Below are 72,089 nucleotides of genomic sequence, written 5' to 3' on the forward strand. Positions count from 1 at the left end.
AATAAATACTAAACGGTAGCTAGCTAAATAAAGAAGTGTGTCTCAGAAGGTGAGACTAAAATCTTTGCTTTTTACCAAAGGGTGCAGCTGCAAAACAACTAAATAAGTGGTTTTAAGGCAAATAGCAAGATAAATTTACAGCTAAAAGGCCTACCGTCCCCAGAGGATGAGTTCTAATCACTTGGCTTATTCCCTCATTTTTCTAAAGGTATTGCAGGATAAGTTTGAAATTGTCTCTAACATATGTCCTCTATGGAACGATGAGGATGACAATGTTGGTTTTGAATAAGTATTTCTGTTGTACTGAGTGAAATGTGAAATCATCAAAGACACAACATTTTGGGAATGAGGCACATGAAAAAAAAAAGAGAGGCAGAAACATCACTAATCAGTTAAATTAATACATAGAATGAGTAAGAATGCCTTCTCTGAACCTGTGGTCAGGATAGGAATCTGATCATTGATAAATACAAAACAAAGTTAGCCAAATTCTGTGTCAGCCAAATCTGTGTTAAGCCTTGCTGATCAAAGCACATTACAGATTTGATTTGTATGTTACGTGAGTGTCAGCACTACTTTGTGGTCTTACTGCAAAGACATGATCCGCATATGCAATGACACCTATCCCGCTGCGGCGGCTGTTCATGGGACTGATCATCGTCCACTGGTTGCTCTCTGGGTTGTAATATTCAGCTGTCTGCAGACACTCGTTGCCATTGAGTCCACCACAAATGTAAATCTGAAAACAAAAAAGGGACATTAAAAATTTTTACATTTCTTAGATTTCAGTTGGAAACAATGTTACCTGTAAGTGAAATGTTTCCACATCATTTGTGAAGTAAGACCGATACTCAGTACCCAAGTGTCCAACTGAAAAATATGACAATTAACAAATGTGTGTGTTTTACAATTTTTTTAATATCTGTTATATTTTAGTTGACAAGTCAACTCAAATAAAGTACTGTACATAAATGCAAAGATGCACTTGTGATCAGTTAGAAACAAAATAGATATATATTAGTATATTTTTCAACTTTTTAAACTATACTTTTAAATTTGAAAACATGAACATAGAAACCAGTTTGTGACCTATCTTGCACCTCGCTTCACTGTAAAAATGTGTATTCCCTGACTGGTTGGCAAGTGGTTGCTGGAGGTTGATGGCTGTCACTACTGTGAAATTGTAACCAGGAAGGTTTTGCACCACAAGCCTCCTTGTGTTTCCTTTGGTTGTAAGCAGACTGTTGAGGTTTGCATGGAGTACTCTGACTTACTGCAAATACTCAAACTATTTGCTGTAGAAATCTGTAGAGTCTTTCATACAACCACTGCCTAACCAGCTGAGGAGTACACATTTTCCCCTAGCAACTGGTTGTTACCAAAGGTTGCTGACAGGTCTCTAGGCCTGTGTGCCTTAGACCCTACTCTATTTCTCTGCTACTGTTTTACTTCACCCACCCGGTTGTTAAGTGTTGTGCAGCTGGCGTGGCTCCTCTGTTCGTGCATCGGTGCAATAAGACTCCACTGGTTGATTTCAGGTTGATAGCGCTCTGCACTGCTGAGTCGTACATGCCCGTCGTGGCCTCCCAGGGCATAGATGAACCCGTTCAACACAGTCACGCTCACATAGCAGCGGCGGGAGTGCATGGGCGCCACCTCATTCCAGGCGTGAGTGGTCAGGTCAAACCTACGGACGCTGTTGAAATGCTCCACCCCGTCGAAGCCACCAACGGAGTAGACGTACCCGTTGAGGAAGGCGGCTCCATGATAAGCACGAGGACACTCGAGGTTGTTCGTTACGTTGACCCAGCGGTTAGCCCGGCAATCGTAGGCCTCGATGCCGTTAGTTGGCTCACCACCACTCCACCCCCCAATGGCCAGCAGGATGGAATGAGGCAGGCGGGGACGAGCAAGAGGGTGATACAAGGCAGACATGAAGGGTCTGCTTCCTAGATCATGTATGTCTAAGATGGCATTACTTATCATGGACAGGCACTCAGAATTGGCCTCCACCAGCTCACTAGACAGCACATTGTCCTTTAGGTAGTCTGACGTCATCAATCCCAGTCGGACCTATAGAGAGATGACAGAAGAGAATGTGACTATGAATTTCAACTACATCAGTTTTAGTAAACTCAAGCTTCTTTAGGATAATGCTCCTAATGTTGTTTAATTTTCTTATTGCTAGCAAGAGAGCGACCAAAGTCAGACACCATTAGCCTTTTCGTCAACAGGGACAGTTTTTAGTCATAGCCCTAGCAACTATACTTAATAAATATAATTTATTCTATAGTATGTGTGTAGAGATCTGATACGGTTTTAATGCTCTTGAAGAGAATTTCTTAAATGTGGTTTGGCTACACCTGAAAAGAGCAAAATCTCAAGATATTAAAGCATCCTTATACCCAGATGGATCGACTCAATCTATGACTTAAATGCTGAAGATTTAAGTCCAAACTAAATGTAGTAATGAAAGTTTATAGACCTTGGACAACAGAGCGGTGAGGTGTTGTTTCCGTTGTACAGGTACATGGCTAATCCACTTTGTAAGCGCTTCATACAAAGTGGTCTCCCACACATTGAGGTCCTCTCTATCAAGGATGTCAGCAAGTTCCTCCACAGTTAGGTGCAGGAACTCCTCCTCAAGAACAACCTGCTCAAAGTTACTGATGATGTAGTGGTAGGCCTTGGTGCGTAGTTCGGGTGATAAGCATACTTTTGTGAACTGCCAAATGCCAACGCAGTTCTCTGGGCACAGTTGCTCCCCGAGGAAGTCAGAGCAGAGTTTCACAATGTCCATTGCATTGAATTGATCAGCTGCCATGAGAAGTTCCACTACATTTTCCCCCGTTATGGAAACTGAGCCGGTGTATGCAAAGTTAATGATGAGTGCCATCATCTCAGAAGACAAGCCAGGTATGTTGAAGACCTGTTTGTCTGGGTCGCTGCAGTGGGTGAAAAGAGCCCTGAGGGTAGAGATGGAGACAGAGTAGAGAATATTAAAAGGTGTGGAGGCAACAAGATAATAAACTATGTCATGCACAAGTACTCCAAGTAACTCCAAAACAGAGTTTGTACATGTTTAGTGCACTTGATTGTTGGGTTTTCAATGTCTTTATTACATTGGCAGCATGTTTATGAAGCTATTGCCAAACACAATGCAGTCCCACACCATGACAGAGCCTCCACCGTGCTTTAAAGTTAACTCTAAACACTCACTGTTGTACCTCTATGACAAATATTGAAATCAACTCCATAGGGCCAGTTTACCCTGATATTTAGTCTAGTTATTGCGTAATTTGGCATACCTCAGTCTGTTTCCTTTCCTTATGGAAGTTCCAGTGCATGTTGCTTAATTACAGTCTCTGTTTCCCTTCCACAACCATTTCTTTTCTTTTTTTTTCTTAACATTTATTTATTGGTTTTAACAGGTTTTACATGAACCATGAAACCATTTCTGATGAGGATGAGGAAACCATTCCTCTGAAAATGATCGGGTACAAGCACTGGACTAAAAAGGGTGAAAAATGTCCAAACCAAACCTTTATAAGTCTTCAAAAAAACACAGAACTATTGCTCAAGTGGACTTTTAAAAAATCATCTGTTTCAAAGCAAAATATAAAAAAATGAGAGGCAACTCAAAACTTTTGCTCAGCGTATAACTGTATAACACAGTTCAACCTTTTTAGTATCAGGAAGTCTGGTGTGTCTTACTGTCTCAATAACAGTGGGGAAGATATTAATGTAACTTAATAAAACACTTCAATTAGACTTCACACAATCACCAAGTGATTCACAGTGCTTTTTAAATGGCACATTTACTGAAGTGGAATCTGGAGCTCTGTGAAGGTAATGATGAAATCTGCAAATGTTTGCATTATGTTTTGGGTGTATCTGTCAGTTGACCGTGACAAAGTCTTTCTATCAGAAAAGTTTTATGATTCAACCTGTTCCTTTTGGTTGGCACTGTTTCACCAACTAAGACCATGAATTACATTTTTCACAGGTATAAATCAGTCAACTGTCCTTCACATTATCAGGTAAGCAACTCACCTGAAGTACGGCGTACAGTTACATAGGATGATCCTGTGGACCGGAAATTCAACATCCTCCACTTTGATGATTGCATCACAAAATTGTCCCTCCAAACAGAGTTCATTATTTACTGAGCTCGACTTGTATGGCAGCTGGCCTTCTTCACTCATCTTGAGTTTTGTGACTGCTTTTCTTAGTTTTTTTGTCTGCAGTTTGTCTTGAAGTGTTCAAAATCAAACCTAACTGTGGAATTTGGGGAATGGAGCCCATGACATCATCATGACTTGGCAACTGTTGCCATGAATTGTTTTGAAATGTATATTTACATTGCATAAAAAAAAAGCTTTGTTTTGATTTGATTTGGATTTAAGAAATTGCATATGAGCCTCACAGATAGCATACAGCATTTTGTATGTTTGCCTCACAGAGGTCACCTAGTAAAATAAGCACTTCAAAACACTCTTACGAATGGACTACAATATCATATTTAGCTCATATTTAACCTTAATAGGCCATTTTGTTTAATAAAATCACTTTGTAATATCCAAACACAGATATTACAAAGTGTGATTCATGGCTAAGCTGTTTTCTTGGGTTGTATTAGACTTTTATCTAGTTGGAAAAATGGGCTCCTGCACTTTACTGATGTACAATAGTAGTAAGAAAGAAAGAAACAAAACACATATATACACTGTATGTATAGTACAAGACTGTTATAATGACGGTGCTTGACAGTATTACCTCAGACAGGTGCAAGCAGTCACCTGTCTGAGCACAGACTGCAGATCTGTTGTTGAGCAATTTCTTTCCATTCATAGATAAATGCAGCATCCAGCTGCAATGGGTTCTGGTTGCCTCTAATGAACATGCCAGCCCAAAATTACCCAGGCATATTCAGTGGGAGAGACATCAACACTAAATGCTGGCCAAGGAAGTGTCTGGATATGCTAGTGATCTTTGGCAATGTGGAGGCGACACGCAAACTGCCACAGGCCAGGTTGTTGTACAGGTTAGAGAACTTCATCTCGATAGCTCTGTCAAGTCACTTCCACCAAGAACAGTCAGATGGTCATGCAAGGGATCACGCGGGATCATGCGTCATGCATGCTCAGCCTGGCATCAGGATGCTTCAGTCAGTTGCAGCAGGGTGGCAGTGATGACAGTATAAGGCATAGGTGTCAAACTCTGGCCCGCGGGCCAAATTTGGCCCGCAGCCTAATTACATTTGGCCCGCAAAGCCATACCAAATTATTATTAGAGCTGGCCTACTGGTATTATACAACTAATATACATATTGTTTAGTATTAAACTTTGCTTGTTCCATATTCAGTTTTTCAGCAAAACTTGTTTGAGTCCATAAGAAGAGATTCATTCTTAAATCTGGAGGAAGATTTTTTTTTCAATAAATATTAATGTTAGCCCGCGACCTTGTTCCAGTTTTGAATTTTGGCCCACTGTGTATTTGAGTTTGACACCCCTGGTATAAGGCATACACCAGAGAAGTCATTCCTTTGTCACTATCAGTGGCTTCATCCACCTGCAGAGGAAAGCAGCTACCATGCACCTTATCATTAAGCACTCGATAGGCAACTTTACAGGGGTAGAGCACAGACGCAGTTTTAGCAGAGACACTGTTGAGCACGACGGTTTAGAAGTGTGTGTCTGAAAAAGCCCTCTGACTTGTCTTTGTGCTCTGGATGTTTGGCGTCTTAGCTTGTTAAGCTTTAAACTGTCACAAACTTGCACTTTAAGACAGACACGCTGCGGCCTCTCCTCATCACCCACCGCTGCGCAGGTATGCTTCATCTTATCTTCTTTGGTTTGGAAACTGTAAGAAACTCCATTCCGGGTTTCTCTGAGGCGTGGGCTTTCATCATCAGAGTTCATCCTCCTATAACAATTAAAATATTCTCAAGCATGATCAACGGTTAATTACGGCACCGGCCGGAGTACCGGGAGCAGTTTGGAAGAACAAAAAGACGCGGAGACTGTTCTAAATTGTCATCCCAAACTAACTCAAAGTTTATTCTTTGTGCAGCAGTTTTTATAGGCAGAAGGGTTTGTGTGTCAACAAGTTTCAAGTTACAACCATATAAGGAAGTTCCCCCTAGCTCTGAAAGGGGCCTTCTATAATCTCAACATACCTTTGAAAGGTCCGTTAAACACTAGACAGTTAGAATCCTTTAGTGATATAAGTTTGCACATGGTAGAATACTGCATGTAGTTATTTGCATTAGGAAATGTTTAACCATGTATACCCAGAGGCACATAATCAATTGTGTGTGATCCTTAGCAGGCTGCAAGCCTGGTGTGCACTCCAGGAATGCACCCCCACGTCCTGGGAGCATGAGAGCTTGCACCCCGTCCTATTGTTCCACGGCAGGATCAAGCAGCTATGCCTGTTCCAGTTTAAGTGCCTTCTTTACATATAGATGAACTGTTGGATTTTCCAGACCAGCAGGCCAAGGGAAGTCGCCCATGGGGTCACAGCAAGAGGAGATGAGGTTCAAACAAAGGGCATTGCAGAAACAGGGTCCTTTGTATAACATCATCAAAAACAATATCCTGTAAATGCTACCATGTAGAGCTGGGCGATATGAGATTTTTTCATATCACGATATGTTTTTTTCATTTCAGGCGATAACGATATCTATCACGATATAAGCCAAATAACTATATTTGTAAGATTTAAATGTGCCGTTGCTCACAAGTAAAATGTGAAATAATCAGCAGCTTGTTTTTATTTAAATATTTATTTCCCATAATAAGTTCAACAGGGTAGATGTACTTAAGGAACATGAGACTTTTTCAGATAAATAAAGGCAAATATTGCAAACTACACAAAAGGCAGCCGCTGAAGCGTTTAAGTTTCAAAATAGAACAAACGAAACAGACTAAATTGTCAATTCCACTTAGAAACAAAATATTAATTCTAAAAATAAATCTTAGTTTGTTTTACAGAAGAACAGACAAAACTGACAAACTTTTGTCAATATCAAATAAACTGAGAACTAAAAGGAAATTCTCAATCTCTCCTTGTTGTATAGCTGAGCTTTTCAAACAGTTTTGTGCGGTCAGCTGAGCGCACCATCCGCTCCGAGCTCCCTGACCTGCACTCAATCTACAGCAGGCGGTGCTGGACCAAGGCCAGGAAGATCGTGAAGGACCTCAGCCATCCCAACAACGGACTGTTCTCTCTGTTGAGGTCAGGAAAGCGATTCCGCTCCCTGAAGACCAACACAGAGAGACTGAGGAGGAGCTTCTTCCCGCAGGCGATACGGTCTCTCAATCACACCACCACACAGTCCTGACCCACACATACAGTTCTTACACACACACTGGACTTTCTGGACTTTGGTTTTGCACAACACTGGTCACTATATTCTTCATTTCCGGTTAATACTTGTACAGCTGCTGTTAGTGTGTATATATTTATTTATATTTAGATTTCTTCATACATTCTTATATAGTTCTATATTGTGTATTTTGTTGTACAGTTATTTTATTTTCAACTTTAATTTATATATTTATCTTTATCTTATTCTTCCCAGTTAAATTTACCCTTCATTCTAATTTGTGTTGTACAGTTATTTCATTTTTAACCTTAATTTATATTTTATTCCTTCCTAGTTAAATTTACCCTTTTTAATTTTTCATATTTATTTCCTATCTTATTCATAGCCTTTTCCTTTTTTGTTCTCTTTAGGTCACGAGCAGTTGTCCAAGCATTTCACTACATATCGTACTGTGTATGACTGTGTACGTGACAAATAAAATTTGAATTTGAAATTTGAATTTGAGTTTTAACAGTTACTTTAGTCTGACAAAAGCCGAATGACGAATTAGCGCTTCCAGTCAGAGACTGAGGCTACGTCCACACGTACACGGGTATTTTTGAAAACGGAGATTTTCCGTTTTCGTTTTAAAAAATAATCCCGTCCACACATAAAGGCAGAAATGAAGAAAAACGCTGCTATGAACATGCCAAAGCAGCAGGTGGCGCTAGATTCCTAACTGTGCAGAAATGTTGGCCAATCAGAAGTCTAGAAGCCTCGGTGGGAAAAAGTAAACAAAGCTGCGGCATAGAAGCAGAACCGAGTCGTATGTGTGGAGGGACAGTAACTGTGTGTATATGTAAGCATTTAAACACTGCAGAGAGTAGAATTAACAGTATTGTAGAAATTCATTTCACCGAAACAATAACGTGGTGCACAGTGTGACGCATGCACCAGTTTATTGTATTTCCAGACTTGCTTTCGGCACAATTTACAGTGCACGCTGCTCTGTTTTTTGTCAGACTTGAAATAGCCGAAATACCTTCACACTACGGAACTTCTATGGCTCTTCCGTTCGACAATCTCTCCGGCATTGGAACCATCATCTGTTTTCTCTTCGGTCACGCTCGGTTGATTTTTCTAGTCGGCACACTCATTTCCTCCATTACGCGCTGGCTGCTTCCCAAACAAACACGTGCGGCTTGGCACTTGTGCTGAACAAGTCACGCGACGTGACGCTGCGGCTGTGATTGGTTCGGCTCTGCGCTACTTAGTTTGGATTGGCTGACCTTTTTTAAAAAAAATTTTTTAATTTTTTAATTTTAAGAGGACAAGAGCGGCGAGGTCTATCGCGATAGCTTAATTTCTCTATCGAGTAAAAGTTATATCGCGATACATATCGTTATCGTTCTATCGCCCAGCTCTACTACCATGGTATCAAAATATCACAACAGAAACATATTTGGTGATGCTTCATCATCTGCTTTGTGTTTGTGTGCGAGCCCCGTCAAAAGCCTGTGCATTATGCTGGCAGCGTCCAAGATGCAGCTTCTGGTTTTTTTTCTGCATTAACATCTCGGGTTGCATTTCATTTTCTTAGTACTTATTTTAATATCTTTAGTTTTTTGTATTTTGGTCTTACTGTAATTTACCTGCTGTGGGCTCAGAGTTATTTTCCCTGATTTTATTTCATATAAACGTGTTTTTCAACCAAACGGTGAGGACTTACCTTCTTCCTTCAACTTCAGAATAGTTGCATGAAGTATACAGGGCAGGAGGTGACGGGCCAGGTCTGCAGGTTTCTGCATCGCCATGTAGTGCAGAACCTAAAGACAAACCCCCAAAAAGTTTAGTCTTCCTGGCTTCTGTTTTCTTTTTGCTCTTTCAGATCAACAGAATATTTTTGCACAGCCAACAGGCTGCCTCTGAAGAAGACTCCAGATAAACGGTGACCTTTCTCTATGATGGTTATTCACAGAGGGACCGGTCATACCCAGATCTTTAAATCTGTCATAAGACTATCAGTGAGCATTATTTTTAACTTTCTCTTTTTGGATAAACAATGTCTTTAAAAGACAGGCAACATTTTCAGTGATGGTGCAAACTGGAGCTCCGAGCTCTGCTTTCATATGTGCAGGAAGAACATGCAAACGCTTGGCAGGGACCTGCCCGGGTCCAAATCCAGGACCCTCTTTGGGTGAGGAAACAACTAACCCCAGTTACTGTTTGTCCCTTTCCCATAAAGCCGACCGGATCATTAATAGAAGCTGGTTTAAAGTTGTTCTTCATTTAACACCATCACACCACAGAGAGCTGCTGTGTGTCAGTTAAACATCGTGTGTGACAGCATCAGATCCTTTTTCATCAACATGTGAAAATGCTTCAACATACATGAGCCAAAACGGTCCCATGGCAGAAGCTGATCCTGAAAATCAGCAGAAACATTCATGAAAACACTTTGTGATCCACTTAGTAAACACGTTTGGCTTAAAAACACGCATGCGGCAAAACGAACGACCTGCTTCAGACCTTCTCGGCCTCCTTGGTGTCATCAAAAAGTCTTTTTTTGCGTCGTGCAGGTGTGACCCTGGCAGTCTCCCAAGCCTCCACCCACATGTTGCCTGGGATCTTCATCCTGGGACTGAGTGTCCCCGTCACCATCGTGTTGCCCTTCTCATCGACCACTTCCTCTTCTACGTAATCCCGAGGTGAATACCAGCGCACAAAATCCTCCAGGACACAGCCGGGGTTGACTGCCTGTGGACAGAGACACAAACTCGTACTTTAAATGAAGTAATGTGTAAATATATTCACTGACACCTCATGCTGGCACTGACGACTGTAACAGGGCCCACTCACGACACCACTGCATTCATGGACCCAAGCACACCAGGTTGTCACTGAACATAAAATGTCATTTAGGCATCAAAACGATTTCCTTCTGTTCAGGACTGGAAGTAAATACGTGTGATCTGGCAACAAAAATGTTTTACTTTTTTGTGTAAGAGTAAATCTGAAAATCTATGAATAACAAATCAATTGTATTTTAGTTTTAAAACCAGTTCAGACTGAATAAAGAGCTCGTCCACACTGGATCAGAAACATAGAGACATGGTGGGAATAACCAACACTGTAGATTCAGGGCAGCTGCAGCATGACTTACACTGTGTGCTGGTCATTATCACTGCATTACTGCCTCAGGTCTGCAGGTCTCTGCAAAGACAAGGTTCAAATAACCTCTGAAGATGATTTATAAAACTGCAATGAGCTGTTTGAAAACTGATGACCACGTGATCGTCTGGTGATCAGAGGTTTCTGCACTCACGTAGCTTCTCCCAGCATGACTGCATCCATCATGCCACACGTGTCAGTGACAGAGTCACAGCTTTCCACAGCGTAGGCTGATCAACAGTCCTCTTATTTCACACTAGTTTACTTGTAATAGCCTACATGACATTTTTTATTAAACATTTATTTATTGACTGTCTGTCCATGGTGTTACTGTGTCTGCTTGTGAGTCTGTCTGTTGAGTTCAGTGTCTTGTCTGGTTCTTTGTGTCTGTAAGTTTCCTGTTATATTCTGAAGGTCTTTGTCTCATGTGAGTGTGGTCAGTTTACGTTTCCCCTGTCTCGTCAGCTCTGATTTGTCCCAGGTGTGTTCCCCTCCTGTCTCCCATCCCTTGGTTACTGCTGTGTGTATTTAAGCCCTGTGTGTTCTCTTGCCTGTTGCTAGTTCGTCTGCGTTAATTCCCTGTGTCAACCTGTGTTCCTCCCTGCATATTTCTATGTTCCCGGGTCTCCAGTTAGCGCTTCAGGTTCGTTTTGTTAGTTTTCTACAGTTTAGGTTATGCTTAGTTTCCTACACACCTCCGCCGTTTCTGTTTGTATCTCCATCTTCTCAATAAAACTCTCCTGCATCTCAGCTGCCAGCATCTTGGGTCCTAGTTAAATTCCACACAGCTCACCCCACGAGCCATGATACCTCCTAAGGAATTGTTGACTGCATTAATTAAGTCCACTTTGATGTTTAATTGGCTAACTTAATCTGAAAATACCATCGCAGATTTGTTTGATGTTGAATTCTCCCAATTCTTTGAATCTTTGGGCTGAAGGAGGGACAATACTCGGTGTATCAATGCTCAATCAACAATCATTTATTTCCATATAATTCAACAGTCAGAGCATTACAACGTCCGGACGGGAGAGATGCTACCAGAGGGTCAGGCACATGTCTCAAAATGGTGACGGGTTGCTCAGCTTTTTATAGTCTCTAGTGGCCCCCAGCTAGTCGTAAAAGCCAAAACATCACATTTTTTCTCTGTTACAGCGCCTAAGTTATGACCTCGGCAGTTGTTTCTCTGCTTTCTGTAAGGTGGGGGTGTGGAATGTGGTCTATCTATCTCCCCTGTCTTTAGACACAGAGTCTCCTGCTTACAACCTTCTCTTTATGATTCAACAATTAAGCATGTCAAGAAAACAGTGTAACACATTCCCAGCAGATCAAGGATACAGAGTGATGCACATTTATCTAATGAACTAATATGTGAATATGTTCTGTTAACTCAAAAGTATAATGAGAACTAAACTACATACAGCTCACACACTCTATATTAAAGGGTATAATATGATCTACAGCAGTATTCTAATTCAACTACTTTGATTACATATATAAGGTAACATATAATAACAGAATAATCTAATAATTCCCCCTTTTGATCTCTGAAAGAGATCACTTACAACATGCACTCCAGGGTCGCAAGGTCCAAGTTTTCTTGATCCTGAGGCCCTCTGTCCCCCTTTAACGGGTGGACCATATGTGGGATGACCTCTGTGTTCACGCAGTTCAGATGCAAGCAAAGTTAGATTTACAACCATAACAGCAGTTACAGATGACTCTCCCATCACTCCCCAATTCTCCCACAGCTTTATTTTGGTGCTCCAGTTTTCCACTCCCATTTTAATGCCCCCTTATACCTTTCAAATGTACTTAGACTAGAACCTCTGTCTAAGGAGCTTTTAACCTTTATTTTTATTGCTGCAGCTACCAGTGTCTTCCAGTTGGGTGATTCTCAGCTTCTTTCTTCGACCTCCGGGGTTAGACCACCCTTTAGTCATTGCACAGTTCTGGGGATTATTCTGCCCCGATTTCAAACAAAGATCTGTGTATTTTGGGGTCACCGGCGTGTCCCCCTTTTTGCCAAGAGCCTCTTGAACCTCGTTGGTCTGGTGTTCCTGGTTTTCGCCAACCCCTTCATGGTTATTGCTGTGTTTGTGGGATCCATCTTCTCCAGGAGCCCAAACGTCATGACACTTGACCCCAGTTGCTGTCTCGGCAGTCCCTACATCTGTCCCTGCTGTGAAGGGTCCTCACATCTCCGGGTCCCCGTCTGGTGTCTGTTCCTTTCTCTGCAAGAGACAGAAAACCAAAACACCTCTCTCCCTAGCCTTGATAATCTAATATTGTTATCCATTGTTCTTCTAATGATTCAAATTTGGTTCAAAATATTATGTTCAGGACTTATTCTAATCATAATCTATGTGTGTGTAAAAGAAATCAAAAATTAATGAGTCATCTCTAAGTCTAACCCATTATATGCTTAAGTTTTACCATATTATGTTCAAACTCAACTCCCCCGTTTTGACACACTCCCATGTGTCAATTCATTGGAGCTAGACACTTAAAAGAGAAGGTTGGTGACATCATATCTCAGAAAGTATCAGAAATTCTTCTCTCGAGTACCGTTGCTCCAGCCTTGTCATCCCTGAGGATCTTCGATCCCGAAAATGTCCCTTCTCCTCATGTAATAAAGTCTGTCATCCTTCCATGCCCTGGTAACTGGTCCATCCAGAGCCATATGATCTCAAATATACATACAACAAGCCAAACCACACCCTGGTCACACCAACCCTTTTCTGCCCTGAAGATGTCCAACACCATCTTAGTCTGGACCAGGGTTGTAATAGTTTTGCAATTTTCATCAGTTTTAATCAGTTTTTACCAATTGTTTGCTAGTTTAGTTTAGTTTTTATTTTCTGAAAATCCTTAGTTTCAATTTAGTTTTATTTGTGTTTTGCAAAAAATTAAGTGTAACAAAATCCCAGTTCCATCATATCAGTCAAGCTCTTCTGGTTATCCTTGGGTGTTGAGACTAATAACTATTAACTCTTGCCGCACCGAGTGGTCCTAATTTTCGTTGAAGTGAATTGATAACCTTTTGAAGGCGATTGTTTCACACCTTTATTTAGATGTCCCAGTCCTGTTGTCTCGGGATACATCACGCTGCCTTATCTGGGGTTAGCTGTTTTCTGGGGATGCGGGTTGAGTGGGTGAGCTCTTCAAGGAGGGGGAGTGTGCTCCCCCTGATGAGGTCTTCTAGGTAAGCTAGGTTAACCTTCTTGTGTGGGCTTTTCAAGTGCACTTTAAGGTTAGTGGGACTTTTAGTTTTATAAATGTCCCTCATGACCCCCCTGATGACCCAGTATTTCATTTTTTGCACACTGTAGTACACATTTTAGTTTTTGCTTGTAGCTCGCATACTCTACTTGCCACTCCTCTAATTCCTGATGTTTCTTAGAGAGGGCAACAGTACCTTTAAAATTATATCACATGTGTGGGGGTGTGGCCTTGCCAATTGTTTTGCCCACCTTTTCAAAATGGCTGGCGTGCCCACAAGCACATTTCATGGAAAAAGAAAGGTAAGCTTGATATTTACATTTAAAATGTTTTGTTAAACTCAGATTTTTATTTTATTCTTTTTGCAAGTCCCCCTCCTCGGTGGCGAGAAACTGTTGGTGTGGTCAAGTGGGTGCTCTAGAAACAAACGCTCAGGACAGAACAGTTATCAGTCATGTACTTCCTACAAATTTTGCATATGTTTTATTTCATATTGATCCTCTGAGTGTAATGGTACATTTTAATTTGAATTTATCCAAACTAAACACAATATTTTCTTTATTTACTTTGCTCTTGTTCTTTTTCAGTACCACATCCTATCAAATGTCCCTGTCAATTATATTCTACATCTAATAACTTACTATTTCAAGTGAGAACCTAAATCACGTGGACCAATGTTTATTATTGCATATCTCTATTCTGAATGTGGCCAGTCATTCATAGGTATTGTTCAATTTTGGCGATTTTCCTCTATAAAATTTAATTGACTTTTTACAGTGGCCTGCTATGGTTAATAATAACATATTCCAGTCATGAGTGGTATCAAAAGTCTTCTCCACTGTAGCATTTGGCATTCCCAATAATATAACATGATACCTTACTCAAAACACAGCTAATATAGCACAGTTTTCTTAATGCAAACATCGGTAACTCAAAATCAGCAACCACAGTGTTAAGTCTGCAGTTCATACTTATGTGAAGCTAGAGTCTCCTCCTCCAGTCTCTCTTATCCTCCTGCTCCTGAAAAAACAAAACAAAACAAAGCGAAGCATCCACCCTTCTCTTGTCGGCTGGGTGAATTGTTTATTGGCATTTACGAATCCTAAAGTTGGTGCAGTCATTGTCTCAGTATCAAGTCAGTCAAAACTTTTAGTCGTCAGTCCATCACAGTCCATTCACATGCATACCTCCATACACATTCATACCAGATGTTGCTGATAATGGAGTCTCCCGCGCAACCTATTCGAGCCTTCATCACCAGCAAGATGACGTCATCATTTTAAAGGAAAACAATTCCTGCTCCACATCGAAAGGAGCCAGCTGAGGTGGTTCGGGCATCTGGCAAGGATGCCCCCTGGGCGCCTCCTGGGCGAGGTGTTCCAGGCATGTCCCACCGGGAGGAGGCCCCGGGGCAGACCCAGGACACGCTGGAGAGATTATATCTCTCGGCTGGCCTGGGAACGCCTTGGTATTCCCCCGGACAAGCTGGAGGAGGTGGCTGGGGAGAGGGAGGTCTGGACCTCTTTGCTTAGGCTGCTACCCCCGCGACCCGACCTCGGATAAGCGGATGAAGATGGATGGATGGATGGACAATTCCTTGTTGTTTTTTGGGCCGGATTGACTCGGTGCAATCCTTTTAGACTCAGAACTTCTCAGTGTTCCCTATAAGTGAATTTCTCCCAAGCCAATTACAATCATGGAGAAGCACACTTTGCAACTGTTTTTGTAAGAATATTTTATAGCGCTTTAAATTTCAATCTTTCAGGCCTTGTTTAAAGAGCTGATTGTTAAATCATGAACTCACAAAATATCAACATATCACCATATCACCATATCACCACCGGTGGATCACACCTCTCAGATTTTCTTATCTCAGTGCACTGTAACAAAAACGAAAACAGACATAACCAACAAAATACTACTAAAATAACACAAACTAGGGCCCGTTGCAGACATGTCCAAGCATAAAACTATCCCTCTCTCGCTTACGAGAAAGAACACAAGCCAAAGCTCACTGATAAAATCAAGCTAGCGCTAAACAAAACCAAACAATCAACCAGAAATTCACAGGAACATTTTGCTTCCTGCCGGGACAATATTGTGTGGGAATGAGAACCTCAGGTGCCGTAACACCTTTTGTTCCTCCTTGAATTAAAACTCAATCACAGAAAATGCCGTACTCCGACCTAAACTTACACTATTAATTCATCATTTTCACTCTGTGCCACTGTTCCTCATCAGGGCTGTGTGAAGCACAGCAAAGAATTCAGTCAAGGCCTTGAGCCATAAACAGACATCACGCACAGACATTGTTTTCATAACCAAACTTTTTTAGACCTTATTCCTAAAATCTACATAAATGCCCTCTGGGTGACATATAACACATTCTAAGTATTTAATGGTAATCAATGGCTCCTCATAAAAATTATGCATTGGGATGTTTGTGTGCAGCATTTTGCATATCAGCATAAGCAAAGCATTCTTCATTGCATCAGCGTGTATGTGTGTGTGCGTGTGGATCACTCTTCATTGCACAAGCGTGTGCATGTGTATGTGTGTGCATCACTTCTCAGTGAATCAGCATTCCCGTGTGTGTGTGTGTGTGTGTGTGTGTGTGTGTGTGTGTGTGTGTGTGTGTGTGTGTATGTATATGTGTGTGTGTGTCATTTCTCACTCACTCAACGAGTGCACGTGTTCATGTGTGTATTTCACTTCATTCTGAATCTGTGTGTTTGGAGACGTGTGTGTGTGTGTGTGTGTGTGTTCATCACTTTCCTGTTCTGGTGTTCTGGGTAAACCACGGCCTGAAGCATGCCCTGGGGTCCTGCCCCCCTCCTTTTCAGTTTGTTTGCGACCATTGCTGCTGCTGCTGCTCAAAATTCAGTCCGTCCTGGTTCTGACCCCAATTGGGGCAGTCCTTTCTCCAGTGTCGATGTTCACCGCAGGTGAAACCTGCATCTTCTCCTGTGTTTTTGTCCATTCTGAGGTGCCTTCTGTCCTCAGTTACTCCTCTTGTCTCGGTCACGCCCTTTTTCGCCACCCGATCATCCGTGTTGGTCCATCACTGTCCTGCACAGTGTGAATGCAAAGTTATCAAGGTCAGCATTCTTTCGCTCGGCCTTACTTTTCATTCGGGCTTGGCGGGCGTCTCGTCACAGCTCTGTCAGCTGACGCAGTCTGGGAATTTTCCCCCGTGTAGTGAAACGGGCCTTAGGTTTAGTGCTCTCCGTCTCGGCTGCATGAGATCACATTCCTGCAGGTCTGTTGACATTCTCAGGTCGTTGTTGTGGGTCCAGCTGTTGCAGCATTTGGTCAGTGTCACGTATGGGGGAGAGCAGGAGTCCAGTCAGCCTCGGCTTTCAGGGCCGGCAAAGCAGCCTGTAATTAAATATATATAGAAAAAACAAAAACAAAACAAAACAAAAACAAACAAAAACAAACGAACAGGAAAATGATGTTGTGTTGGCTGTGTTATTCAGAGGGGAGACAATGGGGCCAGGCCCTGTGTCAGCCTTCTTTCCCCCTTTTTTTTGTTTTTTGTCTCCCGATATAATCAACTCCTAACCCACCAAGTTGACAGGACAACATGCACCTGTTAAAATTCTTAAGATCATGTTTAAAAGCCCAAAAAAGGAACTTTCTTTCATTCAGTAATCACTTTTATTAATCAATCAACAGAAAACATGTCACAATTTGAATCTTTTAACCACTAAATTTGTTGTGTCTTGCCTGGTTGGTTAGACCAGTGTTCCTTTTTTTTTTAGTTAAATTGTTGTCCTGCAACCCAGAGGGTTTCTTTGTCAGTAATGTATAGACTTCATCATTTAAGTATGTTAATTTTTCTTTAACCTTGCTGGAAAATCTTCACGTGTTCATGAGTGTAAGCTGTTTCTTCATTGCGTGTATGTGCATTTGTATAAAAGCAGGTTAATTTTATCTTTTCTCAAACTAGGCGTTACCTTAAAAGGAGCCTTTCTCTCAGATTTCTCTGCTTGTGTGTTTTTGTTTCACCTTTTTGTTGTGATGCTCCGGACGCCTTCCCAACCTCCACAAGTCCGTTGGCCCCAATTTTATGTGTTAAAACTTCTCTTAATTTCTCCTCTAATTCTCTCCTCGCTGCTGTCTGTTTCACAGCTGCTGATTCGTGCTGGGTGTGGTTCCCATTACCTATAATTTTGCTTCGACCGCTGTGCTTGTGGGGGCAGTTGGTCCAGGTCCGCAGCTTCCTGTATTAACACACTAAGAGATTTATTTAATTTCATTTTCATCACATGTTAAACAGATAAGCAGGCAACCCGCCTACCTTGACAGCGTAAACTGTACGTCAGTCTCCCAACACATTCCTCTCTGTACTCCTCCATAATTCTCCACTGCACCTCTTACTATCTCTCCTTTTTATTTTTATTACACCACAGAGTAATACACCCAATTATGCCCGTCTATCTCTATGTGGCTCCAAATTCCCTCTTTATTTTAATTTCACACTCGTCAGGGGACAGGCACACAACAATTTCAACCACTGAAACGAGGAATTCAACCTTTTTATATTTCTTTACTAATCTAGACTCAACCTTTGTTCGCAAAATGTGTCTTGTTCTAGTCCGGAATAAATGTGAACCCGTGATTACACGGCCGTTCCAGTGTTATTTCCGTAGCTATGCGGGGGCCCTCACCTCCCCAAGTCACCACCTCGGCACCCGGACGCCGCCGGTCCTGGCCGCGCGTCCACGAACAGGAGGGTCGCCACTCCTAGGGCAAAATTATTTCCACAGGTACACTAGGCATCAACCTTTGATCCTAAAATGTGTCTTTGCTCTAATGTCCTCCTAATCAAACACATCAACCGTCACTGTCACTGTGTTCACACTTCACACACAGAAACACACTCAGCGCGCGCCTCACACATAGCCAGAGCGCGCCTTACACACACAGCGCGTTACACCATCAGTGAGACACACAGAGCGTTCCTCATCAGTGGAAGATTACACAGAAACTTCTGAGCTCAACTGTTAGATCTTCTTAAAGCACACTGCACCATAGACCAAAATACCCCTTTCTCTGCGCTTATGACCGCCACAACGGGGCAAAGTCGCATCATAAAAGTGATGCTTGCATCCCCGAAGTTATACCTGACATCATAAACCAGGTTTTGCTCTATGTACTTAAAATTTTACTTTGTATTATGACCGCAGCCCTTAAAACTCGACTGACGCCACAAACCACCGTCAAAACCTCTATCCAATGTACTAAAACTAGCACCAACCACTACTGCACTTCACGGCCGCACCACCGGAACACGCCGTATCATAAACCAAACCTACGGACGTGTTTCGCTCTCGCGTTGCCAGCGTTCAACTGCACCGTGAAGCCAGCATCTGCTTTTCCTTAAATCAACTTCTATTTCATTTCTGCACATTTATCTAATGAACTAATATGTGAATATGTTCTGTTAACTCAAAAGTATAATGAGAACTAAACTACATACAGCTCACACACTCTATATTAAAGGGTATAATGTGATCTACAGCAGTATTCTAATTCAACTACTTTGATTACATATATAAGGTAACATATAATAACAGAATAATCTAATATTGAACATGGTGGTATAGAAAAGTCTTAGACATGCTCTTGGCAGACAGGGGAGGTGTGTGTTCAGTGTTTGCTATTATTTGCTCCACTTTTGTTCTGAAACACACAACTTCAGGAGACATTGATGGAGTACCGTTGAGGACCTGGAAAGTGAGGACAAGAATCAAGGAAGTTAGCATGATTATCCACTTGAATGCGTTGAATCTTTCTGACCAGTTGATCACCAAAAGGCAGATCACACGAAGCCCTGTTTAACAGCTCGTTTGGAAGTACTGTTAGTTTTTCAAAGAGCAGCAGGATTGTGGGGTCGCAAATTTTAAAGGCTTTGCAGAATTTCTATAGGCTGGAAAGATGTTGATTCAGGCTTTTGGAACACAATTGAAACCAAAACACAAAATCTACAGGAGATGAGTGAAGTGTGATGCCAACAGTTTTATTGAACATACAAGATTAACAAAGATTTAGAAGAAAGAAAAGCCCACTAGGGTGTTCGCCATAAGTACATGCAGGCCAAACACCAATCAAGATAAATAAAGATGAAGACTCCCGGGACTCTTCTGAGGTCCTTTTACAAAACAACAGCTGGGTATGGTTTCCGAAATGCATTTTCAACTGTACTAAAGTAATACAGAATGTGGCTTCTCACCTGTGTGAATTCGCATGTGCATATTCAAGTGACTCTTCCTAGTAAATCTTTTCCCACAGGTGCTACAGCAATGTGGCTTCTCACCTGTGTGAATTCGCATGTGTATATTCAAGTGACTCTTCCTAGTAAATCTTTTCCCACAGGTGCTACAGCAATGTGGCTTCTCGCCTGTGTGAATTCGCATGTGCATATTCAAATTAGATTTTACATGAAATCTTTTCCCACAACTACTACAGCAATGTGGCTTCTCGCCTGTGTGAATTCGCATGTGCATATTCAAATGACCCTTCACAGTAAATCTTTTCCCACAACTACTACAGCAATGTGGCTTCTCGCCTGTGTGAATTCGCATGTGTGTTTTCAAATTTGATTTTACATGAAATCTTTTCCCACAACTACTACAGCAATGTGGCTTATCACCTGTGTGAATTTGCATGTGTCTCTTCAAGTGACTCTTCCTAGTAAATCTTTTCCCACAGGTGCTACAGCAATGTGGCTTATCACCTGTGTGAATTTGCATGTGCATATTCAAGTGACTCTTCCTAGTAAATCTTTTCCCACAACTACTACAGCAATGTGGCTTCTCGCCTGTGTGAATTCGCATGTGTTTAGTTAAGTCTGACTTCCAAATAAATCTTTTCCCACAGGTTCTACATAACTTAGCTGTCTTGGAATTTTGAACTGACAAGCCTGATACGATTTGCTCCGACTTATTTCTGTGTGAGTTACCATCCTTGCTTTCATCCTCATCTGTGTCAGAAGAGTTGTGAGAAAGGCACTGGTCACAGCATGGTTCTGATTCACTGTGGTCACTTTTTTCACGAGATGGAAAATTTGCAGTCTCCTGCATTAGTACAAGCGGTTTTTCCTCTTCAGTGGTACTGAGTTCCTCCTGTTCCCCTTTAATCTGTGAAGGATCCTCCTGGCCTAAACTGGAGTTCTTCTCCTGGTTACAGACCTGCTGATTTGTGAGCCCCTCCACATCCTTACAGTCATGTTGTGGAAAATCTGAAGGGACAGATCAAAAAGCATACATTTTTTGCCTTAACCATTAGCAAATCTCCACATGGTAAGCATGTTGCTTAGATATACCAATGAAAATCATGTTGTGGGGAGAAACAGTTTTGCTGACTCAGTGAAAACCATTTTGGCTGCTCATTTACAAACTCTACAAATAATATAAACAGACCATCTACGATGAGAAAATAAAGACGATATATAATCAAACAAAACAAAGTCGTATCCCTGAAAATTTTTAATCAAAGTGCACAAAACATTTAAAAGTTTATTTAAAATTAGTTAAAAACTTTACAGGACACTCACTGCAGTATTTTTTTTGTTTATTTTTTAGATTAACCATTCATTACCTGAAAGTTGGGGAGAATGGCAGGTAGAACCTTCACCTTTCAGGTCCCTCTTCTGTGAAAACAGCTGCCAATTTGGATTCGGAAGACAGATACCCTCTCTACTTTTAAGATTAGGCTTAGGTCAGTACTGTTGGGGCAGTTAGCATTCTCTTAAAGTCTCTTTGTATGTTTTCCTGTCTGGTGGCCTCTTGTTGGTTTACATTATGGTTAACACTAGAAATACTGACTTTTTTCTTGGTGCAAGTCCCTACCACTAGATTTACTAACCCCGTGCAAATTTGCGTAAATTCCCTGAACCTAACACCTACTAGCACCCCCAATATATATATATTAGGGGTGCAACGATACACAAAATTCACGGTTCGGTTCGGTTCGATACTTTGGTGTCACGGTTCGATATTTTTTCGATACAAAAAAAATGTTCATGCCTTTTTAATTTGTCATTTATTAAAATTATAAATATATATTTTAACTCAAAAGTACAGTTTTTAAATTTAACCCTAACCCTTGTGCGCGTTTTTTATTTTGACAGCGAATGCGCACCTGTGGACCACTTATGTGCAGCCCTGGTTATATAGCTCGTCATATTGCAGCCACAGAAATTATTTTGTCCATGAAACCATAAAGCTGCACTTTCTTTTTGCCTTATAGTCTGATTTGTCATAACTTCTCCGTTTTGTGGTAAGCTTTTATTTGGCTGTCACTTCTTCACCCTGACCTGTCTTATTTGGCTCAGCAGAACTGAAATGCTTTTACACGCGCACTCACATAAGCTCAGCGATTCTCTGCGCGATCAACCTCTCACATGTTTAAGCTGCGGGAGATTTCACTTGTCATGTTTGCATAGTAAGCTAACGATTAATAAGACGATGTCAGAGGAATTGGTGAGGAATCACTCATCTTTGGAAAAGAGAGTTTATTACAGAGAAATGGCTCTTTCCAAAATAAAAGCTATACTATCCGCTTCTTCTGGGCTATATTCTCAGCAGCATAAGGAGAATCATGTGCTAACAGCTGTCTAAATGACTCGGCTAAAGTTAGTAGCATGCTTGTTGTTTTTGTCTTTGCACTAGGATGATGTCGGTGTAAATGTGCAGTCATATTCGTTGTGTTCCCACTAGTGCTTTCAGGTTAATCTCGTTCAAATGACCTTAACGCCACAACACGGCAAATCTCCGTTAACGAGCTACCGCCGATCGCTCCGTGCATGGGGCTAGACGGCCAACACGTTAACGAGCTAACTGCGCTAACACACTAGTTCACACCCATGTAATTGAGCATTGCGTGGCACATCCAACATACTGTTTTACTTTAGTCCATGACTCGCTTACCTTCAGGGTCATACGTCACATGAAAACCAAAATAATTCCAAACGCCAGATCTGAATGAGGGTCAATTTGCCTGTTGCAAGGAGAGCTTAACTTCTGTCTCGCTAGCTTGCCCTGTGCTCTTCCTTCTGACTATGCTGTCTGTGTGGAGCGCTCAGTGGATCTGCGCTCGACAGTGCAGCCTAGGCGGAGTAGTCGAACGCAGATCCACTGAGCGCTCAACACAGACAGCATAGTCAGAATGAAGAGCGCAGGGCAAGCTAGCAAGACAGAAGTTAAGCTCTCCTTGCAACATGAACCTCCCCCACCCTCATTCAGATCTGGCGTTTGGAATTATTTTGGTTTTCATGTGACGTATGACCCTGAAGGTAAGCAAGGCAAGGCAAGGCAAGGCAAGGCAAATTTATTTGTATAGCACAATTCAACAACAAGGTGATTCAAAGTGCTTTACAGAGACATTAGAAACAAAAACAAATAAAAAGCATGATTTAAAATTGATTAAAACAAGCAAACAAACAAACTAACTAAACACACACATTTCACACCTGTTCGCGCGATCTGAACCCTTATCGTAAGGGGAGCTACCAGTCCTTCTGTGGACGAGCTACTTTCTATTTTAAATTCCCTGAATTTAAAGTACTCTCTAGACCCAGTCTAGACCCAGTTGGGGAGCTACCCAGAGCTCTAATCCCACACCTGTTCGCGCGATCTGAACCCTTATCGTAAGGGGAGCTACCAGTCCTTATGTGGACGAGCTACTTTCTGTTTTAAATTCCCCGAATTTAAAATACTCTCTAGACCCAGTCTAGACCCAGCTGGGGAGCTACCCAGAGCTCTAATCCCACTTAACAAACAAACAAACAAACAAACAAACAAACAAAACAGTATATAAAATCAAAACAGATAAAATCAGAACAGTAGATAAAATCAGTAGTTAATGTAAGTTTTGAAATTTAAGCTTAACTAATTAACAAACAAACAAAACAGTATATAAAATCAAGACAGATAAAATCAGAAATAGATAAGATCAGTAGTTAGTGTAAGTTTTGAAATTTAAGCTTAAAAGTGTGGATTTGGTGCTTTATTCAAATGCAGCTGAGAACAGGTGAGTCTTCAACCTGGATTTAAATAAACTGAGTGTTTCAGCTGATCTGAGGCTTTCTGGGAGTTTGTTCCAGATATAAGGAGCATAAAAGCTGAATGCAGCTTCTCCGTGTCTGGTTCTGACTCTGAGAACTGATAAAAGACCGGATCCAGATGACCTGAGGGATCTGGAAGGTTCATACTGGGTTAGGAGGTCACTGATGTATTTTGGTCCTAAACCATTCAGAGCTTTATAGGCCAGCATCAGAACTTTAAAGTCTATCCTCTGACGGACAGGCAGCCAGTGTAAAGACCTCAGAGCTGGACTGATGTGGTCCACTTTTTTGGTCTTAGTGAGGACTCGAGCAGCAGAGTTCTGAATGAGCTGTAGTTGTCTGACTGATTTTTTAGGTAGACCTGTAAAGATGCTGTTACAGTAATCAAGCCTACTAAAGATGAATGCATGGACTAGTTTTTCCAGGTCCTGTTGAGACATCAGATCTTTTATCCTTGAAATATTCTTGAGGTGATAGTAAGCTGATTTTGTTATTGTCTTAATGTGTTTTTCTAAGTTTAGGTCTGCATCCATCACTACACCCAAATTTCTCGCCTGGTCTGTGGTTTTTAGATGTATAGATTGAAGTTCTCTGGTGACCTGTAAAATTGCAAAGTGAAAGCAAAAAAACAAGCGCAAATTCAAACGGGATTTCAATATGTCACATATTGACAGTGGCTCACCGATGCCAATGACATAATTACCCAGCTACATTTCTGAAAGAATGCAAAAGCATTGACATATATTTTTCCTTCCTACAATAGCCCGACGGGCAGGGCAGAGATAGATTTTGGTAGCCCGACTGAAAAAATTGCTAGCCCCAGGATGTCGGGCTAGCGATTTTGCGAGCCCTGTATCTGATTGAGGAATCACTCATCTTTGGAAAAGAGAGTTTATTACAGAGAAATGTCTCTTTCCAAAATAAAAGCTATACTATCCGCTTCTTCTGGGCTATATTCTCAGCAGCATATTAAACATATCAGGTCCCCATAAGGAGAATCATGTGCTAACAGCTGTCTAAATGACTCGGCTATAGTTAGTAGCATGCTTGTTGTTTTTGTCTTTGCACTAGGATGATGTCGGCGTAAATGTGCAGTCATAGTCGTTGTGTTCCCACTAGTGCTTTCAGGTTAATCTCGTTGAAATGACCTTAACGCCACAACACGGCAAATCTCCGTTAACGAGCTACCACCGATCGCCCCGTGCATGGGGCTAGACGGCCAACACGTTAACGAGCTAACTGCGCTAACACACTAGTTCCCACCCATGTAATTGAGCATTGCATGGCACATCCAACATACTGTTTTACTTTAGTCCATGACTCGCTTAGTGGAGCTGTTCTCATCGAGACGACCCCTCCTAACTACAGTTTTATCAGTGAGGCCAGGGTGAGCAGGAGAGGAGGAGGGGTTGCTGTCTTATTTAATGAATCATTTCAATGTAAGCAGCTATCTCCTGGAAGTTTTCAGTCTTTTGAATATGTGGCTTTACAGCTGAAGGCCCCGTCCAAAGTTGTGTTTCTTAATGTTTACAGGCCTCCCAAATACTGCACAGACTTTTTTAATGACCTCAGTGAACTGCTGTCTGTGATCTGTGTTGATTTCGACTGTGTAATTATTGTTGGGGATTTTAACATCCATGTGGACAACCCTCAGGACAAAGGGACTAAAGACCTGAGTAACACTCTGGGCAACTTTGGGCTGACTCAGCATGTAACAGAGGCCACACATAATAGAGGACACACTCTTGACCTACTGATCTCCAAGAGCCTGAGCATTTCAAACATTACTGTGTCTGATGTGGGCTTATCTGATCATTACTGTGTTTTCTTTGAAAGTAAAATCTCAGCCCACACAAATACAGTGGGGCAAAAAAGTATTTAGTCAGCCACCAATCGTGCAAGTTCCCCCACCTAAAATGATGACAGAGGTCAGTAATTTGCACCAGAGGTACACTTCAACTGTGAGAGACAGAATGTGAAAAAAAAATCCATGAATCCACATGGTAGGATTTGTAAAGAATTTATTGGTAAATCAGGGTGGAAAATAAGTATTTGGTCAATAACAAAAATACAACTCAATACTTTGTAACATAACCTTTGTTGGCATTAACAGAGGTCAAACGTTTACTATAGGTCTCTACCAGGTTTGCACACACAGTAGCTGGTATTTTGGCCCATTCCTCCATGCAGATCTTCTCGAGAGCAGTGATGTTTTGGGGCTGTCGCCGAGCAACACGGACTTTCAACTTCCGCCACAGATTTTCTATGGGGTTGAGGTCTGGAGACTGGCTAGGCCACTCCAGGACTTTCAAATGCTTCTTACGGAGCCACTCCTTTGTTGCCCGGGCGGTGTGTTTTGGATCATTGTCATGTTGGAAGACCCAGCCTCGTTTCATCTTCAAAGTTCTCACTGATGGAAGGAGGTTTTGGCTCAAAATCTCACGATACATGGCCCCATTCATTCTGTCCTTAACACGGATCAGTCGTCCTGTCCCCTTGGCAGAAAAACAGCCCCATAGCATGATGTTTCCACCCCCATGCTTCACAGTAGGTATGGTGTTCTTGGGATGCAACTCAGTATTCTTCTTCCTCCAAACACGACGAGTTGAGTTTATACCAAAAAGTTCTACTTTGGTTTCATCTGACCACATGACATTCTCCCAATCCTCTGCTGTATCATCCATGTGCTCTCTGGCAAACTTCAGACGGGCCTGGACATGCACTGGCTTCAGCAGCGGAACACGTCTGGCACTGCGGGATTTGATTCCCTGCCGTTGTAGTGTGTTACTGATGGTGACCTTTGTTACTTTGGTCCCAGCTCTCTGCAGGTCATTCACCAGGTCCCCCCGTGTGGTTCTGGGATCTTTGCTCACCGTTCTCATGATCATTTTGACCCCACGGGATGAGATCTTGCGTGGAGCCCCAGATCGAGGGAGATTATCAGTGGTCTTGTATGTCTTCCATTTTCTGATGATTGCTCCCACAGTTGATTTTTTCACACCAAGCTGCTTGCCTATTGTAGATTCACTCTTCCCAGTCTGGTGCAAGTCTACAATACTTTTCCTGGTGTCCTTCGAAAGCTCTTTGGTCTTGGCCATGGCGGAGTTTGGAGTCTGACTGTTTGAGGCTGTGGACAGGTGTCTTTTATACAGATGATGAGTTCAAACAGGTGCCATTCATACAGGTAACGAGTGGGGGACGGAAAAGCTTCTTACAGAAGACGTTACAGGTCTGTGAGAGCCAGAGATTTTCCTTGTTTGAGGTGACCAAATACTTATTTTCCACCCTAATTTACGAAGAAATTCTTTACAAATCCTACCATGTGAATTCATGGATTTTTTTTTCACATTCTGTCTCTCACAGTTGAAGTGTACCTCTGGTGCAAATTACTGACCTCTGTCATCATTTTAAGTGGGGGAACTTGCACAGTCGGTGGCTGACTAAATACTTTTTTGCCCCACTGTATATTTCTACTTGGAGAAATTTAAGGGGCTTATCCCTCAAAACTTTAAATACAATAAAGTTGCAAAAAATAGTTTCCCACCACAGGAAATTTATTTTGAGTGTCTTCATAGTTTTATTTTGGAGATACAGCAATTTTTATATACTGCAGGAAAAACAAAAAACAATCCTATGATGCAAATTTGCAAAGAAAACAGCATGTGCATCATTTCACTGTGGGAAGTGTTACGAACAGCTGATAGGAACGGCAAAGCGTGTTTCTGGAATATTATGTTTTTGTTCCTGCAAGCGCTTTTTATGCAATTTTTGCAAAGCTATATGTGGAACGAAACCGTGACCGAGGACAAGCTGATGGCATCAGATGTAAGTACAACTCCTCCGGTTTCATATGCAAAACAAATTATTGCGCTAGCTTACACGGTTCAGGTTCTACAGGGATTTAAAAATAGTTACGCAAAACGGAGCGTGCTGCTCTGACCGGCTTTAAAGGGTTAACAATGACTTTAAAAAAATAATATAAAATAGTGTGCAACACCACTGAAGTTTGTTTTTTTTTAAACTCTCTTTTCAACCAACGGCAGTCACTCTCCAAATAACTTCTGCTTAGCTTTCCGAGCTTCCCTCGGGTCCTCTTAATCAGCGGTCTCCAACCTTTTTTGCGCCACGGACCAGTTTATGCCCGACAATATTTTCACGGACCGGCCTTTAAGGTGTCGCGGATAAATTAGGGAGGGGCTAATAATCGGCTCAGTCATTTTTAATGATCGTTGAAGGCCCAGATCGTAATCGTGATTAAAATTCGATTAATTGAGCAGCCCTACGTACTATGGCAATGACAGACCTTAGCAGACTCTGTGGGTCCAGCACGAGTGAAGCACGAGCGATTTGCTACTGCACTGGGCATTCCAATGTCCTCCTCTACCCACACAGTGCCGTCTTTTGCCGTGTGGCTCAGACTGGGCTTCCCAGTACCACGGTGCCTCTTCCATGGAGGCATGTTGGGTTCTTGTTCCGTCTCCTTTTTAGATTCTTCTGAGGAGGTATCAGTGGCCTGCTGGACAAATGAAACCTCTCCTCCATCAGAGTCTGCTTCATCCATTTCCTGAAGCAAGGAAATGGATGCGCGCCTGTTGCGCGCAGATGTTCTTCCTGTGAGGCAGTGATACAGAGGCCATCCTGATGTGCCTTGTCAGAAATGCGAAGAAGAAATGATTCTCCAGCCTGGGCTGTCTGCTTTTATGCACAGCACTGTGCTGAAGTAATGCAATGCCACTCCCTCACATACACAGTCACAATGGAAGATCTGTGGTGAGAGTCAAGGAACTGCATTGCTGAATGCTGCAAACAGACTATGACACAGACAGACAGACTGTGTGGGAGAGTAACCTAAGACAAAAGGCAGAAAGATGAAGAGATGAACCAACCTGGAACTGAGGGACAGAATTAATTTTTTATGTTTTGCTATTTTTACATGAACAGGCAAAGGAGAGAACATGCAACGCTGGGGAGATCACACATGTCACTCATGTCATTGTATTAGCAACTTTTCATTCTGTTTTCACACAATTTTTTATAAATAAAACAGACTTGTGTTTCCATATATTGTGAATGTGTCTTACACATTTGCAGGTCAGTCAATGTGTGGGATATTTTGTATAGATACGGCAGGCATTTCTGAAGGTTGTAACACAGAGGTTTGGCCTGCCTTGGATCTGAGCTACTCTGAGTAAACGTGCCAGGCCTCAAAGATAATGGGTGGTTTGCACAACAAAAGCAGGAGAATTGAGCTGACGACCTTTGAAAATCTCAGTAGGGGTGAATAACACCTTGGGTTAGTAAATTTAGTGTAAAAAAAAGTAAGAAAAAATAAACAACATCATTTTAAAAAATGTTTGAAACTCAAGAGGTCAGAAATTTCACCAAGCTGTGTTACGGCTATTCTTCCCATCCCATGCAAGGACACCTGGATTGGCTGGAGGACTGTTTACTTAGCCTGATAGGCCGAAGGACACTGTCTCAGCTAAACTATGGACACGCAGACACACACACTTACACTGATAAGCACTCACTCATCCCCTCTCCCTTTCCAACGCCTTCGATGCTTGTGCCCTACCGGGGAAGATAGCAGTCAACTGGACCAGCACAGATGCTGCAGGACCGGATGCGCTGTCTACACCGGCTCTCTCTTACCCTTTACCCGCCCCTGTTGCTTGTCTTGTGTTTCTATGGTGTATTGATAGTCATGTGCTTTTGTGCTGAGGTATTTTTTCTGTTATCAAACTGTTCTCCCACTAGGAGCTCAGTCTGAGTGGAGTTTTTTTTCTCCTCCTCTTACCTCATGTAGTGTATTTTCGTTGTTTTTTCCTATCAGCCTACCTTTCTGACATGTTAGATTAGATTAGATAGAACTTTATTAATCCCTCGGGTGGGTTCCTCTGGGAAATTCGATTTCCAAAAAAGCACAGCACCGACAGAAGTTACAGAGTTACAGAATATTATATATATATATATATATATATATATATATATACACACACACACACACACACACACACATATATATAAATACAGAGACAATATAAATAAAATATACGAAGGGGATAAATAGAATAAATAGGAATAAAAATAAAAATACAAGTGAATTGCACATTTCAAGTATTGAGTCTATTGCACCGTTGACTATTTACAAAAGTATTGCACAAAAGGTATTGCACAGTGAGGTGAAGAGGCACTACAGCTTAGTTGTTCCCCCCTCCTTTGTCCTCCTGTTTCCCCTCCCTCTCCCCTCCAGGGAGGAGTTAAACAGTCTGATGGCGTGTGGGACAAAGGAGTTTTTAAGTCTGTTAGTTCTTGTCTTTGGGAGAAGCAACCTGTCACTGAACAGACTCTTCTGGTTGTTAATGGCCGTGTGCAGAGGATGCCCAGCATTGTCCATAATGTCCATGTCTGCCCAATGTGATGTTTGTGTAAAGTTGGTCAGAAGGTTCCTTTGTAAGTGCGCATGCGCCATTAGCGTGCTGCCTGCTGTAACCCTAATTTCCCTCGGGATGAATAAAGTATTCTGATTCTGATTCTGAAGCTGAGCATTTTTAAAATCAGGGTCACACCTATACTTCTCTATAGCTCGTAAACATGAAGCAAAGACAGCGCTTTGTATGTTGCAGACATTCATCAGCAGCTGCTTAAAACAAATCCTCCGTATCCAGTGGCCAGAGAGGATTACAAACTGTGGACAAGTACAAACCAGAAACCAATAGCAATACAGTTCTGAGAGAAAGTGGTGCTGGATTGGCCACACAATCAGGAAGTCCACCAATAACATCACTACACAGGCCTTGTGCTGGAATCCAAAGGGAAAGAAGAAGAAAGACCCAGAAACACATGGCACAAGGACACACCTATCATAGTGTTGTGTGGTTTGCTAAAAGCTTAGTTTCAAATCGATATATTTTATTTTTAAATTGATCGTTCAGTCCTCATGGGGATTGTTATGTTATCCACAAAAGGTTTAGTGGATGTACTCAGTCATAATGTACAGGGGCGGCTCCAGAATTTTTTCATATGGGTGGCCATATGGGGGCCACTGAAAACATTGAGATGGCACACCAAAAACATAATTTAAAGTTCTTTTTTTTGTTTTATTTTTTTATATGCTGTTGTCAAATATAGGTCACTTGAAAAATGTGGCCAAAAAAAGAAAGAAAAGTACATGCCTAGTTAATTTCCTGTTATTAAATTTGATATTCACTGTAAGTGTGCCTGCAGGTGCAGGGGCGCAGCACAGGCGAAGGAGTGACGACTGCAATTTGGAGGGACAAACAAAGTGACCATATGAATGACAAATATGAATATGGAGGAATAAATAACAAGCTGACGTTTCAACTCATTGTAGGGTGTCTTCCTCTCTCTTGTACTCAATTATTTTCAACATAAGACAGTCCTGACAGGGGCGACACTGGGAGGGCTAGACATTTTGGCTCTTAGAATATTACGTCAGTTTCCTTATTGCAGTCGGTCTTTAAATTCTTCATGTGCCTCTATAACGTATATTGGAGGTCTGATTAGGACCCAACATGAGTTAGATTTCTTAATACAAAACTGAATCTATCTATTAAAGTTTTGCATACCTATTCTGTGCAACTTTACTTCAGGGTTCCACATGATGCCCAGCTCCTGCCCGGTCCAGATGATGATGCCTTTGGTTTCCTGCTTCAGTGCAAGCTGCTCTCCTTCCTGATTGGTGGAGATTTCCTCCTGTTCCTCTTTAGTCTGTGGAGGATCTGTGTTCTGCTGGTCCAGACTGGAGTTCCTTTCCTGGCTACAGACCTGCGGGTCATCCAGATCCTCATTTTCCTTACAATCATGTTGCTGTGGGAGATCTTGATGGACAGAACACACAAGAAAAAAGTCACACTGTGAGCAGGTCTCTCAGATATGTGAGCGATATTTAAATATTCTCTCTCATGCAGCGAACAGAGAAGAATTCTGTTTACATGCAGAAAGTCATCATTTATGAGGCGTACAGCTCACTACTCCAACTTGGTCCTTGTGGCCAATAATCCACAGTTTTCATTGTCTCAACATTTTTCTACATTCTGCGTACAGTTCTGGGCTAACATGACTTAAATCTGAAACAGAAAACATGTCTCCAGTGAGGCAGTATCCCAGGCGGTAATGCACGCCATGTGTCTTTGTGACATTTTGTTATAAGTCATATTCATTTCTATATTATGAAATCTGCTTATTACACTTTTACATACCAAATCTGGTCAGCCGTGATCCAGGTTTCCACAACAAATCCAGCTGTTCTCCGGTCCAGACATTAATCCCTTCATCCTCCTGCTTCAGTGCAAGCTGCTCTCCTTCCTGATTGGTGGAGATTTCCTCCTGTTCCTCTTTAGTCTGTAGAGGCTCTGGGTCCTCCTGGTTGAGACTGGAGCTCCTCTCCTGGTCACAGAACTGCTGATCATCCAGACCTTCGTGTTCAACAAAAGGACACAAGAAAATAGTGACTAATGTGATGATAAGAAAGCTCAAGAAGGATGAAAACGGTCACCTATTGAGAATTTAGCTTGCGTTTTATGTTGCCACAGAAACATTCACTGATAGTCATTTGTTCACTGGATGATGTTGATAACCTTACAGCTGTCTGGGGTCTGATTTTTAGATGTGACTGCCAGTGATCATCACACACTGTGAATAAACAAACAAATGAACAGCAGCATGATCTGAATATGATCATGAAAGCTTAAAGTATTTTACGACGGCAGGTAAGATATGCTGTTAATGCTAATCTTTTAACATTTTACTAATAAATATGATGCAAATCTCATGGTCCACTACATTCCAAAGATGCTCTGTTGGGTTGAGAGCTGGTAACTCTGGAGACCCGAGTACAGAGAACTCAATGTCATTTTAAGGGAACTGCATATTTTCTCTTTTTTGGACTACTCTCTGTAAATCATGCAGATGTTTGTGCTGGAAATTTAAACAGATCAGCAGTTTCTGAAATACTCAGATCAGCCAATGTGGCACCAACACCCACACCATGATCAAAGTGATTTCAATCACCGTCACTGATCGCTATATGCTGAAATGCATGGACTGCTGCCATCTGATTGGCTGATTACATTTTGGATTAAAGAGTAGTTGAACGGGTGTAGTTAACAAAGTGGCCGTAAGTATGTTTACATAGATGCAGTGTTAGGGAGTAACGGCATACATGTACCGGCGTTATGCATTTAAAATACAAAACATGAGTAACTGTATTCCGATATCCATCCATCCATTCGCTTATCCTTTTCAGGGTCGCGGGGGGCGCTGGAGCCTATCCCAGCTGTTATAGGGCGAAAGGTGAGGTACACCCTGGACAGGTCGCCAGTCTGTCGCAGGGCTAACACATAGGGACAGACAACCATTCACACTCACATTCACACCTAGTGGCAATTTGGATTATCCAATTAACCTATCCCCACAAGCTGCATGTCTTTGGACGGTGGGAGGAAGCCGGAGTACCCGGAGAGAACCCACGCAAACACGGTGAGAACATGCAAACTCCACACAGAAAGACCCCGGCCTGATGGTGGAATTGAACTCAGGACTTTCTTGCTGTGAGGCAACAGTGCTAACCACCGTGCCGCCGATAGTTACCGATAATTTGGTAATAATTAGAATACAGTTACTTCTAAATAAATGGATTACACGATGGTCTTTTCCTGTTTCATATGTCAGGCTATACCCTCTCTAATTTTGTTGATTTCACGCATTACCGGAAACCCAAACAAAACACGCAACAAGAAGCTCTAGTGTAAGTCTCTTGGTAATGTTGGTGGCGTCAGTTATACAATGGACCCAGAAACCGAGCTGCTCTCAACTATAAAGACTCCACCCGAAAGAAACATCTGGAAGTACATTCTTTTTTTAAAGACTAACATTAGCTAGGGCTGTGCGACATGACCAAAATCTCATATCCCAATATAAGACGTTTCTCGTCTTATATTGTAGTTTTATTTTATAGTGTTTCTGTGTTCTGCTGGTCCAGACTGGAGTTCCTTTCCTGGCTACAGACCTGCGGGTCATCCAGATCCTCATTTTCCTTACAATCATGTTGCTGTGGGAGGTCTTGATGGACAGAACACACAAGAAAAAAGTCACACTGTGAGCAGGTCTCTCAGATATGTGAGCGATATTTAAATATTCTCTCTCATGCAGCGAACAGAGAAGAATTCTGTTTACATGCAGAAAGTCATCATTTATGAGGCGTACAGCTCACTACTCCAACTTGGTCCTTGTGGCCAATAATCCACAGTTTTCATTGTCTCAACATTTTTCTACATTCTGCGTACAGTTCTGGGCTAACATGACTTAAATCTGAAACAGAAAACATGTCTCCAGTGAGGCAGTATCCCAGGCGGTAATGCACGCCATGTGTCTTTGTGACATTTTGTTATAAGTCATATTCATTTCTATATTATGAAATCTGCTTATTACACTTTTACATACCAAATCTGGTCAGCCGTGATCCAGGTTTCCACAACAAATCCAGCTGTTCTCCGGTCCAGACATTAATCCCTTCATCCTCCTGCTTCAGTGCAAGCTGCTCTCCTCCCTGATTGGTGGAGATTTCCTCCTGTTCCTCTTTAGTCTGTAGAGGCTCTGGGTCCTCCTGGTTGAGACTGGAGCTCCTCTCATGGTCACAGAACTGCTGATCATCCAGACCTTCGTGTTCAACAAAAGGACACAAGAAAATAGTGACTAATGTGATGATAAGAAAGCTCAAGAAGGATGAAAACGGTCACCTATTGAGAATTTAGCTTGCGTTTTATGTTGCCACAGAAACATTCACTGATAGTCATTTGTTCACTGGATGATGTTGATAACCTTACAGCTGTCTGGGGTCTGATTTTTAGATGTGACTGCCAGTGATCATCACACACTGTGAATAAACAAACAAATGAACAGCAGCATGATCTGAATATGATCATGAAAGCTTAAAGTATTTTACGACGGCAGGTAAGATATGCTGTTAATGCTAATCTTTTAACATTTTACTAATAAATATGATGCAAATCTCATGGTCCACTACATTCCAAAGATGCTCTGTTGGGTTGAGAGCTGGTAACTCTGGAGACCCGAGTACAGAGAACTCAATGTCATTTTAAGGGAACTGCATATTTTCTCTTTTTTGGACTACTCTCTGTAAATCATGCAGATGTTTGTGCTGGAAATTTAAACAGATCAGCAGTTTCTGAAATACTCAGATCAGCCAATGTGGCACCAACACCCACACCATGATCAAAGTGATTTCAATCACCGTCACTGATTGCTATATGCTGAAATGCATGGACTGCTGCCATCTGATTGGCTGATTACATTTTGGATTAAAGAGTAGTTGAACGGGTGTAGTTAACAAAGTGGCCGTAAGTATGTTTACATAGATGCAGTGTTAGGGAGTAACGGCATACATGTACCGGCGTTATGCATTTAAAATACAAAACATGAGTAACTGTATTCCGATATCCATCCATCCATTCGCTTATCCTTTTCAGGGTCGCGGGGGGCGCTGGAGCCTATCCCAGCTGTTATAGGGCGAAAGGTGAGGTACACCCTGGACAGGTCGCCAGTCTGTCGCAGGGCTAACACATAGGGACAGACAACCATTCACACTCACATTCACACCTAGTGGCAATTTGGATTATCCAATTAACCTATCCCCACAAGCTGCATGTCTTTGGACGGTGGGAGGAAGCCGGAGTACCCGGAGAGAACCCACGCAAACACGGTGAGAACATGCAAACTCCACACAGAAAGACCCCGGCCTGATGGTGGAATTGAACTCAGGACTTTCTTGCTGTGAGGCAACAGTGCTAACCACCGTGCCGCCGATAGTTACCGATAATTTGGTAATAATTAGAATACAGTTACTTCTAAATAAATGGATTACACGATGGTCTTTTCCTGTTTCATATGTCAGGCTATACCCTCTCTAATTTTGTTGATTTCACGCATTACCGGAAACCCAAACAAAACACGCAACAAGAAGCTCTAGTGTAAGTCTCTTGGTAATGTTGGTGGCGTCAGTTATACAATGGACCCAGAAACCGAGCTGCTCTCAACTATAAAGACTCCACCCGAAAGAAACATCTGGAAGTACATTCTTTTTTTAAAGACTAACATTAGCTAGGGCTGTGCGACATGACCAAAATCTCATATCCCAATATAAGACGTTTCTCGTCTTATATTGTAGTTTTATTTTATAGTGTTTCTGTGTTCTGCTGGTCCAGACTGGAGTTCCTTTCCTGGCTACAGACCTGCGGGTCATCCAGATCCTCATTTTCCTTACAATCATGTTGCTGTGGGAGGTCTTGATGGACAGAACACACAAGAAAAAAGTCACACTGTGAGCAGGTCTCTCAGATATGTGAGCGATATTTAAATATTCTCTCTCATGCAGCGAAAAGAGAAGAATTCTGTTTACATGCAGAAAGTCATCATTTATGAGGCGTACAGCTCACTACTCCAACTTGGTCCTTGTGGCCAATAATCCACAGTTTTCATTGTCTCAACATTTTTCTACATTCTGCGTACAGTTCTGGGCTAACATGACTTAAATCTGAAACAGAAAACATGTCTCCAGTGAGGCAGTATCCCAGGCGGTAATGCACGCCATGTGTCTTTGTGACATTTTGTTATAAGTCATATTCATTTCTATATTATGAAATCTGCTTATTACACTTTTACATACCAAATCTGGTCAGCCGTGATCCAGGTTTCCACAACAAATCCAGCTGTTCTCCGGTCCAGACATTAATCCCTTCATCCTCCTGCTTCAGTGCAAGCTGCTCTCCTCCCTGATTGGTGGAGATTTCCTCCTGTTCCTCTTTAGTCTGTAGAGGCTCTGGGTCCTCCTGGTTGAGACTGGAGCTCCTCTCATGGTCACAGAACTGCTGATCATCCAGACCTTCGTGTTCAACAAAAGGACACAAGAAAATAGTGACTAATGTGATGATAAGAAAGCTCAAGAAGGATGAAAACGGTCACCTATTGAGAATTTAGCTTGCGTTTTATGTTGCCACAGAAACATTCACTGATAGTCATTTGTTCACTGGATGATGTTGATAACCTTACAGCTGTCTGGGGTCTGATTTTTAGATGTGACTGCCAGTGATCATCACACACTGTGAATAAACAAACAAATGAACAGCAGCATGATCTGAATATGATCATGAAAGCTTAAAGTATTTTACGACGGCAGGTAAGATATGCTGTTAATGCTAATCTTTTAACATTTTACTAATAAATATGATGCAAATCTCATGGTCCACTACATTCCAAAGATGCTCTGTTGGGTTGAGAGCTGGTAACTCTGGAGACCCGAGTACAGAGAACTCAATGTCATTTTAAGGGAACTGCATATTTTCTCTTTTTTGGACTACTCTCTGTAAATCATGCAGATGTTTGTGCTGGAAATTTAAACAGATCAGCAGTTTCTGAAATACTCAGATCAGCCAATGTGGCACCAACACCCACACCATGATCAAAGTGATTTCAATCACCGTCACTGATCGCTATATGCTGAAATGCATGGACTGCTGCCATCTGATTGGCTGATTACATTTTGGATTAAAGAGTAGTTGAACGGGTGTAGTTAACAAAGTGGCCGTAAGTATGTTTACATAGATGCAGTGTTAGGGAGTAACGGCATACATGTACCGGCGTTATGCATTTAAAATACAAAACATGAGTAACTGTATTCCGATATCCATCCATCCATTCGCTTATCCTTTTCAGGGTCGCGGGGGGCGCTGGAGCCTATCCCAGCTGTTATAGGGCGAAAGGTGAGGTACACCCTGGACAGGTCGCCAGTCTGTCGCAGGGCTAACACATAGGGACAGACAACCATTCACACTCACATTCACACCTAGTGGCAATTTGGATTATCCAATTAACCTATCCCCACAAGCTGCATGTCTTTGGACGGTGGGAGGAAGCCGGAGTACCCGGAGAGAACCCACGCAAACACGGTGAGAACATGCAAACTCCACACAGAAAGACCCCGGCCTGATGGTGGAATTGAACTCAGGACTTTCTTGCTGTGAGGCAACAGTGCTAACCACCGTGCCGCCGATAGTTACCGATAATTTGGTAATAATTAGAATACAGTTACTTCTAAATAAATGGATTACACGATGGTCTTTTCCTGTTTCATATGTCAGGCTATACCCTCTCTAATTTTGTTGATTTCACGCATTACCGGAAACCCAAACAAAACACGCAACAAGAAGCTCTAGTGTAAGTCTCTTGGTAATGTTGGTGGCGTCAGTTATACAATGGACCCAGAAACCGAGCTGCTCTCAACTATAAAGACTCCACCCGAAAGAAACATCTGGAAGTACATTCTTTTTTTAAAGACTAACATTAGCTAGGGCTGTGCGACATGACCAAAATCTCATATCCCAATATAAGACGTTTCTCGTCTTATATTGTAGTTTTATTTTATAGTGTTTCTGTGTTCTGCTGGTCCAGACTGGAGTTCCTTTCCTGGCTACAGACCTGCGGGTCATCCAGATCCTCATTTTCCTTACAATCATGTTGCTGTGGGAGGTCTTGATGGACAGAACACACAAGAAAAAAGTCACACTGTGAGCAGGTCTCTCAGATATGTGAGCGATATTTAAATATTCTCTCTCATGCAGCGAACAGAGAAGAATTCTGTTTACATGCAGAAAGTCATCATTTATGAGGCGTACAGCTCACTACTCCAACTTGGTCCTTGTGGCCAATAATCCACAGTTTTCATTGTCTCAACATTTTTCTACATTCTGCGTACAGTTCTGGGCTAACATGACTTAAATCTGAAACAGAAAACATGTCTCCAGTGAGGCAGTATCCCAGGCGGTAATGCACGCCATGTGTCTTTGTGACATTTTGTTATAAGTCATATTCATTTCTATATTATGAAATCTGCTTATTACACTTTTACATACCAAATCTGGTCAGCCGTGATCCAGGTTTCCACAACAAATCCAGCTGTTCTCCGGTCCAGACATTAATCCCTTCATCCTCCTGCTTCAGTGCAAGCTGCTCTCCTCCCTGATTGGTGGAGATTTCCTCCTGTTCCTCTTTAGTCTGTAGAGGCTCTGGGTCCTCCTGGTTGAGACTGGAGCTCCTCTCATGGTCACAGAACTGCTGATCATCCAGACCTTCGTGTTCAACAAAAGGACACAAGAAAATAGTGACTAATGTGATGATAAGAAAGCTCAAGAAGGATGAAAACGGTCACCTATTGAGAATTTAGCTTGCGTTTTATGTTGCCACAGAAACATTCACTGATAGTCATTTGTTCACTGGATGATGTTGATAACCTTACAGCTGTCTGGGGTCTGATTTTTAGATGTGACTGCCAGTGATCATCACACACTGTGAATAAACAAACAAATGAACAGCAGCATGATCTGAATATGATCATGAAAGCTTAAAGTATTTTACGACGGCAGGTAAGATATGCTGTTAATGCTAATCTTTTAACATTTTACTAATAAATATGATGCAAATCTCATGGTCCACTACATTCCAAAGATGCTCTGTTGGGTTGAGAGCTGGTAACTCTGGAGACCCGAGTACAGAGAACTCAATGTCATTTTAAGGGAACTGCATATTTTCTCTTTTTTGGACTACTCTCTGTAAATCATGCAGATGTTTGTGCTGGAAATTTAAACAGATCAGCAGTTTCTGAAATACTCAGATCAGCCAATGTGGCACCAACACCCACACCATGATCAAAGTGATTTCAATCACCGTCACTGATCGCTATATGCTGAAATGCATGGACTGCTGCCATCTGATTGGCTGATTACATTTTGGATTAAAGAGTAGTTGAACGGGTGTAGTTAACAAAGTGGCCGTAAGTATGTTTACATAGATGCAGTGTTAGGGAGTAACGGCATACATGTACCGGCGTTATGCATTTAAAATACAAAACATGAGTAACTGTATTCCGATATCCATCCATCCATTCGCTTATCCTTTTCAGGGTCGCGGGGGGCGCTGGAGCCTATCCCAGCTGTTATAGGGCGAAAGGTGAGGTACACCCTGGACAGGTCGCCAGTCTGTCGCAGGGCTAACACATAGGGACAGACAACCATTCACACTCACATTCACACCTAGTGGCAATTTGGATTATCCAATTAACCTATCCCCACAAGCTGCATGTCTTTGGACGGTGGGAGGAAGCCGGAGTACCCGGAGAGAACCCACGCAAACACGGTGAGAACATGCAAACTCCACACAGAAAGACCCCGGCCTGATGGTGGAATTGAACTCAGGACTTTCTTGCTGTGAGGCAACAGTGCTAACCACCGTGCCGCCGATAGTTACCGATAATTTGGTAATAATTAGAATACAGTTACTTCTAAATAAATGGATTACACGATGGTCTTTTCCTGTTTCATATGTCAGGCTATACCCTCTCTAATTTTGTTGATTTCACGCATTACCGGAAACCCAAACAAAACACGCAACAAGAAGCTCTAGTGTAAGTCTCTTGGTAATGTTGGTGGCGTCAGTTATACAATGGACCCAGAAACCGAGCTGCTCTCAACTATAAAGACTCCACCCGAAAGAAACATCTGGAAGTACATTCTTTTTTTAAAGACTAACATTAGCTAGGGCTGTGCGACATGACCAAAATCTCATATCCCAATATAAGACGTTTCTCGTCTTATATTGTAGTTTTATTTTATAGTGTTTCTGTGTTCTGCTGGTCCAGACTGGAGTTCCTTTCCTGGCTACAGACCTGCGGGTCATCCAGATCCTCATTTTCCTTACAATCATGTTGCTGTGGGAGGTCTTGATGGACAGAACACACAAGAAAAAAGTCACACTGTGAGCAGGTCTCTCAGATATGTGAGCGATATTTAAATATTCTCTCTCATGCAGCGAACAGAGAAGAATTCTGTTTACATGCAGAAAGTCATCATTTATGAGGCGTACAGCTCACTACTCCAACTTGGTCCTTGTGGCCAATAATCCACAGTTTTCATTGTCTCAACATTTTTCTACATTCTGCGTACAGTTCTGGGCTAACATGACTTAAATCTGAAACAGAAAACATGTCTCCAGTGAGGCAGTATCCCAGGCGGTAATGCACGCCATGTGTCTTTGTGACATTTTGTTATAAGTCATATTCATTTCTATATTATGAAATCTGCTTATTACACTTTTACATACCAAATCTGGTCAGCCGTGATCCAGGTTTCCACAACAAATCCAGCTGTTCTCCGGTCCAGACATTAATCCCTTCATCCTCCTGCTTCAGTGCAAGCTGCTCTCCTCCCTGATTGGTGGAGATTTCCTCCTGTTCCTCTTTAGTCTGTAGAGGCTCTGGGTCCTCCTGGTTGAGACTGGAGCTCCTCTCATGGTCACAGAACTGCTGATCATCCAGACCTTCGTGTTCAACAAAAGGACACAAGAAAATAGTGACTAATGTGATGATAAGAAAGCTCAAGAAGGATGAAAACGGTCACCTATTGAGAATTTAGCTTGCGTTTTATGTTGCCACAGAAACATTCACTGATAGTCATTTGTTCACTGGATGATGTTGATAACCTTACAGCTGTCTGGGGTCTGATTTTTAGATGTGACTGCCAGTGATCATCACACACTGTGAATAAACAAACAAATGAACAGCAGCATGATCTGAATATGATCATGAAAGCTTAAAGTATTTTACGACGGCAGGTAAGATATGCTGTTAATGCTAATCTTTTAACATTTTACTAATAAATATGATGCAAATCTCATGGTCCACTACATTCCAAAGATGCTCTGTTGGGTTGAGAGCTGGTAACTCTGGAGACCCGAGTACAGAGAACTCAATGTCATTTTAAGGGAACTGCATATTTTCTCTTTTTTGGACTACTCTCTGTAAATCATGCAGATGTTTGTGCTGGAAATTTAAACAGATCAGCAGTTTCTGAAATACTCAGATCAGCCAATGTGGCACCAACACCCACACCATGATCAAAGTGATTTCAATCACCGTCACTGATTGCTATATGCTGAAATGCATGGACTGCTGCCATCTGATTGGCTGATTACATTTTGGATTAAAGAGTAGTTGAACGGGTGTAGTTAACAAAGTGGCCGTAAGTATGTTTACATAGATGCAGTGTTAGGGAGTAACGGCATACATGTACCGGCGTTATGCATTTAAAATACAAAACATGAGTAACTGTATTCCGATATCCATCCATCCATTCGCTTATCCTTTTCAGGGTCGCGGGGGGCGCTGGAGCCTATCCCAGCTGTTATAGGGCGAAAGGTGAGGTACACCCTGGACAGGTCGCCAGTCTGTCGCAGGGCTAACACATAGGGACAGACAACCATTCACACTCACATTCACACCTAGTGGCAATTTGGATTATCCAATTAACCTATCCCCACAAGCTGCATGTCTTTGGACGGTGGGAGGAAGCCGGAGTACCCGGAGAGAACCCACGCAAACACGGTGAGAACATGCAAACTCCACACAGAAAGACCCCGGCCTGATGGTGGAATTGAACTCAGGACTTTCTTGCTGTGAGGCAACAGTGCTAACCACCGTGCCGCCGATAGTTACCGATAATTTGGTAATAATTAGAATACAGTTACTTCTAAATAAATGGATTACACGATGGTCTTTTCCTGTTTCATATGTCAGGCTATACCCTCTCTAATTTTGTTGATTTCACGCATTACCGGAAACCCAAACAAAACACGCAACAAGAAGCTCTAGTGTAAGTCTCTTGGTAATGTTGGTGGCGTCAGTTATACAATGGACCCAGAAACCGAGCTGCTCTCAACTATAAAGACTCCACCCGAAAGAAACATCTGGAAGTACATTCTTTTTTTAAAGACTAACATTAGCTAGGGCTGTGCGACATGACCAAAATCTCATATCCCAATATAAGACGTTTCTCGTCTTATATTGTAGTTTTATTTTATAGTGTTTCTGTGTTCTGCTGGTCCAGACTGGAGTTCCTTTCCTGGCTACAGACCTGCGGGTCATCCAGATCCTCATTTTCCTTACAATCATGTTGCTGTGGGAGGTCTTGATGGACAGAACACACAAGAAAAAAGTCACACTGTGAGCAGGTCTCTCAGATATGTGAGCGATATTTAAATATTCTCTCTCATGCAGCGAAAAGAGAAGAATTCTGTTTACATGCAGAAAGTCATCATTTATGAGGCGTACAGCTCACTACTCCAACTTGGTCCTTGTGGCCAATAATCCACAGTTTTCATTGTCTCAACATTTTTCTACATTCTGCGTACAGTTCTGGGCTAACATGACTTAAATCTGAAACAGAAAACATGTCTCCAGTGAGGCAGTATCCCAGGCGGTAATGCACGCCATGTGTCTTTGTGACATTTTGTTATAAGTCATATTCATTTCTATATTATGAAATCTGCTTATTACACTTTTACATACCAAATCTGGTCAGCCGTGATCCAGGTTTCCACAACAAATCCAGCTGTTCTCCGGTCCAGACATTAATCCCTTCATCCTCCTGCTTCAGTGCAAGCTGCTCTCCTCCCTGATTGGTGGAGATTTCCTCCTGTTCCTCTTTAGTCTGTAGAGGCTCTGGGTCCTCCTGGTTGAGACTGGAGCTCCTCTCATGGTCACAGAACTGCTGATCATCCAGACCTTCGTGTTCAACAAAAGGACACAAGAAAATAGTGACTAATGTGATGATAAGAAAGCTCAAGAAGGATGAAAACGGTCACCTATTGAGAATTTAGCTTGCGTTTTATGTTGCCACAGAAACATTCACTGATAGTCATTTGTTCACTGGATGATGTTGATAACCTTACAGCTGTCTGGGGTCTGATTTTTAGATGTGACTGCCAGTGATCATCACACACTGTGAATAAACAAACAAATGAACAGCAGCATGATCTGAATATGATCATGAAAGCTTAAAGTATTTTACGACGGCAGGTAAGATATGCTGTTAATGCTAATCTTTTAACATTTTACTAATAAATATGATGCAAATCTCATGGTCCACTACATTCCAAAGATGCTCTGTTGGGTTGAGAGCTGGTAACTCTGGAGACCCGAGTACAGAGAACTCAATGTCATTTTAAGGGAACTGCATATTTTCTCTTTTTTGGACTACTCTCTGTAAATCATGCAGATGTTTGTGCTGGAAATTTAAACAGATCAGCAGTTTCTGAAATACTCAGATCAGCCAATGTGGCACCAACACCCACACCATGATCAAAGTGATTTCAATCACCGTCACTGATCGCTATATGCTGAAATGCATGGACTGCTGCCATCTGATTGGCTGATTACATTTTGGATTAAAGAGTAGTTGAACGGGTGTAGTTAACAAAGTGGCCGTAAGTATGTTTACATAGATGCAGTGTTAGGGAGTAACGGCATACATGTACCGGCGTTATGCATTTAAAATACAAAACATGAGTAACTGTATTCCGATATCCATCCATCCATTCGCTTATCCTTTTCAGGGTCGCGGGGGGCGCTGGAGCCTATCCCAGCTGTTATAGGGCGAAAGGTGAGGTACACCCTGGACAGGTCGCCAGTCTGTCGCAGGGCTAACACATAGGGACAGACAACCATTCACACTCACATTCACACCTAGTGGCAATTTGGATTATCCAATTAACCTATCCCCACAAGCTGCATGTCTTTGGACGGTGGGAGGAAGCCGGAGTACCCGGAGAGAACCCACGCAAACACGGTGAGAACATGCAAACTCCACACAGAAAGACCCCGGCCTGATGGTGGAATTGAACTCAGGACTTTCTTGCTGTGAGGCAACAGTGCTAACCACCGTGCCGCCGATAGTTACCGATAATTTGGTAATAATTAGAATACAGTTACTTCTAAATAAATGGATTACACGATGGTCTTTTCCTGTTTCATATGTCAGGCTATACCCTCTCTAATTTTGTTGATTTCACGCATTACCGGAAACCCAAACAAAACACGCAACAAGAAGCTCTAGTGTAAGTCTCTTGGTAATGTTGGTGGCGTCAGTTATACAATGGACCCAGAAACCGAGCTGCTCTCAACTATAAAGACTCCACCCGAAAGAAACATCTGGAAGTACATTCTTTTTTTAAAGACTAACATTAGCTAGGGCTGTGCGACATGACCAAAATCTCATATCCCAATATAAGACGTTTCTCGTCTTATATTGTAGTTTTATTTTATAGTGTTTCTGTGTTCTGCTGGTCCAGACTGGAGTTCCTTTCCTGGCTACAGACCTGCGGGTCATCCAGATCCTCATTTTCCTTACAATCATGTTGCTGTGGGAGGTCTTGATGGACAGAACACACAAGAAAAAAGTCACACTGTGAGCAGGTCTCTCAGATATGTGAGCGATATTTAAATATTCTCTCTCATGCAGCGAACAGAGAAGAATTCTGTTTACATGCAGAAAGTCATCATTTATGAGGCGTACAGCTCACTACTCCAACTTGGTCCTTGTGGCCAATAATCCACAGTTTTCATTGTCTCAACATTTTTCTACATTCTGCGTACAGTTCTGGGCTAACATGACTTAAATCTGAAACAGAAAACATGTCTCCAGTGAGGCAGTATCCCAGGCGGTAATGCACGCCATGTGTCTTTGTGACATTTTGTTATAAGTCATATTCATTTCTATATTATGAAATCTGCTTATTACACTTTTACATACCAAATCTGGTCAGCCGTGATCCAGGTTTCCACAACAAATCCAGCTGTTCTCCGGTCCAGACATTAATCCCTTCATCCTCCTGCTTCAGTGCAAGCTGCTCTCCTCCCTGATTGGTGGAGATTTCCTCCTGTTCCTCTTTAGTCTGTAGAGGCTCTGGGTCCTCCTGGTTGAGACTGGAGCTCCTCTCATGGTCACAGAACTGCTGATCATCCAGACCTTCGTGTTCAACAAAAGGACACAAGAAAATAGTGACTAATGTGATGATAAGAAAGCTCAAGAAGGATGAAAACGGTCACCTATTGAGAATTTAGCTTGCGTTTTATGTTGCCACAGAAACATTCACTGATAGTCATTTGTTCACTGGATGATGTTGATAACCTTACAGCTGTCTGGGGTCTGATTTTTAGATGTGACTGCCAGTGATCATCACACACTGTGAATAAACAAACAAATGAACAGCAGCATGATCTGAATATGATCATGAAAGCTTAAAGTATTTTACGACGGCAGGTAAGATATGCTGTTAATGCTAATCTTTTAACATTTTACTAATAAATATGATGCAAATCTCATGGTCCACTACATTCCAAAGATGCTCTGTTGGGTTGAGAGCTGGTAACTCTGGAGACCCGAGTACAGAGAACTCAATGTCATTTTAAGGGAACTGCATATTTTCTCTTTTTTGGACTACTCTCTGTAAATCATGCAGATGTTTGTGCTGGAAATTTAAACAGATCAGCAGTTTCTGAAATACTCAGATCAGCCAATGTGGCACCAACACCCACACCATGATCAAAGTGATTTCAATCACCGTCACTGATCGCTATATGCTGAAATGCATGGACTGCTGCCATCTGATTGGCTGATTACATTTTGGATTAAAGAGTAGTTGAACGGGTGTAGTTAACAAAGTGGCCGTAAGTATGTTTACATAGATGCAGTGTTAGGGAGTAACGGCATACATGTACCGGCGTTATGCATTTAAAATACAAAACATGAGTAACTGTATTCCGATATCCATCCATCCATTCGCTTATCCTTTTCAGGGTCGCGGGGGGCGCTGGAGCCTATCCCAGCTGTTATAGGGCGAAAGGTGAGGTACACCCTGGACAGGTCGCCAGTCTGTCGCAGGGCTAACACATAGGGACAGACAACCATTCACACTCACATTCACACCTAGTGGCAATTTGGATTATCCAATTAACCTATCCCCACAAGCTGCATGTCTTTGGACGGTGGGAGGAAGCCGGAGTACCCGGAGAGAACCCACGCAAACACGGTGAGAACATGCAAACTCCACACAGAAAGACCCCGGCCTGATGGTGGAATTGAACTCAGGACTTTCTTGCTGTGAGGCAACAGTGCTAACCACCGTGCCGCCGATAGTTACCGATAATTTGGTAATAATTAGAATACAGTTACTTCTAAATAAATGGATTACACGATGGTCTTTTCCTGTTTCATATGTCAGGCTATACCCTCTCTAATTTTGTTGATTTCACGCATTACCGGAAACCCAAACAAAACACGCAACAAGAAGCTCTAGTGTAAGTCTCTTGGTAATGTTGGTGGCGTCAGTTATACAATGGACCCAGAAACCGAGCTGCTCTCAACTATAAAGACTCCACCCGAAAGAAACATCTGGAAGTACATTCTTTTTTTAAAGACTAACATTAGCTAGGGCTGTGTGACATGACCAAAATCTCATATCCCAATATAAGACGTTTCTCGTCCCGATAATGATATATATGACAAAATAGTGCTTTTTCTGTAAATTTTGTGAATATTGGGCAACTTGACTTTCATGAAGTGTTTTCAGCTGGGTGTCGTGTACCTGGAGTCGAGTATTTTGACCAATGCACTATATATTTTTAGATATATGTTGTAACGGCCGCCATTTTCTTTTTGAGTATTTATTACACGTGGGGGAAAAGCCTGTTCTAACGTATGAGTCTAAGGTTTATTTTGAGCACCTGATGGCTCTTTTTTGCTTCTCATCTATAAACTCTCTCCACAAACTTTCACATGATTCATGCGTAGGTGGTCGAAGAGGTTTGTCGTGTTTGAGTCCGTGGTGGGAACCAGTCTGGGCATAATTTCCATAGTACAGTTTTCTGATCCGTGTCAGACTTTTCATAACCAAACCATGTCCATGCAACAGGGGGAGCCCCTCATTTAGGAATAACATCCTCAATTTGTTTTGACTGGTCCTTCTGTTTGGAGCTACCAGGTTCTGCCTCATCTTTATTGATTGTACAGCCCTAACGTAAGCCTACTACAACTACCTTGTATTAGTTTATGTAGCTATCTAGGTTATGTCTCACTTCAGAATCTTCGATGTACTATTGCTGTGTGACTCATTACTATTACTGAAGGCTGCATTACAACCTGCTACTTGCAAATAATTATGTGCAGTTCTGAAAGCAAACAGAAAGAAAACCTATTACTGATACAGAAATTGTGTTCTATACGAGATCGCTGCAAAAACTGCAGCCTTGCCTAATGTCCACCCTACTGTTACTCATTTTACATCACGATTTAAAAATTTACTTGAGATTGCTTTCAGAACTGCACATGATTGTTTGTAGCTAGCAGGATGTTAATGCTATGAATCAAGTCTAACAGTCTTTAGTCTATGAAATAACTTTAGCTAAAGCCAGCTAACAATGTTAGCTCGGTGGCTAGTAGCCTTCAGTTATAGCAATAATTCACACAGCAATAGTACATTCAAGTAGTTGTAACAAGCAAGTAATAAAGTAATCCGGACCAAAGTATTCAGAATACGTTATTCACATTGAGTAACTTAATGGAATAGTTACAAACTCCATTTGGGCCATGTATTCTGTAATCTTTCGTGGAAAACATTTTAAAAGTAACCTTCTCAACACTGCACAGATATAACTTCATACACTTTACTGTGGTGTATTACTAGTTCAATGCATTTAGATCATGCCCACGTGAATCACACGATGATCCCGCAACCCTCACACCTCCACACCTGTATTGTGTGACTTTATCCCGGGTCTGATATCAAGCAGTCTTAGCTGACGGATCTCTTCCTCATACCGGACGATCGTTTTTTCAAACTCTGAGAAGATTTCTTCTGCAGCAGAAGTTAATCTCTCCTTGATAAACTCTCTAAGATTCTGAACTGAAGACATTATTGCAACAACAACCGACACGGCCAAACCAACATCTTCAAACTTAATTCAGGATCGCGATGTGATCTCTCAATGGCGCCATTGCTGCTATTCTTCTTCTACTGAATTTACGGTAGGCTGGAGGTATAAAAGGCGTAATACTGCCCTCGTCAGGTCTCCTGATTTCTCTAGTACAGACTCTGCTTTGTCTTTCTACAAAGAGTTGATGACATTAAATACAGATGTTTTAACAGTGCTTGAATGTTTTATTTTGTTTACTCTAGCCTCCAACTCAAACTTTGGTTGCTCCTATGCCCACGTCACTTCCTCCACCAATCAGAATGAGGGTCCGGGTTCAGGAAGACGTCTTCCTGATCCCAGTTCCACAAAGGTCGGTGAAAACTTTTAAGTTTGAGCAGTATATAAAAATAAATCCCAATCTGATTGGTATAGTGTTTTTTTGTTGTTGTTGTTGTTGTTTTGTTTTTAATTTCTGTTTAATCGCCGGTCATTGCTCTGCATCCCAGTGAGGCCAACTCCTGCTCTGTGTCGTGGCTGTGTGAGCAGGCAGCTCAGCGTTACTACCAGAAATGTGGCCTCCTGCCTCGTCTCTCTCTGCAGAAAGAAGGCGCTCTGCTCTCCCCGCAGGACCAGCTACTGGCCGTCCTGCACACAAATGAAGAGGTGAGGTGACACTGAGGAGAGCCAGAAGTGACCATACTTGGACCACAGACAATTTAAAAGATGCTGAAGACTACCATGATTGGTTGATGAAGTCTGATCACGAGTGTTTAAGACAAATGTTGTCACTGTTGCTATCTTGGATTTTTTTTTAAAAAAACCCACAGTGACAAGAGGATGGCTATGACTGTGAAACAGCTTGCATGTCAGCCAGTGAGCATACTCCTTTTCTTAGGCAAAGTATGGCCCAAATTCATAAAATAGACTTTCTCATAGACACAGAGGTCTTTTTTAAATCACTGATAGAAGGAATGGAGGTTCTAGGTCCTTCCACAATGACTTCATCTTTCATTACCCAGATGAGGCGTGCAGGTTTTAGACTGTATGATTCTGGTAAGAAGGTGAAGGGCTGATTATGTTAAGCTGCCTGAGAAACTACAATCTGAGAAACTGTAAAGATTAGAACCATTTCTATTACCAGACTGGATGCTGACTTGCTTTTGGAGCCAGCTTCCAGAAGACACTGAAGGAATCACAGTTTTTGGGATTGAATCCTTGGCTTCACTTTCCTGCACCAGTGCAGGATAACTGATGGGTTTGTATTGCAGGTTCTGGCTGAAGTTTGCTCGGATCTCCCTCCTCTCCCTGAGCGATACAAGAAGGCCTGTCAAAGTCTGGCAGTGGGTGAGCAACACAGAGGTAATGCATTATAAAACGCACACAAGTGCATTTTTGTATTCTGTTATGAAGTACCATCTCTTTCTACCTGTAGATGAGAACAAGCGTGTCTCCCGGCTATGAGGTTCGGGACCGGGGTTCCTCCGTGTCAGGACTCCAAGTGTCTCGGTTTGGCCGCCTCTTCCCTCGGCCCGCTCCTCCGTGCCCTAAAACTTCAGGCCAGCCTCACGGAGCTGCGAATTTCTGGAAACCGTATGTCTGACGACCTTCTCCCTGAGCTGATTGCCACAACGCTCACATGCCTCGTCTGCAGCTGCTGGACATTTCTGCCAACTGCATTACAGGGGACGGCCTGGAGAAGGCTGTAAATGCTTTAAAGGGACAGAGTGCACCTGCATTCCCGGTAAGGGCCTCAGCTAGCCAATAGTGGCAGCTCCAGGTTTACCATCTAACCTGTATTTAAGTACCTCTGGTCTTAATAACTACCTTAGATCTTAATAACAAGCTAACCTGATTCATATCAATGATATCTGTCAGAGAGAATTGGCTCTCGTGATCATTTGCTTTTTCTGCTCGTTTCCACTCAAAGTGCCTGGAGGAGCTGGACCTCAGTATGAACCCACTGGGGGACGGCGTGTCTGAGTCTCTGTCCTGTCTGCTGTCCTGCTGCCCTGTGCTAGCCAAGCGGTCTCTGCAGGCCTGCGGCCTCACTGCTCGTTTCCTTCAGCAGCATCGACTGCTGCTAGCCAGCGCGCTCACAGGTGACTCTAACAAGCAGCTGACTGAAGCCTTAAGCTTCACTGAACTCCCACCCATAAGCAAAACTGCAACTAACTTTACATCTTCTGAACGTTCAGGCACAGGCCATTTGAAAGCAGTGTGCCTGTCCCTCAATCCCCTAGGCTCCACCGGCTTTGAGCTGGTGTTAAAAAGACTGCCCCTCCACTGCCTCCCACACGTGGACCTGTCAGCTGTCTGCAGAGGGCCTGCTGATTACCCGGCACTGGAACACCTCGCCAAAGTCCTGTCACAGGTGTGCATGCAAAAATCATGCAATGTCATTTATTGTCGAAAGATATAATTGTGCAATCAGGTTAAGACTTTTGTGTTTTTGCAGGACGAGTGCTCTCTGACCCACCTCAGCCTGGCTGCAAATGGGCTGACAGACAGCAGTGTAGCTACCTTGGCGAGGTGTGCGTGTGTGAGAGTCAAGACCTGGACAGTTTGTCAGAGCTGGTCCAGGATATCCGTCTTTGCTCTCAGGCCCTCAACAAGCTGGACCGACAGACCTTGAAGCAGAGCTGGGACAGGACTCAGTCACACGGACACTTTCTCTGCCACCTCTACTTGAGGGTGGCAGGTGTGTTCATAATAAATAATTAATAATGAATTATTAATTTCCTAATAATTCATAATAAAAGTGGTCATTTTTATAAACATTTTGTTTAATGAGGCTACACCAAAAAGAAACAAGATAAAAACAAAATAAAGTGACATGGCGTCCACCGACAGTCTGTGGATAGCTTGTGTTTTATGCATTTTTGTCTGCCTTATTTATACATGTAAAGCTCTGTATCTGTATAAAGAGTTTGTGTTAGTGTGTGAGAGGTTTTGTGTCACAATGGTCCTGTTTTGGAGGATTTGATTAAAAAAAACCAAACATAATTAAAGTAACCAACGATGCTATACGTTGACATCGTTCTTTCACTGTAAGACTCAGCAGGCTATGGTGAATAATCACAGCGATTTTCAGGTCTCTGAAGAAATCTATCTAGGAGCTATGACAGTGTAAAGACACCCTGCAATTTTAAATGTGTGGCGACATTTGAATGAGGCGCATACCAGTAGAGGGAGCCAACGCACCACGAATGGTACACAGCCACAGATGCGCTAGAAAACTGAGAGAGGCCGACAGTGATCGCTTACTTTTTGTAAGGGGCTTGTTGAGATTAAATAGAACAAGTTACAAAGCATTAAAACATGTTAAAAACACAACAGCCTTATTAAACGCAGAGTAGTTTGGGCCCAGAAGTAGGATTGATCACGTCATCACTTAAAGACCGGATAGACACACGGTGAAGTTACTCATGTTTACTGTTGTTGCCACTTTCTAAATGTAGCAGGATGAATATTATATGTACTGGTTGATCCCACTTTTTTGAGGAGAAATAACTTTGCTCGTTATCAAATTATCAGTATCTCTGGAAACATTTAATACATTGTGATGGTTTAAATGCTCAGTCGTTTTCTCTTGTAGAATTCATATTCATAATAATATTTAGACAGCGGCACTATAGGTGTTGGCAGTTTTTGCAGTTTTACAAGCCCTCACGGTAAAAATATGGAATTAAATGTCACTAATGGGCTCTTCTCAAAAAAATCAGCGTCTGTGTCACACTGATTTTGATTAACTGACTTATTTTATTGTAATCAAACCTATTTTGATATTGTTGTCTTGTTTTTCCTTTAGCGAGGTGGTTTCCTTCCAATTGTAGCAGTACCAGTACGTCTGCCAGCTCCAGGTAGAGCTCCAGTGACCAGGAAGACCTCAGCATTCACCAATTCCTGCTGAATTACCGCAAACAGAAAGAACTGACAGAGGGCATTGGAATAGAGGATGATTATAACACTGAAGACCAAGGTAATAGGTCTGTCTAAGGGCCAGTGGAATATAAGCTATATGTTGTAGTGGTGATTATTTTAGATTAGGGCTGCCACGATTAGTCGACTAGTCACGATTACGTCGACTATCAAAATCGTCGACGACTGATTTAATAGTCGACGCCTCGTTTGAAGCATCACAAAAGACGCAGGAATAAGTAGTAGGATTTAAGAGTGTAATAACGGACTGAAATAGAAGATGGCAGCACTGTATGTACAAGGATGCCAGCTGCCGTTAAACCCCAAAGAAGAAGAAGCTGTATCCCAGAATTCATAGCGCAGCGCAGCTCAGTTTACAACAATGGCAGCAGCTAGTTAGTTTTAATATTACTCTTATTATTCTTTCTGGGTCACAAAATAAACGATTAAAATATTTTCAGGCGAGAATGTAGCTGTGTAAACCTCAAATATTTGCTCAGTTTATCAAGACACCACACGTTTTCGGAGACGTCTGTTACCCACTAGTTCGATAGCTAACTGGGGGCAAGGCTCACTAGGGCTGTATCCCAATTCAGGGTCTGCAGCCAAAGTACGCAGCCTCAACGATCCTCAAGGGCCGCGTACTTAAAGACTGCTAAGGCCGGAAGTGCGAGGCTTGTGAAATGGGACGGTCTAGCCCAGGTTTCCTAGCAACCATGATACTAACAGCTGGAAACGTTTCATACAGCTTTGTTTGACAGAAATGAAGGAGAAAATCTTTTGTTCATTTGTTTGTTTGTTTCTACATGAGCTTTGATCATTCTCTGTAAGATTAAGCTCAGCTATTGAACGGCGTATATTTTAAAGTAAAGGCTTTAAAACCAAGTTAGTACAAACGTCACTAATGTCACATAACTTTGCCGACATGTGGCCAACAGTAATGTTTTAATGTTCTTCGTTATTAAACATTTGCACATAAATAAGTGACATAATATTCAGTACTTAAAGTTTACTCTTCGGGCGCCCCTCATCCGCTGTTTTTTTCGGCAAAATTATCCACACCCACCGCCGCGCTATGCATTCTGGGATATGTTGGGCCAACGAAGTCTACACCGCCACGTCCTTAAAATTCAGGGAAATGAAGGACGCATTTGAGGGCCGCATTTCGAGCAGCCTTCGAATTGGGACAGCCTTCGTCGCGTCGCGGTGACGTAATCGGCCTTAAAATGCGGCCTTTAAGGCTGCAGACCCTGAATTGGGATACAGCCTAGTAGTGATGTGCGATACCACTGATTTCCTTTCCGATCCAATACCAAGTAATATTCAGGGTGGTATCGACGATACTGATCCGATACCGATACTTTATACAAAAACGTATTTTATTTATTGTATCTCAAATTATAGCATCATAATGATTACAGGATATCAGATTACTTGTTCTTATCACTTAATAATGCAGAATTATCATGTAGAAATAAAAAAAACTGAAGTTGTGCGCTATTTGAACACCTTGCCTGCCTGCAGCACTAAAGGACTCCATGAGAGAGGTCTGTCTCGCCCTAGCAGCACCTGTCCCCTCCTCCTCTTCAGTTCGTCTCAACATACGCGCCTCATATTCTATGATATGATTTACTCTGAGGTGTTTGACAAGGTTAGTGATGTTGCCACAACCATACATGCCAACCCTCCCGATTTTTCCGGGAGAATCCCGGAGCCACCATTCTCCCAAATTTCCACCTGGACAACAACATTGAAAAACCATATTGCAGCATTCATAGCACGGCCCAGCCAATTCCAGTTTACAACAATGGCGGCAGCAACTTAGTTTTAATATTACTCTTATTTCTCTTTCTGGGTCGCAAAAAACAAAAACAAAACTTTTAACATATTTTCAGGTGAGAATGTAGCTGTGTAAACTTCAAATATCTGAGCCGATCGACACATCGTCTTCAAACCCCCGCGATCTTTCACCACTCGGGTTAAACATGATATATAAGTCACTTTGATAACTTAAAAATGTTATTGTTTGGCTTTTTCAGTGTTTTATTTGTTCGTGAGTAAATCGGTTTGGCTGAGATTAAAGTTATTAGATTAGATCAAATTAAATTTAACTTTATTAATCCCTCGGGAGGGTTCCTCCGGGGTTTTCACACAGCTGAATAAACATCAAACAGAAAACTAATTAAACAAAGTGTGAGACGGTCGAGAGTTTACGCCAGCGCCCGGTTATATTTTAGATAGCAAGGAGCAGACGGCAGTTTCACTCCACCGAGGGAACTCATGACGTACTACCCGGCTTTCTTTAGACCGCGAAGGGCGGGTCCTCAGGTGGAAGCAGCCTCTGAATTTCGACACCCCCGCTGTTTCCGGGCCGGCTAATAATAACGGTGACATTTAACGTATTTTATCCGATAAATAAACCCTGTAAAATGTATTTATCACCCCCCCAACAGCCCTTTTGAATGTCTCCCTAATTCTGAGGTCTCAAGGTTGGGAAAGTATAGCCACCACACCTCACTGTTGGAGCACTTTTTTGCCACATGTATTGCAAACCATGTCTCAGCTGTTTGTGGAGGTAAAATACGTCCGCACAATTACGCTCTGCCATTGTTGTGAGTGCGCGCGCCAAGGGGCTGCGAGACATTTATACAGCCGTATTTCGCACATGACTATGAAAGGCGGAAGAGGAAGTAGTTCCTTTGAATGTAGACAATCCGAATGTTATAGTTTCTTTCCACTGTGTTGCTGTTAATGATAAACTACAAATTTACCCTAAATTACTAAAAAATATCGATATTTTAATGTGAGAATCGATTCTAGAACATAAATGACTGGTATCGGAGGAATCGATATTTCAGGATTGATCCGCACATCACTACAGCCTAGAGCCTGTGAGAACACCGGACTCCTGCAAATCGTTTTCAAACCCTTTCGCTACTCAGGTTAAACATGATATATAAGTCACTTAGATAACTTAAACATGTTATTGTTTGGCTTTTTTGGATAATTTTATTTATTCCTGAGTAAATCGGTTTGGCTGAGATTAAAGTTATAGTTTTTACACAGCTGAATAAACGTCAAGCAGACAACTGATTATCAGAAGTGTGAGATGCTCGAGAATATACTCCAGTGTCCTGTTATATTTTAGATAGCAAGGAGCAGACGGCTGAGTTTATTAAACTTCACCGAAACAATCTGCAAATTTCATTAAAATTTAATAAACTATCATCTTGTCTTTATTTTTAGTTAGCACAGACCTTAAACACTTAAAGCTGTAAGCTAAAGATAGTTATATAAGAGCAGATGCTGCTGGTGGAATAAGCTGTACGTTTTACGTCCAATGGATGCATGATCTGATTAGTCGACTAATCACAAAAATAATCGGTGACTAGTCGACTATCAAAATAATCGTTTGCGGCAGCCCTATTTTAGATTCAGAGTGTAGAGGAGATGGATCATTGTAATTAAGAGTCATAGAAATCTGAACCTCACTGCTAAACTGGCGGTCTAACTGTACATGTGCTCCATTGCAGAGGTCCTTCCCCTTGAGTGTGAGGATGTTGAAGATACTGGTAGTCCTGATGTGAAAGCAGAGCTTCCCTCCCACCTCAGCATCACTAAGGATGTTATGGAGCGCTGCATTCATCTGCTGTCTGATCCCAGCCTCAGGCTCCGACTCAAGGTACTGTATCAGTAGTTTTATGTAGAGTCAACTGTTGGACTAATAACAAAAATAATCATTCTTGTGAAGGTAGGACCGCCAGCGTTGGTACAATTCATCCTGTCAGAACTGTGTGGAGGACTGTTCAGTGGTGTAATGCTCATCAAGGAAAAACATTCAGTCTGGTCCAGGAGTGAAACAGAAATAAGTCTGTGCTGAAGTCGTGCCTGCTCAGGAGTTTGGGCTCTCAATGAAGACCTCAATAATTAGTTTCAGCTCACATATAATCAGGATCAAAACAGAGATAATTGTTAGGTGTGTTGTGTTTCTTTGTCCTTAGGTACTGGACGTGCTGGAGTTGTGCGTTCAGGTGCTGAATGACAGGGAAAATGAACTGCTGCCTGTGGCTCATCACTGCTGGCCAGCACTCCTGCAGAGACTCACAGCTGATGACCCATTAGCAGTCCTCAGAGCCTTCAGGGTAAGTAAAACAAACCTCTCTTTTCATTACGTGAGTCAAAATTATTCAAGTCGTCTTTAGTTTTAAACTCTTAGTAGTAGTGATGGGCAGATGAAGCTTCATGAAGCACTGAAGCTTTTCATCCAATTGGTTCACCCCAGTGCAAAGCTTCTTGAAGCTTCATTTGCTCTAGTAGGACACCTACTGGACGTAAAAATATTAGTTGGCATGAATTTGAAGAGTGTGGCCTTTTGCACACAGCCTGTAAATGTCAACAACTAAAGGAGTGTGTAAAACATGTATATTGTAGTGATGGCAGCATACTGTGTATATTTATACTGGCAGTATGGAAAATGATTATTTGGAAATGCTTAAAATGGAAATGATCATTTACTGTGAGGTGTGGTTGGGGGTGTGGACAGTGGTTGTGCTTTTGTAACGTTGAGGTATGGACAGCTACACACTGAGGCTTTGAGCCTCAGTCCTGCCTGTTCACATTTTATTCTGTAAAAACTAAATTTTCACTGCTTTTATGACCTTTTAGTGGGGAGAACATAGCTAGGATTTAATGATTTCACAAATCTTTTGAATCCTTTGTCCTCCACAATGCTAAATGGCTGGGAGTCCTCAATCACCATGCTAACCAGGTCTTCATCTATTTGAGATTGTTCTCCTGAGGAAAGACAATAAAGACAAAGCACAAATATAAATATCACACACGTAACTTATTACAGTTGTATAATATTGTTATATCATTTAGTAACATTACTGCATGCTATATTATCATGACATTTGATGGCTCACCTGGTCTTGCTCCACAATCGGTGTTCCCCTTATTCTCATGCAAAGCTCTGTAGTGCCTAAGCATGGATGAGGTGTTGTTGTTATAGCCCAGCTCCCTGGCACATAGCAAACACTTCACCTTGTACAAAAGTACAGACAGCTTAACATAAATTGTATTGCACCATCAGTATTATGAAAATACATCTTCTGTGGAAATTTACATACCTTGTTGGGAGATATAAGATCAAAATGTTCCCACACAGGGGAGGACATCCTCCTCTTCTTAGCTGGCTCCATTCTCTCCTGACTTTCTCTCTAAACCTCCAAACTCTCACTAACCGCAACTCTCCATCAAACACCCACATTTTGAATGAAGTCTGAGGGGTTTATATCGCTGTCATAGCTCGCGGCAAAGTTCGAACCACTTCATGAACCAGTCACGTGGTACAGCCGGGCAGCGAGGCTTCGGACGTCATCATTTTCAGCTCTTCCCATAAATGAAGCAAGCCTCGATACGCGCATCGCGGAAACGCCCCCTCCATTACTCGACACAAGCTTCGAAGCCTCGATACAGAACGTCACATCACTACTTAGTAGTCAAAAAATGAAAGATGGTGCCCAACAACAGGCTTATTTCATTCAGAAATAGTTCTGTTATTTTCTTTTTTGGGTTGTAATGTGAAGACTCTTTAAACTAACATTTCTTCTATCAGCACAGAAAGATCACTGTGTGGATGCCTTCTTAGAGGCTGCTTTTCAAACTGTCTCAGAGAATCACAAAGTAGGACTTTGTGATAAATGAAGCTGATAGTTTTTTGTGATCTTTGGTGCAAGTGTCAGCTGATTCAACTTGTCGGTGTAAATTAGGCTACTCGTCAGCTCCTGTCATCAGCTGGAATATTTTTAAATTCGTTATTCATATTTTCATTGATGAACTGACAAATACAGACACGTTAAGTCTGTAAACAGTCATTTATTCACTCAGAGCTGCTGCTGGGAAATTGTTTCATCAGCTTTTGGATATATACGAGTTTTTTAAATACTACAATTCATCCAGGAGTATACAACGGTAAAGTTTTATTGAATTTTGACAGCTTGCTGCTTTTGTACATTACATTTTTGTACATTACATGCCAGGTGCTGTTTGTGCTGGGTGAAAGATGTGGGGACTTTGTGAGGAGAACTGTACCTGGGCTCTGGCAATGATCAAAGCAGCCACAACATGGACAAATCAGAGCAAGACAACTATTCTTAGTATGACGCCTCACTTTATGGAGATTGGTGCAACAAGAAGCCCATTTATGTAAAACCACATTGAAGATAGATTACCTCTTATCTTATCTTATCTTATCTTATCTTATCTTATCTTATCTTATCTTATCTTATCTTATCTTATCAAAGCCTATTTGATTACACGGCTGTAACTTTCTTGTAGGAATAAACTTAATGGTTCTTCTTAAATGAATGAGTTATAGTCAGCTTTCTTCCTGTGATTGAGACAACAGCAATACAAGTTTGTGTCTGTACTTTAGTACAGAGATGAAGACGTCTCTATACTAAGGTTAACAATTAGGTTGTTAGCCTGATTTGACATTAAAGCTGTGTGTGGGGAGATGCGTCGTCAGAAAAAGCCAAAAAAGTCAAAGAACTCATTGAAACTCTTTCACCACCAGGTGGCAGTCTTGTATAACAATGAAAATCAACCATTGGTATCATCGTCAGGGCATCTCTGTTTTATTATAAAAACCTTAAACTGTGAAACAGTTTGACATCCTAAATGCATGACGGTGATGTTATTACTAAAAATGCCTCTTCACTGTGGCAGCTCTGTCATTCAACATATTTTAAACATGACTTTGATGATACGGACCACAGCCAGCTGTGCCAGCAGGATGCTGCTCAGGTCCAAACTGCACACACAGCTACGACTGCAAGCAGCTCTTCTTATACCCAACTGAGAAACGTGATTGTTCAATCAGCGAATCATGAGGTGACAGCGAAGGAGGCCGTTTAATTGATAAGATCAGAGAAGTTGTTGTTGTTGTTTTTGTTTACTTTGTGCTCAACATACTCCCATTAGCATGTTGAAAATATTCAAGGCCTGCAGGCTTCTGCCATTACATTCCCAATTATGCAATTATGAGCTGCTTGTGTAATTTTTGGTCACCTGCGCAGTGTATTAACACAACTGATCTGAAATCACAGAAAAACAAAAAATCCGAGTAGTAGTTAGTAGTACCACAGACACGTTTAGTGAATTATTTTCATAACTTGAAATGCAAATATAAATTGTAAATTTTGAAAACTTGTGCACAAACTTTGTAAATAAAGTTATATACAACTATTTATCTAAAAATGCAGCCAGTGCATGTAGTGGGGTTTTTTTGGACAACCATTAAAAAGTACTACGATAGCTAAAATGAGAGAACGATCAAGTGTCACAATAAGATGCCACACAAATTATTTGTGCCTGTAAAAAAATAAAAAAATAAAAAAATAGTTTGTCCGCCACAAGACAGAAGAGAACTCCACAGGGATCCAGTTTTCCATTTGGAGACAGTGTTTACATTGCAATCTGCTTTTGTGACATTCATTAGTACCCTCACGACACTCAAAACAAAGCAACGAACACACAACACACTAACTATAAGCTCCACGCTAAACGTCACAAATCTTTCACATCTCAAAACTCTCTCTCGCTGCCATCACTCCCAAAACTTTCCCCTCTTCCTAAACAACCAAATCTCACGTGTTGCCATTTTTTTTATTGCTCAACATGGTACATTTTTCCACCAATAGGAAAGAGGTGGCTTTTTTTTTCTTTCTTTACTGTTTCAAGTAATAATTTTACACAGGTAAAACCATTACTTGAAAATGATTACAAACACTGATGTGAAGCTATTGGATGCCTGACAAAGGATAAATGGGGACAAAATACAACACGTGGAAATAAAGACAGAGCCTTTAATGGTAAAATAATGTCTTATCACATTATAATTAAAAATCAGAATAATCAAATAAGTACAGTTGAAGATCACATGAAGTTGTCTAAGGAGCTTTGAAAAGAAAGCAACTAGACTTTGAATAGTGGGTTAAAGACCCTCTTAAGTGACCATCCCCACTAGCGTTTAAATACACGGGACTCTGCACCATTTGGTCTTAGAAGAGAAGAAGCCTTCTGAACCAGGTGAAACATAGAGGAGTCCAGTTGTTGTTTTTTTCATGCTCTTAGACTACTGTGACCTGGATGACTGAGAACCTACACTGACATTACATGAAGCTGTTTGCTGATTACATAAATTTTAGTTTTAACCTTTCGGGCCCTACATGGTCAGGCTCCTCAGTATATGTCTGACCTGCTGAAACCTCATTCATCTTCCCGAGCTCTAAGGTCATCAGGTCAGAGTCTGCTAGCTCGTGGTGATCGGGCCTTTCAGGCAGTGGCACCACGGTTGTGGAATTCTCTTCCACTGTTTTCACACTGCACTGACTCCATTGTTTCTTTTAAAAAGCAGCTAAAGACATTTTTATATACACAAGTTGTCAACTAATTAGTTGTTTTTATGTTGTTTTACATTGTTATTTCTTATATTTTCATTCTTATTCATTTTCATTCTCTGTATTGTGAATCACTTTGTGATTTTTATCTGTGAAGCATGCTATATAAATAGATTTTACTTTACTTTTACTTACTTACTTTGCCTTTGTACATAAAAAAACAAACAAACATCCAAACTCTTGCTAACGATAACCATCTTAGCTCTTATCTCCTCACTTTCAATTTTTGACAATTGTTTTGCTTACACCGAAGTGTTGTATGTAATATAGAATATATACAATACCAGTTATTGAACATGAACTGTTGTGCACATCAATTCATGACACAACAGAATGACAGCAGGAAGCCACATACCAGTTACAATACCAGTTATTGAACATTACAGAACATTACAGAGTAATAAAATCCAGCCTCCAATAAACAGATTATCACAGTATGTTGCTTTAATACCTAATACTCCTCTAAACCTGGCTTGTTAGGACATGTCTTCCATCACCCTAACAATGATTATGTGTAATATGACAGAGGGCTGTCATACAGTCCAGTACAGCGATCAAGAAAGGTAACAAATATGTAGTGTTGTCTCCCTCTAGTGGCAGGAAATAAGTCTTAAAATAGCATGTGCCAAGACCTTTTTGTTTTTTCCTCTTAGTCTTCATAGGATTAGTTTGCAAGTTCACTGTTTAAGTTTTTATTGTGAAAATGAGATAAATGCTGAAAAATAGTGGCAAATAAAAACTAGTCCCTTTGGCTAAAATAACATCAGTTGGTTGGTGCACAGCAAGAAAAAAAAAAGGTGTGTGTGTGCAGGGGTGTAAGGCCCAGGGGCCAAGCAAGGACTAATCCGGCCCAAAGGAAAATGTGAGGGAGAACACAAATGTTGGACATTTAACTGTGTTTTATAAGTTTTGCATTTTCCTCTGCTGATAAAGACCTTCCTCACAGCTATTTAAATTATACCAAAGTAATAAATAAATGATTAAATGATAGAAATCTTCCTGTTATTTCACAACTATAGAAATTTCAGATTTTACAGTGATTAAAAGCTTTCTCTTTTTTAATTATAATGAGATATCTCTACCACATCAAGGCACAAGCAATAGAAAAAGCCTTGTTAAAGGGATACCTGAACTTTTACACGTGTATTTCCTACACTTTATGCCCCCAAAACGACTTAAAACTATCTGTGCACAAGTAGTACACAAGAGCATTGATACATTTGATTTTTAATATTCTTTTATTGTCCGCAACTCATAAACTATACTAAAACATAATGACAGCATAACCTTTTTGTCAGTTTGTGCTCATGTAAATGTGTTCATATACATTCAAGTGGCTTCAAAGTGCTTTCTTCAAACATGACACCTGACATACAAAAAAGTGAAACAATATTTGCACATTTAACAATATCCAGACCACTGCTGTGCTTGTTTTGGCTCAGCCAAACAGTTAAGGTGTGCTTTACATCCATGTCTGTCCACTCATGATATACTATACATATGTAGTTAGTTATGGCTAAAAACTCTCCTTTGATTACTGACTTGCATTCGCTTCATCAATGAATCAGAGTGAACATTTGTCCTAGATTAACACTGTAGGGTCTTTACCTTACAATATGACGTGCCTTGATAAAAGATTTGTTGACAGTGGTGCTATATGAATAAAACTGAACACATCTAAAAGTCTTCCGGAAATTTGGCTTTATTAGAACAGGATGGATTGATGACCACAGCCCTCTCAGCACAGGGCTGACAGGACTTTTCCCCATATAGTAAATAAAACACAAAATAGATTAAGACAGAATACTATACCAAACTTAAAGATAAAAGGGCATTAACTGTTTTATCAGCTCTTGCTTTTCAAAGACAATGAGGAGCAAAGTACAGTTAGAAGTGTTTGTTCTGATGGAGACTTTTAAACTGTAAACAGCGGCTAAGTGAACAAGAATCTGTGTCCACGAATCCTGGGCAGTGACAACACTTAAACACCATCGTCCAAAATCCTCAGTGCAACCCCTTATCAAAAAGTTTGACATATTTTACAACCATTAAATGTTAGAGAAGCCTCTGAAAAAGAGGTCACAGTTACTACCTGAGCAAAAACCTCTGCTTATGCTCACAGACCCTAAATCGTAACAAATAAGACAATAACAACAACACGAGTGATGACAAAGTGACACCAAAGGTTGGTGAAGAGCAAGCATGAAGTGAGACATTGTGTGCACACTTTCTCTTTTAAAAAGTATAATGCTAACTCTTTTTGGAGCTGGGTAGGTATACTACTGTATATGCTGAATTTACCAAACATGCTCAGCTGCTGGAAATTGATAAGCAAAGTGAGAGTGAAGACGAGGTGAAACCAAAACAATTAGCTGAAAGAATCTAAAATGTCCTCTGGGTTGTTCAACATTTAGAACAACTCCCTAAAATGTTTAGATCACAGATTCTGTGGGTTTAAGATTTGTGATCATTTCTGTGAGGAAAACAGAAGAAAAATGTTTCCCGTGTGAGCTTGGCTACTATTGCCGTGCGAATTGTGAAGACTGTTATTTTTAGATAAACAGTCAAAGTGTCCCAGTGGAGGAAAGCATAGCTGTGACATGTAACATTTTAAAGCTTGTCTTTATTTATTTTTAAGACTGTACATGCCACATTAAAGACCCATGTATTTTGAACATGCGTGTGCCATGTGTGTGCATTCAACCTTTGCGTTTGATAACATTCTCCCATTTCTGTTGTCGGAAATATTTATGGTAAGTCCTCATTTGAGCATGAAGCTCAGACGGACAAGGTACGGCACGTTTTTCTCTTTCTAAACACAGGATCTGGGAGGCCTCCCCGTGCACGCATGATCTGCCTCTCCCCTATACCCTGCCCCAATTTATATGTTTATATTTAGGCCTGATATTAATTTCCATCACCACCATAGCTTGGAGTTATTTATTTTTAGACAGCAAGGAGCAGCTTGAAGTGAGCTGTGATATGTAAATTGTTGTGATCCATTACAGGTGTCTCAGCGCCCACACACGGGACACATGGTCTGATGTTTAGAGAGAAGAAGATGAAAAGGGTTCAGCCAGTTTGGCAGAAATCTGTGCACACGAGTGTTTATGGAAGCTAAATTTGATAACAATGTATCAGAGCTGGAGGTAATTCAAGTTTTGATATAAATATTTCTTGTCACCACACCAGACTGCAAAGCAAGTTTAGCACAGCCAAGGGTTTTCTTTCTTTTTTTCTTTTTCTTTTTTTGTTAGCTGGGATAAACCCCAGTCAGAGCTTCATGAAGACAGTTTTAGCAATTTGATCCATTCTTTGCATAAAGTGGAAAAACCAAGTGCCACCTTCAGTCAAGAGCAGGGGTGGGAATTTAATTTACCCCAAAGGGAAACTGGGACTGTTGTGGAGGGGCACACCGATAAGCTAAACTCAATTCTGCTAAATACTAATTTTATATCTTTCTAAAACTGCTACCGGTAACTGTAGATGTTACAGTTTAGCAATGGAAAAGTGAAATGGGCATATTAAATGGACATATATATATATATATATTAGGCCTGGGAGCTTGAGGGTCCTGCGCAGTATCTTAGCTGTTCCCAGGACTGCGCTCTTCTGGACAGAGATCTCCGATGTTATTCCCGGGATCTGCTGGAGCCACTCGCCTAGCTTGGGAGTCACCGCACCTAGTGCTCCAATTACCACGGGGACCACCGTTACCTTCACCCTCCACATCCTCTCGAGCTCTTCTCTGAGCCCTTGGTATTTCTCCAGCTTCTCGTGTTCCTTCTTCCTGATATTGCTGTCATTCGGAACCGCTACATCGATCACTACGGCCGTCTTCTTCTGTTTGTCTACCACCACTATGTCCGGTTGGTTAGCCACCACCATTTTGTCCGTCTGTATCTGGAAGTCCCACAGGATCTTAGCTCGGTCATTCTCCACCACCCTTGGGGGCATCTCCCATTTTGACCTCGGGACTTCCAGATTATACTCGGCACAGATGTTCCTGTACACTATGCCGGCCACTTGGTTATGGCGTTCCATGTATGCCTTGCCTGCTAGCATCTTGCACCCTGCTGTTATGTGCTGGATTGTCTCTGGGGCATCTTTACACAGCCTGCACCTGGGGTCTTGCCTAGTGTGATAGACCCCAGCCTCTATGGATCTTGTGCTCAGAGCTTGTTCTTGTGCTGCCATGATTAGTGCCTCTGTGCTGTCTTTCAGTCCAGCTTTGTCCAGCCACTGGTAGGATTTCTGGATATCAGCCACCTCCTCTATCTGCCGGTGGTATATACCGTGCAGGGGCCTGTCCTTCCATGATGGTTCCTCGTCTCCCTCCTCTTTCTTGGGTTTCTGCTGCCTGAGGTATTCACTGAGCACTCGGTCAGTTGGGGCCATCTTCCCAATGTATTCTTGGATGTTCCTTGTCTCATCCTGGACTGTGGTGCTGACACTCACCAGTCCCCGGCCCCCTTCCTTGCGCTTAGCGTACAGCCTCAGGGTGCTGGACTTGGGGTGAAACCCTCCATGCATGGTAAGGAGCTTTCTTGTCTTTATGTCAGTGGCTTCTATTTCCTCCTTTGGCCAGCCTATTACCCCAGCAGGGTACCTGATCACGGGCAGGGCGTACGTGTTGATGGCCCGGATCTTGTTCTTACCATTCAGCTGACTCCTCAGGACTTGCCTGACCCTCTGCAGGTACTTGGTGGTTGCAGCTTTTCTAGCGGCCTCTTCATGGTTCCCATTCGCCTGCGGGATCCCCAGGTACTTGTACCTGTCCTCTATGTCTGCAATGTTGCCTTCTGGTAGTTCAATCCCCTCAGTTCTGACTACCTTCCCTCTCTTTGTTACCATCCGACTACACTTCTCCAGTCCGAATGACATTCCAATGTCATTGCTGTATAGCCTGGTAGTGTGGATCAGTGAATCGATGTCTCGTTCACTCTTGGCATACAGCTTGATGTCATCCATGTACAGGAGGTGGCTGACAACTGCTCCGTTCCGTAGTCGGTATCCGTAGCCAGTCTTGTTAATGATCTCACTGAGGGGGTTCAGGCCTATGCAGAACAGCAGTGGGGACAGAGCATCTCCTTGGTAGATCCCGCACTTGATGGTGACTTGTGCTATGGGCTTGGAGTTGGCCTCTAGTGTTGTACGCCACATCCCCATTGAGTTCCTGATGAAGGCTCTTAGGGTCCCATTGATCTTGTACAATTCTAAGCATTCCAGTATCCAGCTGTGGGGCATTGAGTCATAGGCCTTCTTGTAATCAATCCAGGCAGTGCACAGGTTGGTCAGTCTGGTCTTGCAGTCTCGGCTGATTGTTCTGTCTACCAGTAGCTGGTGTTTTGCGCCTCTGGTATTCTTGCCAATCCCTTTCTGTGTCCCGCTCATGTATTGACCCATGTGCCTGTTCATCTTAGCCGATATGATGCCTGACAGGAGCTTCCATGTAGTAGGGGAGAGCGGGGTAAGTTGTCACACGGGTAAGTTGTCACACGGGTAAGTTGTCACACTGTTCATAACTCCAACACTAGAGGCTCTATCTCAAAAATGAAATAGCCACTTTGTGTGACTTCTTCTTCTATAGTCAACCTCCTGTTCACATGTAGTCAAGACTGCTCTAATCTGAGGTGAGCACATCTTTTTTATTTTTTTGACCTAAAAGGAAAAATAAATCACTTTAAATTTTCATCAGTACAACTTTGTTAGGTATAGATGTTACAAATTATTATTTTACACAAAATAGAGGAGACATTAACGTGTCTTTTGATACTTCAGCTGATGTGCTATGTTGAGCTAACCCTGACATTTAGCCAAAATTAGCATAAATGTCAGTTTGGGGCAAGTTGTCTCATTAACTTTGGGGCAAGTCGTCACATGTGACAACTTGCCCCAGTACAAATAAATGCTCCAAAAAATTGATATTGTAATTCATTTGTATTTGTAATAAGGTTTTTGAAGAAAGGAAGGAGAGGCAGGAATTAAGGAAGGAAGGAAGAAAGTAAGATGGTTCGAAATTATCAACGAAAGACAGAGCGTGGCAGAACACCACCTGACATTATGTTAAAGGCAGTCAGGCAGGTAAAGATGCAGAACAAATCAATCAGAAGTACAGCAAAGGATTTTGACATAAATTACCGTACTCTAACTCGGTATTGTCAAAAGATTACCAGAGAAGAAATTGAAAGTCAGACAGCCATGCCAACAACAATGGTTGGTTATACAACGCCAAGGAAGATTTTTTCCCCTGATTTGGAAAAGCAGCTTGTTGAATATATTACTAGGTCAGCTGACATTTATTTTGGTCTGTCACCAAGTGAGGTCAGAAAGCTTGCCTACCAGTTTGCTGTGGCACACGAACTGAAGTTTGTGCCTTTGTGGGCAGAAAAAGAAAAGGCCAGCAAAGAGTGGTTTACAGGCTTTTTAAAGCAGCATACAACATTGTCACTGCGAAAGCCAGAAGCAACTAGTCTTGCCAGGGCAAGTAGCTTCAACAGAGAGAATGTCAGTGCTTTCTTTGACAACTTAGAGAAAGTGTTATGCAAATATGAGTTTGGACCAGGAGACATTTGGAATGTTGATGAAACTGGGGTCACCACTGTACATAAACCAGACAAAGTGTTGGCCAGACGTGGATTCAAACAAGTAGGGTCATTGACCTCTGCTGAAAGGGGAACCCTTGTCACACTGGCCTGTTCTGTCTCAGCCATAGGGAATAGTTTACCTCCATACTTTATTTTCCCACGTGTCCACTTCCGTGACCATTTCCTGATCAACGGGCCACCCGGCAGCAAAGGAGGGGCAAATTCCTCTGGATGGATGAAAGACACACACTTTGTTGACTTCCTGCAACATTTCAATGAACATACAAAGTGTTCAAAGGAGAAGCCCTGTTTACTCCTTTTGGACAACCACGAGTCTCATCTGTCCATTGATGGACTCAATTATGCCAAAGAAAATGGCATAATCATGCTGTCATTCCCACCGCACTGCTCACATCGGCTCCAACCATTAGACAGGTCTGTCTACGGGCCACTAAAGAGGCACATCAACAGCACGTGTGATGCCTGGATGAGGAACAACCCTGGGAAGACAATGTCTATTTATGACATTCCTGGGGTTGTGGCAATTGCATATCCTCTGGCTGCAACCCCATTGAACATTCAGGCTGGTTTTAGGGTGGCTGGGATTCAACCTTACAACAGAAATGTATTTCTGGAAGCCGAGTTTGCACCATCCTACATCACAGATCGCCCTATTCCGGACCCTGCCCTGCCAGGCTCCAGCACCAACTCTGCACTGCCAGGCCCCAGCACTACCTCTGCACTGCCAGGCCCCAGCACCAACTCTGCACTGCTAGGCCCCAGCACTACCTCTGCACTGCCAGGCCCCAGCACCAACTCTGCACTGCTAGGCCCCAGCACCAACTCTGAACTGCCAGGCCCCAGCACTACCTCTGCACTGCCAGGCCCCAGCACTACCTCTGCACTGCCAGGCCCCAGCACCAACTCTGCACTGCTAGGCCCCAGCACCAACTCTGAACTGCCAAGCTCCAGCACCATCTCTATCACGAGCTCACCCTTACCCAGCACTGCAATTACTGACAGCGGACTACCAACTCCAGAGGACATCCGGCCATATCCAAAAGCTGGCCGCCGAAAACCATCCAGCAAAGGAAGAAAACAACGCAAATCAGCAATTCTAACCGACACGCCAGTGAAGCAGCAACTAGAAAAAGAAAAGAATAAGGCTGAATCTAGCAAAAAGCTGTTTCAAAAGAGAGGGACGCGAGGGGGGGAAACATCTGGACCTATGAAGAACAACGCAGCTAAAAGAAGAAAAATAATTCAAGAGTCATCATCAGATGATGAAGAGTGCTTCTGCCTTGTCTGTGTGGAGCCATTTTCAAACAGTTGTCCAAAAGAGACCTGGGTAAAATGCGTAAAATGCAACTAATGGGCCCATGATGCTTGCACCTCAGGCCAGGCAATTTATGTGTGCCAGAATTGTGACTCTGAAGTTGAGTCTGATTAATCAGAAATAGGGCATCTGTTTTGTTCAGAGGATAAACATGTTAAGTAAAGCAAGTTATTTGCAGCATTCCATTCATTTATGATGGATTTATGTGCAAGCCAGAGAACATTTGAGTTTAAAGTTCAAACTAAAGTTTTCTTTCTACTAACTTCCAAAGACTAGAGAATATGGTGAAGCATGTCTTCCCTTTGGCTTCACCTGCACAAGTGCCAAGGTAGGTCTCCCCTGCAGAATTGGTTTTCCCTTTGTCGGGAGCAGCACTGGGCTCTCCAAATCACAGACAAACAGTATCCCACATTCTTGATTTTTAGTTCACAAACACTTGTTGTAATGACTAACTACTCCTGACATTTTGGAGATGTTAGCTCTTTATACAGTAAAGTTACAGTGGGATACAAATAATATCAGGCTGATTTGTTCCCCCTGTCGAAATCACGGAAAAACGGCATTCCACAGTTGTTTATGTTTTTAAGCCCATTTTGCACAGAGAGGCATTTTTTGATTTGATAGCAATGTTGAATATTATTACACAGGAAAAAAAACAACTATACGTAAAATAATCACACCGTGACGCCTCTGCCTTTCTAAACAGAGTGACAATAGGTGCGTGTGTAAATGTAAGCGCATAAAAACAGAAGATAGTCAGATTAACAGTATTTTGTCTCTATCTGCCATTCTGCAATTCATCTCATGTAAACAATAACGTGGTGCACAGCGTGACGTGAGTTTGGGAACCACTGCATTAGAGGATAAACTTAAAGTAAGAATAATCTATTATTTATGCAGTCTAGTATAGTATATTAGCCTCAAATGAGGCATAGACAAAGCAACCATATTCTAATTAATGAATTAATGACTAAAACTAATAGACACCATTCAAATGTGTTCTAAACTTTCAAAGGTTTATTGACTTTCAGCTGCATCCATGAATACCAGTGAAACAGGACATCTGCCTCACTAAAAAGTACAACAGAGCGGCAAACACAAGCAAGACATAGAAATCTTCAGCCTTAACTAGAAGGTGAGTGATCGTAGGATTGCACACAGCAGAATTACTCACATGCACACATACACACACACAATGATATAGAAGAGAAAGATAGAAGGTGTGTTGGCACAGGAGGACTAGAGGATCATGACACCTTTGTCTTCATGCTCCTACATTGTCATCATATCAATGTTATGCTGGGTAATAATTGTGGGTCCAGATTTAGGTGCTAGCTACATCCTGATGCAAGTTGTCATCATGCAATGCTCTTCCTACTGTCAGTCGATGTTGATCCATTGAACACTTACATCTGTTTAATGGTGTTAAATATCCCAATCTTTGATCTTTGGGCTGAAGGAAGAACAACATAAATGTTCAATCAACAGTCTCTTTATTCCATACAATTCTCATTGTTCCATACAACACTTTTGAGCATTACCATCTGGACGGGAGATATGGAGAGGAGGGTGTCCGCCAGAACTCTTATAGCTTCAGCCCCCCTCCAAAGTCATAAAACCTAAACATCCACATTCTTTCTCTCTCAGTGAGCCTAAGTTATGACCTTGGCTTCCTGTGCAGTATGTTCTGTTCTTTCTAATCAGACAAATAAGGCCATGATTCTCTGAAAACAGTATTTCTTACAAATCAGCAGTATAATGCATCATAAAACAATGTCATTCATTCACAATAAATCAGCAGTCTAATGTAATACAAATCATTCTAATAAATGTAATAGTTATCACCTTCTTCTAAGTCAGGAGAATAATGCAACCTAAAACTACATAATGATTTCACAAGCTTTAATTAGAGGTATAACATGGCATAAAATAGTATAATAATCTCACAATGGACGTATCATACACTATATGGTCAAACATATTCACTCACCCATCCAAACAATTGAAATCAAGTGTTTCAATCACTTCCATGGTCACAGGTGTATAAAATTAAGCACTTAGGCATGCAGACTGCTTCTATAAGCATTTGTGAAAGAATGGGTTGCTCTCAGGATGTCAGTGAACTCTAGCGTGGTATTATGATAGGATGCCACCTGTGCAACAAGTCCAGTCTTGAAATGTCCTCAATATTAAATATTTCAAAAGTGGCACAAAGTGGTAGACCACATTACATCACAGAGCGGGCTCAACAGATACTGTGGCACAGAGGTTGCCAACTTTTTTCAGATTCAGTCAGTACAGACCTCCAAAGTCAAGTCAAGTCAAGTTTATTTATAAAGCACATTTAAAAACAACCGAGGCTGACCAAAGTGCTGTACAATAAAATACAAATATAAAATACAATAAAACACAAGTACATAAAACACCTCACTGATAAAACAATAAATTAAAACAATAAGTTAAACCTTGCTAAAAGCCAATGAGAAGAGGTGAGTTTTAAGAGCAGTTTTAAAAGTTCCTAGGCTTGTGGAGAATCTGATGTGAGGAGGTAAACTGTTCCACAGTCTGGGTGCAGCCACAGCAAAAGCCCTCTCTTCTCTAGTCTTTAGTCTGTACCTGGGAACATCTAAAAGCATCAGGTCTGCTGACCTCAAAGATCTCCTGGGGCGGTAAATGCTAAGAAGCTCTGCCAGGTAAGGAGGTGCAGTACCGTTAAGAACCTTAAAAACCAGCAATAAAATTTTAAAATCAATCCTAAAAGCAACTGAGAGCCAGTGGAGAGAGCAGAGGACTGGAGTGATGTGGTCTCTCTTTTTGGAACCGGTCAGCATGCGAGCAGCAGCGTTCTGCATCAGTTGGAGGCGATGCAGACAGGAACGATCTAAACCAGCATAAAGGGAGTTACAGTAGTCCAGCCGTGATGTAATAAAAGCATGGACCACCCTTTCTAGATCGTTCCTGCACAGGTAGGACTTGACTTTAGTTAAAATCCGTAGATGATAAAAAGATCCCTTGACTACGGAGCTGATTTGTTTATCAAATTTAAAAGCACTGTCAAAAGTAACACCGAGGCTCTTAATGGAGGAAGTACATTCAGAAGTTAGGGGTCCCACAAAATCAAAGGAAAGGTTGGGGTCTTTAGGAAGCCCAAACACAATGACTTCAGTTTTACTTTC

The 72,089-nt window shown here is 41.9% G+C and overlaps 2 protein-coding genes and 1 pseudogene across 3 annotated transcripts in view; 1 reads left to right on the forward strand and 2 right to left on the reverse strand.

Annotated features, from left to right (window-relative positions):
- Positions 1–4,325, reverse strand: part of LOC147300595 (kelch-like protein 10) — a 5,643-nt gene extending 1,318 nt beyond the window's left edge. The window contains exons 1-4 of one of the 2 annotated variants that reach the window (XM_086285077.1): positions 4,054–4,325; positions 2,717–2,966; positions 1,459–2,073; positions 590–739 (exon numbers count right to left, since the gene is read on the reverse strand). In XM_086285077.1, coding sequence (XP_086141203.1) covers positions 590–739; positions 1,459–2,073; positions 2,717–2,966; positions 4,054–4,205 — 1,167 coding nt within the window. In that variant the 5' untranslated portion in view covers positions 4,206–4,325. Of the gene's footprint in view, positions 1–589; positions 740–1,458; positions 2,074–2,485; positions 2,967–4,053 lie in introns of both variants that reach the window. The other variant, XM_086285076.1, reaches the window with a different exon arrangement.
- A 6,952-nt stretch (positions 4,326–11,277) lies between these two features.
- Positions 11,278–48,698, reverse strand: LOC147300596 (uncharacterized). The gene is made up of 7 exons (XM_086285056.1): positions 48,448–48,698; positions 45,450–45,665; positions 44,973–45,068; positions 43,208–43,363; positions 31,998–32,213; positions 31,365–31,616; positions 11,278–20,949 (listed from the first exon to the last, which is right to left on the reverse strand). Exons 1-7 carry the CDS (start codon positions 48,608–48,610, stop codon positions 19,913–19,915), a joined length of 2,136 nt encoding a protein of 711 aa, XP_086141182.1. The 5' UTR covers positions 48,611–48,698; the 3' UTR covers positions 11,278–19,912.
- LOC147300597 (tonsoku-like protein) lies at positions 48,451–56,189 on the forward strand (annotated as a pseudogene).
- Positions 56,190–72,089: the final 15,900 nt, after the last annotated feature.

This window comes from Aulonocara sp. 'chitande type north' Nkhata Bay, unplaced genomic scaffold (assembly GCF_057382095.1).
Source record: "Aulonocara sp. 'chitande type north' Nkhata Bay isolate Kocher_YH1m ecotype deep benthic unplaced genomic scaffold, A_spYH_male_GT1.1 unmapped_scaffold_23, whole genome shotgun sequence".
In the NCBI taxonomy this organism is placed as follows: Eukaryota; Metazoa; Chordata; class Actinopteri; order Cichliformes; family Cichlidae; genus Aulonocara; species Aulonocara sp. 'chitande type north' Nkhata Bay.

Excerpts from the sequence above, each read along its gene's own strand:
- LOC147300596 (XM_086285056.1), bottom strand. The coding sequence starts at position 48,610 with ATGTCTTCAGTTCAGAATCTTAGAGAGTTTATCAAGGAGAGATTAACT. Across the intron at positions 45,069-45,449 it reads ATCACGGCTGACCAGATTTG|ACCTCCCACAGCAACATGAT; the intron begins GTATGTAAAAGT and ends CTGTCCATCAAG. Across the intron at positions 20,950-31,364 it reads AGTAAAGTTGCACAGAATAG|ATTTTCCACAACATGACTGT; the intron begins GTATGCAAAACT and ends CTGTCCCTTCAG.